Raw genomic sequence first — 72089 nt, forward strand, 5'->3', positions numbered from 1 at the left:
ATTTTCAATTTCGAAAATAAGTTTGAATTTTCGAATATGGAATTTTTCCCTCCCAAATGGATATTTAAATCTAGTTTTCATTTGGATTTATATTACACATAATTTTAAGGAAATTTTTTTTAGGAAAATCAGAAATATTTCAAATTCGAAATTAAGTTCGAATTTTCGAACATGAAATTTTTCACTTCCAAATGGATAATTAAATCTATTTCTCAGATAGATTTATATTTTAGATATTTAAGTAAAAATTTGACTTAAAATTACAAAATTTTCAAATTCGAAATAAAGTTCGAATTTTCGAACATGGAATTTTTCCCTCCCAAATGGATATTTAAATCTAGTTTTCAATTATATATAATTTTAAGCTATTTTTTACTTAAAATTACAAAATTTTCAAATTCGAAATAAAGTTCGAATTTTCGAACATGGAATTTTTCATTTCCAATTGGCAAATATAATTAGCTTTCAATTAAATTTACATTTAATATAATCTTTTATTGGAAAATCATCCAAAATTCTAATTCGAATTTAAGTTCGAAAATAGATTTTTTGAATTCTAAATTGAAAATTTTAACAAGAAACCATTAATTTCATATTCCAAGACATTTTAGTTCAAAATTTATTCTAAATGATTTCAATACTCTTTGATACCAATTTGGGAAAAATCAGTTCAAAAATTTCAATAATTTTTTTTCGAAATTATGTTTAATTTTTAAACAATGGACTTTATGCAAAAATTATTCCTATAATTCATTAAAAACTGTTTAAAATGTCTAAATATTGAAGATATCTCAAATTCGAACTGAAGTTCAAATATTCGAAGAATGATTTTTTTTAACATTAAAACAATGATTTTAGTTAAAAACCAAATAAATAAATTTAACTAAAACTGGTTAAAAATTACAATAATTATAAACAAATTTGAGAAAATTTGAAAAAAATAACATTTTCTAACATTGATTGAATACTAAAGACAGAACTACATAGACCGGGCAAGAACAAAATTGGAACTTAAATTGAACATATGCACAACTTTTAAAAACAATCCTAACTACTAATTATATAAAATTTTAAAACAATAATTTACAAATCTACTCAAGACAAAACCTTTATACACAATTCGTTAAGACAAAAATTAAATATTTCTTGCTTTTTTTAAAACATTTAAAATACTTTCCTTTTCAGAAAGAACTTTTGATTTAATACACGTTTATAGTGGCAAATTAAAAAAAAATAGATTTAAATATTCGTTGATATATTTCTTGTAATTTGTTTTGTTTTTTAGTTTGTTTGCTTTGCTTTAGCTTCTTCTACTTAATATTTGTGTTTTTCTTTTTCAAGTATTTGATTTAGTTTTCTAGGTTATTTTTCTCTTTTATCAGAATTAAATTAATAAATGTTATTTATATTCTTCTGTATGCTTTTGCTGCTATTGTTGTTATAAGAATTATAGTTTTTGTTTCTTTGTTATAATAATATATGTATATAATATTTAAACTATGAGTATATTAATAATTACACAGACATAAAAATGTTTCGCTTCGAAATTATAAAAAAAATCACTTTTCTTTGAAAATCACTTTATGCTTTATCTTGTTTTCTTTTTATGTTAAAACTTTACACCAAATACCCATAAATTGCTTACTATTTTCCACGTTCTCTTCTCAATTTAAGTACTTACGACATCTTTTTTGGCTACACGAACAGGGTATTTTCTCATCTTCAAATGGAAATTTATAATCATAAGTCAATTCCTCGCCTTGAACAATACGTCGTAAAGCGAAAATGATTATGTGTTTATGGCCCAATATATCAACAACTTTGGAATAGCAATTGGGCTGTAATTGTACGGAAAGTACCATAAGAATGTGTGCTGTTAAAGAATATTGTTTTTCCAACTTACCTCACAAGAATGATTTATAAATCTAGCTGCATTACCACGCATTGTAGCATCCACCACTAAATGATCATCGATCTTAAACATGTAACAGCCAATGCCACGACTATTATAATAACGTTCACGTTGATCTGTCAATGTGGAACGTATTAGTTCGCCAGCATACTCAATAACCATTTCACCTAGAGTGTAAAGAAAGTAAATTTAAAACATATTTTATAATTTTTAAAACTATAACTGAACTAGAACTGAACTAATACTGAACTAGAACTGAACTAGAACTGAACTAGAACTGAACTAGAACTGAACTAGAACTGAACTAGAACTGAACTAGAACTGAACTAGAACTGAACTAGAACTGAACTAGAACTGAACTAGAACTGAACTAGAACTGAACTAGAACTGAACTAGAACTGAACTAGAACTGAACTAGAACTGAACTAGAACTGAACTAGAACTGAACTAGAACTGAACTAGAACTGAACTAGAACTGAACTAGAACTGAACTAGAACTGAACTAGAACTGAACTAGAACTGAACTAGAACTGAACTAGAACTGAACTAGAACTGAACTAGAACTGAACTAGAACTGAACTAGAACTGAACTAGAACTGAACTAGAACTGAACTAGAACTGAACTAGAACTGAACTAGAACTGAACTAGAACTGAACTAGAACTGAACTAGAACTGAACTAGAACTGAACTAGAACTGAACTAGAACTGAACTAGAACTGAACTAGAACTGAACTAGAACTGAACTAGAACTGAACTAGAACTGAACTAGAACTGAACTAGAACTGAACTAGAACTGAACTAGAACTGAACTAGAACTGAACTAGAACTGAACTAGAACTGAACTAGAACTGAACTAGAACTGAACTAGAACTGAACTAGAACTGAACTAGAACTGAACTAGAACTGAACTAGAACTGAACTAGAACTGAACTAGAACTGAACTAGAACTGAACTAGAACTGAACTAGAACTGAACTAGAACTGAACTAGAACTGAACTAGAACTAGAACTAGAACTGAACTAAAACTGAACTAGAACTGAACTAGAACTAGAACTGAACTAAAACTGAACTAGAACTGAAATAGAACTGAAAAGAACTAAAATAGAACTGAACTAGAACTGAACTAGAACTGAACTAGAACTGAACTAGAACTGAACTAGAACTGAACTAGAACTTGAACTAGAACTGAACTAGAACTGAACTTGAACTAGAACTGAACTAGAACTGAACTAGAACTGAACTAGAACTGAACTAGAACTGAACTAGAACTGAACTAGAACTGAACTAGAACTGAACTAGAACTGAACTAGAACTGAACTAGAACTGAACTAGAACTGAACTAGAACTGAACTAGAACTGAACTAGAACTGAACTAGAACTGAACTAGAACTGAACTAGAACTGAACTAGAACTGAACTAGAACTGAACTAGAACTGAACTAGAACTTGAACTAGAACTGAACTAGAACTGAACTAGAACTGAACTAGAACTGAACTAGAACTGAACTAGAACTGAACTAGAACTGAACTAGAACTGAACTAGAACTGAACTAGAACTGAACTAAAACTGAACTAGAACTGAACTAGACCTAAATTAGTTTTTTTTTACAATAACTCACCAGCTTCAATATCCTTTGTACAATATAAACCACGACCGTGGATATGAGAACGGAATACACCCACATAATCTTTATAAGTTTCCTTTAAAGTGCGATATTTCATTGCCATGGGTAAATTACTGCCCGTACCACGTCTGCAAAAACAGAAAAAAAAAACAACGATATAAAAATTTGCTTTATTAAAACAAATATTCGCAAAATCTCTTACCTTGGCACCAGTTCGTTGTCCGAAGGTTGTACAAACACTTGTACCGGTTGTTTGCGATGCCGTGAAGCCAACCAACTGAACATATCATATTCCGAACGTTTCGAAAACGGTTCACATCGAGCACATTCATAGGGATTTTCCGTTAGATCTTCTTGATCTGAAGCATAATCCATACTATTGCTATCGGTATCGAGGGAGGCGGCTACAGAGGCATTACCATTCATAGAAGATGAAGAGGACAGTGAACTGCTGGAAGCCGAGTGGGAATTGGAGCTAGAACCATGACGTCTATGATATTTGGGTGTATATTTGTTGCATTTCTCTACGCCCGGCAATTGTTCAATGAGATATTTTAAAGCATTCGTTTTAAGACCAATCATTTGAACACCACTCATATCGGCTAGCGGCCCCTCGGGTAGGGGAGCCAAACCATTGGCGCGGCGAGCTACTTGTACAGCCTCGAAAACTTTTTCCCATACTTCACTTATGGAGGAAGATTTATAGGTGAAACCATCTTCACTTTGTATTTCATAAAGTAAATGAGGTCCTGTTATACGTTTGGGATCTCTAGAGGGAGGATGAGGCGGTTGCTGTGCTGTTAAGGTTAAAGGGGCTGAGAGATTAGCTGTTTGCTGCTGCTGTAGAGTATTCAAATTCGAGGCGGGTGTTAGGGAGTTGGCGCAATTTTGCATATAGTTGGTATTGAGGGAATTTTCCACTTCCTGCTGCAGTTTGGCCGAATTTTCAGATTGTAGCAAATGATTATAATTTTCATTTTGCTGTTGCTGTTGTTCTTTCATATTTTCAACTGCCAATTGGGCGGCTATAAAGGCTGATGTTTCCTCTGTTGTGGGTGTGTAGTAATCATTAGCATCTTGTGGCGTTAATTGTGTTTGCTGCTGCTGCTCATTGTTTTCTAAATTCTCCGCTGTTAGGGTATTATTGAGATATTGATTGTTGCAGTGCATTTCTTGCACTTGTGCCTCCAATGTGGTGTTAGTATTTAAAGAATCATTGCAATCTTCGTTGGTAAGATTGTCTAGAATTTTGCTGATTTTTTCTTTAACTGCTGGCTCATCACTATCCATAGACATGTTATCGGAACCATCTGCCGAAGGCATTTTCAAACTAAAACCATCGTCATCCTCATCATCAGGCTGCCCTTGATCCATTTCAGTTTCTTCTTCCTCATTATGAGCAGAACTTAAGGCTTCTTCCTCAATTTCACAGCAATCCGAGCCACCGCCCAAAATAACTTCTCCTTCTGGAGGGAATTTGGGATCGGTTATGAGACATGCCTCGGGTGTAGAGGGATTAACAAAATCGGGCATGTTATTGTGTACATAGTTCATATCATGCAGACACATTTTGGGATTTGAATCATCCACTTTTTCCCCTATATCGTAGGCTAGTGGAGGAGGGGAGGATTTAGCTATATTGTGTTGTATACTTTGTTGCTGCTGCAATTGCAGATTTTGTTGTGTTTGCAATTGTTGCTGCATATGATTTTGTATAGCCTCCTGTGGAGGTTGGGGTGAATGCAGCAACATTTGTTTAACCTCCGGCTCGTAGGCGATTTTATTAATGTTGCTTTTAATGGCTATGGGAGGTGTTGTATCCATCGCTGTGTTATTTAGATTTTGACTTTGTGAGATCTGTGTATTTGTAGTAGTAGAATGCTGTGTAAATTGCGTATTAACTGCTGCTGCAGCTCCTGTGGAAGTAGACGAAGTTGAACTGCAGTTGGTCTGAGAATGTTGTTCATATTGCCTTTGCTGCATGGGTAAAACCCGATTTGTAGGCCGGGTTATGGTAGTACTGCTGCTGCTGGTGGTGGTAGACGTAGAGGTTGTTGTATTAGAATACTGTTGCAAAGGATTGACAATATTAATGTTGGTGTACTGGGGCATTCTTTGTATTGTGGGCAATATATTGTTAACATTATCCGAGTTATTGTGTTGTCCTGCTGCAGCAGCTGGTGCTTGTGTTTGCTCGTATGCTGAATTCGTTGTATTTGAAAAGCTACAGTGAGACAGAGTCTGCTGAGCCATTTGTGAACTTTCGTCTAACAATAAAGCATCGGAAACATTGTAATGTTGCTGATGATTATTAGCCACATGTTGCAGATTCATAAACTCTGTAGTTTCCGTAGATTCTGTTAGATTTGTCAGAGGCATGATGGTATTAGTTTCCGCCTCTGTTATTCCTAGATTTGTTGGATTTGTGTTATTTTGTATGAGTGCTTGCTGCGCTGTTGTTGTTTGTTGCTGCTGCTGCGTTGTTTGTTGTTGTTGCTGTTGTGGTTTCAACACTATCATTTTATTGGGATTTAGGGGCGGCGCTATTGTTGTTTGCTGTTGTAAAGGCGGGTTGTTTTGGTTTATATTATTGTTTATGGTAGGCTTGGTTACTACCGTGGCCGTGGCGGTTTTCATTACCTTGGGTTTTACCTCTAGCTTGTGTAAAGGTCTTATCATATTGGTTTTCTTGTTGCTGTTAGCTGTGGTAGTTGTTGTAGAGTTTATTGAAGCTGCCACGATTGTGGCCGTGGTGTTTGTTAGTTGCGCTTTAGTTACCTCCATTGGTTTGCTTGCTGTGTTTAGATTTTGTGATGTTATTGTTATTTGCGGCTGCTGTTGCATTATTGCATTAAGCTGGGTTTGATTTATGGGCTTTAGATTGTTTGCTGTTTGTGGAGTTTGTGTTTGCTGTAGTTGTGCAGTTTGTAGTTTAATTTTTGTGGCTTGTGCAGGCGCTGGTGTTTGCACCACATTGGGCATTACTTTATTAACCACTTGAGGTTGTACCTTAGTTACTGTGGCGACGGGAGCTGTAGATTTGGTTCTTTTAACTTGTGCCACCGGAGCCACCTTGGCACTAACCAAATGCACATTTTGTTGCGGAGTTGTAGCCTCTACATATTGTGGTTGATTTGCTGTTGAGGTTTGTTGTTGTGTTACCATTATTTGTGGTTGTGTTTGTAGTTGGAAACCTTGCGAGGTGTTTACAGGAGGTGTTTGCAACCGATATACATTATTTTGGGCAGCCTGCTGTTGTTGTTGCTGCTGCTGCTGTTGTTGTTGCTGTTCGGCCAAAGCCTGGGCCTGCTGTTGTAGGGCGGCTTGTATGAAAGTATTTTGATTAGCCTGCTGTTGGGCTGCAGAATTTGCAGCATTGTTAGCTTGTTGCTGTTGTAAAAGAGCATTATTGGCATCCATATTGTTGACCAAAACATAGCCGGCGGGTATATCCACTAAAGGTTCTATTTTGCTGGCCTGGAACACCTGGGTAGTAGTGGCCGAAAAACTGGCATTTTGGCTTAACACTCCCGGCATGGCGGTGGAAACAAATTGTTGTGAAGACATGACAGTATTTTGTACAATAGTCTCCAAGCCATAGTACATGGGTTGTGTAGTAGTGGCTAATATGACTTGTGGTTGTGTGGCCGCTGTTAGCATTTCTAAACCATTGGTGGCTCCTGCTGGATTTCCGCTAATAATCACCTGTTGCTGTTGGGTCTGCGCGCTGCCCTGTTGTGGTATTCCTCCTTCTGCCGTGGAGGTGGTGGTTGTTGTCAGAACATTACCTCCCTGCAGTTGCAAAGTTTGTGGTTGTATTAAGGTGCCTATAACCTGCGGTCCCTGGGGTGTGGTTATCAGCTGTAAAGGAGTGGTAGTTTGTGGTGGTCCATTGGTTAGGACCAAATTACCACTGGCGTCTGTTTGCAAATAGGCTGATTGCAACAAAGGCTGTGTATTGGCTGTGGTAAACAGGGAAGCTTGTGTTTGAGGCTTGTACTCCGTGGCCTGTTGCGCTGTGGGCAAGGTTACATACTGCAGTTGGGGCTGTTGTGTGCCATCATTAGTGGTGGTTACAAATGAAATGATATTTTGTGGTTGTGGCTGCATTATGATTTGCGGTTGCTGCTGTTGTGTTGGAGCTGTTTGAAAGAGTAGCTGTGGTTGTGCTGAGTTTTGTTGGGCCTGCTGTTGCAATTGTTGCAGTAATTGTTGATTGATTAGTTGTGTGGCATTAACCGTTTGTGGTTGTGTTATGTGATTGGTGGTGGTGGCTGTGGTAACATTGATTTTCGACTGGATGGGTTTCACCACAGTGGTGGCTTTTAGTTTATTCTTGGCGGCAGCCTGTTGAGCCGCTTTGGTGGCCATAGTTTTGAGTGGTTTGCCCTGAGTTACGGGTAGTACTATTTTCTTATCGGAATTGGTGGCCTGTAAAGTTTGATATGTTGCCGGAGCCGTTTGGTGTGTCTGTGCAGCCGTTGCCGGTAGTTGTATTAACTGTTGTGTGCCATCCGGGTTAGTGGAAACGGCTATAAGTTGTGGCTGATTCTGCTGCAATTGAGGAGCTGTGGTAAATTGATTGGCTGTGGGCTGTAATGTAAAAGTACCATTCAGATTGGCGGTCAAGCCCTGTAGAGTATTGGCATATAATTGCAGATCATTAGAAGCTTGATTCATATCCGGTTGGGTGGCAGAAATGAAAAAGTTTCCTCCCAAACTTTGAGGCTGTGTTAACTGTTGGATATTGTGTAGATTTTGCAAATTCTGCAAATTTTGCACTCCCTGCAATTGTACCCCCTGTAAAATATTCGCCGTTTGCAAGCCTTGCAATTGCGTTAAGGTTTGTGTGGGTATGCTTTGTATAAAAGGCATTTGATTAGTTCTCTGTTGTTGCTGCTGCTGCTGTAGTTTATTATTTAACTCTTGCAATTGTTCCAAAGTCAATGCCTGCGCCGTATTGTGTGTTAATTCTGGTGTTTGGGAATTATGTTCCGTTTCCGATTCACTGGTGGAAGAAGACATGGGTTCACAATTGTTTAAATGCCTTTGAAAAGATTCTATATTACGATAAGTGCATTGACATCGTTCACACTTCACGGCCGCCTGGGTAGCTTCTTGGGTAACAAAACGATACTCGGTTATACTATCGTCAACACCATCCACTTGCATTAATTTAATTTTACTATCGGTTTGATTAGAATCCAGATTATATCTTTTCTCTGCACTCCAGGTAAACGTTATTTTATTGGAACCCTCCATATCTAGTCTACGGGTAACCGCTGCCACCTCCTTCTTTTGCGAGCGCTGATGATTGTTGAGCGACATTAACATATTTTCCGATATCTTTCTTCTTTTAATGGCATTTTTGGCATTAACCTCACAATTCACCACCGGCGAGGAGGATTTCTTCAATTTCTGCAGTTTGGCTGCCTGGGCTGCAGTTACGTTGGTGTTGTTGCTTAACAAAGCATCCTCCACATGACTGTGATTAACCGTATTCGGCCAATTGCTGTTAAACTCCGCTGGCCATTGTTTGGTGAAGGCTCCTATGGAAGTCATAGTATCCTCATCTGACAATTGCTGATTGCTAACACCATCTTTGGAGTGTTCTCCTTGAGCCATATCCTCATAATTCATGCATTTGGTAAAAATATCCAACATGGAAATACCCTCCAGTAAATCACCTGGCAAATCCTCAAATATGGCATCTTTAATTTCGGGAGGCAAGAGATCGGCATTGGTTTGAGGTTCCTCGTCATTGGTGGCATTAGTTTCTTGAGTATTATTAACCGAACAGGAAGAATGTTGAGGAAAATTATTTAAATAATCATATTCCTCAGCGGTTTCATAGTCTCCTTTGGCTAAACTTAAATGCCATTGTTGTATTTGCTTTAGGCCCTGCTGTATTAAGGCCGTATCACTTTGACCATGATCCACGGTAAAGTTTTTACCCAAATCAATGGCGCCATTAGACAAAGAAGTCGAGGAGGCATTGTATATATAAGTCCTGACAGTATATTCCACAATTTTCCAAGGTTCTTTGGAAGACCAATACAAACGTGAGCATAGAAAGTTAACGGGCACCAAAGATTCATAAGTATCCGAGAATCGGGGTAAAATATGACCCAATTGCTTAACTTCCAAGGAGCCAATATGAAATTGTACCTTTGAGGGTTCCACCAGCTTCTTGCGCTTACGTTCTAATTCCACATAGACCGGCCGTGTTACCTCGAACTGTGTTTCAAAACTGGTTTTAGAACTACTAAAACTGGCCGCATGCTGAGGACAATACATGGATTTATCGGCAAGAAAGGCACAATTTTTAGATCTAGCACAGGGATAGTGATAATGTTCGCCACATGACTTAACATTACAACCCACTGTTGCTCCGCGATTGCCACAAACGGAACATTTAATCATGCGTCCTCTGGCTACGGCTGAGTGTACATTTTGCAAAGAACCATCGATTTCTTCGAAAACCTCTGCAGACCACAAGGCGCAATTGGTATGGACCCAACAGTCATGACCACAATACAAAAGACGAGATTCTTCTCCCGGCAGTCCCTCACCCGTACGACGACAAAATAAACATATTCTAGCATCCGTGCGAGATTTTATATTATACAGCTGTTCCTCCAAATCATGCGGCAATTCAGCCAATAAAGCTGAACGATCTTGATCGTCCTGTTGCTCCTGGCTAGAGGGTAAGCAATCCATATTATAATCTGATTCTGAATCCCCAGAAGTATTGAGACCATAAGCTCCTCCCGCCGCCTCATACATATCCTCTTCCAAAGCATCTGTACAGGCTTGGGTTTCATTTTGAAACCAGGGAAATTGTTCACTTAATATCTCTTTATATACAATAACCAAATCATCACAATTGGCCTGTTGTATCACCAAATTCATGTCGTAATTGAATTCCGCCAATGAGACATAATTACCATTGGAGATTTTATGTTTTATCTCCACTAGACTTAAGCTACTGGGCGGTGTTGTCACTTGAGCTTGACATATACACTTCTTGGTTTGTAACTCCAAAGTGGAATGATGATTCAAAGTCACCTGATCTCGTTCACGATCATCGAATTCATAGATGTCTATATTGTTGGTGGAAGCCAAAGGATCCGGTTCATTAGTTGCATTAACTTGTGAGTTTTGTGAACTAAATTGCAAAGATTTGGGTTGATATTTGTTATTAGCCGTGGAGGAGTTGGAGCTGGAACCACAAGCACATTTTAGCTGTTTACGTGGACTTAGCTTCAGCAAAGCACAGGCTTGTCGCGATTTACTTAGCAGCTTTAAAACACTCATTAAGCTGGACTTGAATTCTTCCTTTACCGCCTCCCGCCATTCGCAGGCTCTTTGTTTAGCATCTTGCGATTTGCGGGAACATCTTTTGCATATAAATTCTATGGATTCTGGCAAAGTGCTTAGCAGATTATATTGCTCATCTGTTAGAGTCTCACATTTGGCATGCACCCATTGATGACAATCACCACATTCCATCATTTTCAAATCGAAATCCTGATCATCATAACACTTCTGACACACCGGACAATAGTTGCCCTTTTTGCGCAACTTAAAGCAATTGGTGCACATGGGTAGATTACCCACAAATTTCGTTACTTTTGTGGTGGAGCAGGAACGACACTTCAAACAGTTGACACAGATTAAGGGGCGATCGGCGCCTAGCAAACGTTTGCTAGTGCCCAAACAAGTAGAGTGATAGTTCTTTTGACATTTTTGACATTTCACTTTAGCACCGGAAGACATGTTACAGGTGTAACACACCGTACAACGCGGACACAGCCAATTCAACTTGGCTATGGCATTATTCGCATGCGAACTTAGGCCCTGCGTCGTCACACTAAGACAACTTTCATTCAGCAGTAGCGTGTCATCGAGGGAGCCATGTTTGAGATTGAATTCGTCCTGGACGCAATACTGATGATACGGTTCACAGCAGCAGGAACAAAATATTAAAGGTTCTTGACCCGCCGAACCACAAAGGAAACATAAAGCGCGCTGCGCCACTGTTTCCGTAACAATAAGACCAAAACCAGTTTGGCATACTTCAGCCGGATCATAGTTTTCCCAGAAGTCTATAGAGATTAAAAGTTTACATTTCACCTGGGGTTCCTTGCGTGCTCGCTGTGTCATTAAGGAGGGATGTATATGGCTGTTAATCTGTTTCTTATAGGCGGTCAATTGGGTATTATAGTGATGTGGTCTTTGTGATAACTTGGTAACAGGAACCAAGGCTTTTGTAGTGGTTTCTAGTTTCTCGATTTTAGCTGTCTTTAAGGGAGGTTCTGTTATTTGGGAAGGTTGTTCATCTGTAGCCAATTGTTGGGGTTTGCAGGAGGCACAGTTATCGTTTTCATCGGTGAGCGGTAGTTTAGTTTCTGTTTGCTCTAACGTTTCCGGTAACTGTTCTTCATTTAAGATAGATTCCTCGCCTTCTTCACCAAACATGGCTAAAGGTTGTCCCAAAACTATAGAAGCACTACGGCAAACATGTTTGACACGGGGACCTTTTAAGTCTATGCGTTGACGTTTGTCTGCTGTTGCTACTGTAGTGGCGTTATTATTGCCAGTTGTTGCTGTGCTATTAGTTGGACCGGCGGGGATAATAGCCGCCACTGTAGTAGTGGACGCTGTTGTTGCTGTGTTTAAGCTGTCATCCTGTTTACAGTCCTTTACTTCCCCTGCCATTAGCTGCTCCAATTTTTCTTTAGACTCTTTCGTTTTATCTGTTTCTGCTTTGGGTGAAAGCATTTCTTTTACTCTCACTTCTTTGCGTTCCTTTTCAAAAGATTTATCTTTCTTTTTGTTGTTTAAAGATTTCAAGGCTGGTTCTGCTAGTATAGATTCCGGTTTTTCCGTCTTCAAATCCTTTAAAACATCCAAAGGTTTTTTATCTATTTTTTCCGTTTTGGTGTCTAAAGAACTTTTCAAAAATAAAGGTTTTTCCAAAATGGCCGGCCTTAGTAAGGGAACACTGCCAAAAGTAACATTATTTTCTACTAAAGGATTTGTTTTCAGATTCAATTTTAATGTCTCCGTTAGGTTTGCTGATGTAGTCGTACTAGAGGTTAAGGGTTCTACTAAAGGTTTCCATTTAATAGGACCCGTTAACTTTGTTGTTTCCTCTAGTATTTCTTTCTTGGATTTGGTATCTTGCAAAGAAGATTTACTGCTGTTGCTGCTGATGGCATTACTTAAGATCGGCAGCACTGCATTTAGCCTCACTTTTGGCAATTGTAAAGTTTGTAGACACTTTTTCAGCCAACAATAGCCACAACGTTCTTTGTAAACTTTCTTAAAGTTTTTCAAATGACCCGCCTTATTGTTAAGCGGTAAAATCACACAATTTCCTGAGCGAGAGAGAGAAGAGAGTATAAAGATGAAACAACTTTAAGTTGATTTCAATTGTTATTTAAAACTTACCATCTGCTTTGCACTGGAGTTGTACGGTTTTCATTGTGGTTGAGTTTTTCATGGCAAGAGATTTCTTGGCAATTTTCGATATGAATTTACGGCAATGTTCACAGCTTAATTCCACATACTTATTGGCTTGTGGTAAATTTTTCGAATGTATTATGGAAGCACAAACAGCACAATGATGAGCTGGCGGGGAAGCTATAGAAACAGGGACTGTTGTAACTGAAAAACAAAATAAATTATTAGTTTTCCTGAAGGAACTTTGTGTCCGTTTAAAACTACTCACTTGTATTGCTAATATTTTTGATAGCACTGGTACCATTTAAGGAAAACGTAGGCGATAGCAATGAGGCTGTGTTACTTAAACTACCAGCAGCTGCTGCTGCCGCCGACGATGATATGGCCTGTTGCAAGGACTTGGGCAAAGAAGCGGATAAGGCTAAAGCTGCTGCAGCTACTGCCACATTGGTGTTGCTACTACGTTCACTGGTTGTTGTTGCTGCAGCTGCTGTGGTGCTGTTGGCATTCGTTAAAGATTCGAATTGTAGTCGTGGTTGCCTTAAAACAAAACTACTGGGCTTTAGTGTTGTGCTACTACTGCCGGCGCTGCCATTGGTTGCCGTACTTGTTGAGTTGTTGCCAAAATTCGAGAAAACATTTGAGCTGGAGGTAAAGCTTGAGGCGGAAAGTTTTGGGCTCTCTAATGTTATTTCCTTAGAGGATTTTAAGGCTGAAAAGATCAAAAAAGAAATTAATTAAAGCACCAGTTTGAAAAATAGGAAAAACAATTTTAAAAGAAATCTAAATTTGCGGCGAAAATCGTAAATTTTATCGCTTTTTTTAAAAACTTCTTAAGCTATTTCTCTTTCCAAGAAGTATTCAGAAAACTTTTAAAAAATTATCAAAATACAACACTTACTTGCTGTTCCATTACACTCCTTGGCATTGTAATCACCCAAACCGAAATAGTTGGGCTGTTGAACAGGAGCCGTTGTCTTCTCCTCCTTGGCTGCTAAAGCGGCAGCTGTAGCCATGGTGGCGGTAGCAGTTTTTAAAATACTTTTCTTGCAAATAATACCATCCTCTATTAAACGTTTATTGGGTTTAATCAGCCTCGAAGAGCGGCAGCTGCGTTTGGGTAAAACAAAATGTTTATCCACAATCATTTGTTGATTTTCCTCCTCCTCTTCGTTAGAGACTTTAAGCTTGAGTTTATGTTCTTGCTCCAGAGAATGTTTAGCTTCCACAGCAAGCTCTTCCTCCTCCATATCATCTTCTTCTTCTATTCCTTCTCCGTCCAACTCCTCCTCTTCCTCACATTCTTCTTCTTCCTCATCTTCCTCTTCATCGTCTTCATCGTCTTCTTCTTCCTCCTCATCACTTTGTTCTTTACTTAAACGAAAATTAATAATATTATGTTTAAGTTTACTATCCTCTTCCTCACTGGGTGCACCAAATACTCTTGACAAAGGACCCGCCAAAACTGAACAACTTTCACTTGTTGTCGTCCCTAACGCAGAAGTATGAGGTTGCTGATGATTCGTACGAAATTTCAATGAATTTAATTTATCAATATTTGAATTATTTTTGAGTATTTCCGTTAGCCTCGATGGTCTTACTATAAATTCACTATTTCTCGTATACATAAGCGGCCGATTAAGACATTCTTTCTTGATAATCGATACCAAGGGTTTACGATTATCCGGGTTATAGAACTTTTTAACCGCACTTTTATCATCGCTACTCTCGAGTACATTCTTAAATGTAACCGTTTTCTTTTGTTTCTTATCATTACTGCTGGTGGAGGAGGAAGAATTTGAATTCGAATTGGAATTCAAATTAATTGTTGCTGCACTGGCTGTGGTGGCCGCTGCTGTAGAGGAATTGGAATTGGTTGAGGTTTGAGAGACATTGGAGGGCGATAGGTTTAAGGAGTTGTGTTCCATATTGCGGCTGGGAGAATTTATAGGTGTTATACTGGGATTTTGTTTGATTGTAGTTTTATTATCATCTTTTGTGTTGACTGTTGTTAGTTCTGTAGTAACGTCTTTTATTTGATTATTGGTTTGTTCACTGGTTGTTCCGTTTAGTTGAGCTGTTGTTGAGTGGTCTAGGTTGGTTTTTGGACATTTTTTCTGTAAGTAAAGAGAGAGAGAGATAAAATTTTAGGTTAAAAATTATAAATTTTGGGAGAAAATTTTGAAAATAATTTATTTTTATAAAAAATAATTTTTTAATTTTTAAAAATATTTAGAAAATTTTGGATAAAAATCTGAATTTTTGGCGAAAAGCTCAGTTTTTTTTTTTTTTTTTTGCAAGTAAAAACTCCCTTTTTGCCGAAGAAGTGATATTTAGGTCAAAAAGCATTGCGTTTTTGGTGAAAACCCAAGTTTTTGAAAAAAAAACTAATGTTTTGGTGAAAATCTGAGTTTTAGGTGAAAAACTGAGTTTGTGGTACATATCGGAGATTTACATAAAAAACTGACATTTGAGGTGAAAAACTGAGTTTATGGTGAAAAACTGAATTTTAGATAATAAACTGAGTTCGTGGTGAAAAACAGAGTTAGTGGTGAAAATCTGAGTTTGTGGTGAAAAACTGCGTTATTGGTGAAAATCTGAGTTTGTGGTAAAAAACTGAGTTTTAGGTGAAAAATTAAGTTTTAGGTGAAAAACTAAGTTTGTGGTGGAAAACTGCGATTGTGGTGAATAAATGCGCTTTAGGTGTAAAACTGAGTTTTGGTTGAAAAACTGAGTTCTAGTTGGAAAAACACAGTTTTAGATAAAAACTGAGTTCGTGGTGGAAAACAGAGTTAGTGGTGAAAATCTGAGTTTGTTTTAGGAGCAAAACTGAGTTTGTGGTAAAAAAAAATTGGGTTTGTGGTGAAAAGCTGAGGTTTTAGTAAAAAACTAAGTTTGTGAAAAACTGAATTCTTGGAAAAAACAGAGTTTTTGGAGAAAAAATTTAGTTTTAGGTGAATAACAGAGTTTGTTGTGAAAAATGCGTTAGTGGTTAAAATCTGAGTTTTAGGTGAAAACAAAATTTTAGGTAAAAAACAGAGTTTTTGATGAAAAAAACAAGTTTTTGTTGAAAATAACTGAGTTTTAGATAAAAAACTGAGTTTGTGGTAAAAAACTGAATTATTGGTGATAAACTGAGTTTTTAGTGAAAAACTGAGTTTTAGGTGAAAAACTGAGTTTTAGGTGAAAAAGGGAGTTTGTGGTGAAAAACTGAGTTGGTGGTGAAAAACTGAGTTCTTGGTGAAAAACTGAAGTTTTGGTAAAAAACTGAGTTTGTGGTGAAAAACTGAATTCTTGATAAAAAAACGGACTTTGTGATGAAAAACTGAGTTTTTGGTGAAAAACTGAGTTTTTGGTGAAAAACTGAGTTTTTGGTGAAAAACTGAGTATTAGGTAAAAAACTGAGCTTTTCGTGAAAACAGAATTTTTTGTTAAAAAAACTAAGTTTATGTCGGAAAACTGACGCTAATTTCGAATAAAAATTTAAAAAATTTTAAATAAAAATTTATTTTTTTTAGGAAAAATGTGCTACATAATTAAATTTTAAAAAAGTTTGTTTAAACTTAGTTTAAACAAAATGAATTCTTGAACATCTTTAAGTTAAAGCAACAACATTTTTTAATTAAATTTAATTTTAAACAACAAATATTATTTATAACACTTAAACATGCTATTTTTATTAAAAAAAAAACATCACACAATAATTTCAATAATTTTATGATTTTAGAAAAAGATTGCAGAAAGTTTTTTGAACTGCCACTGAAAAGAAACTGAAACGTAATAATAGGCACCTTGCTCAAATATTAAAAACATTAAAAATTCCCCCTCTTTTATTATTTGCAATTTAATTTATGTTTTTTTAAATAAATTTAATTAACAACTGACCTTGATCTTACAACTGAAATAAAGGAAACAAGGCATTATCTATTCCACAAACCAACAACAACAAAAACACACACACGATGTAAAGAAAAACATGTTTAAAATTATAAAGTCAGGCTTAAAACAAAACAGCAAAAAAACAAAAAAGTTATTTAATTATAAAAATTAATTCATAAATATTCCTGCCTTAAACAAAACAGAAGAAAGAAAAACCAGACATGAGAACTTTAAGACAAACAGACAGACAGCTAGCAAAAGTAAAGACATGCAGCAGTAAGTTACAAAATAAGTCTACAAAACCCCCTCGACTTAAAACTACTTAAAAGATTTCAACAATTAATACCTCCACGACAAACAAAACACACCGAATGAAAACATATTAAAGAAGACTCTAAACAACCAGACCAACAGACATGTAAACCCTTTTTTACATGATAAACTCTAATAATAATGTAAAAACTACAAAATCCCAACAAAAAATAATGGGGTCTGGGGAGTATAAAGTCTAAATTTCCCTCCACATTTTTCCTCTTAACAACAAACTGCAAATAACAAATCAATTGTGAAAATTTTCAAAAACAACAACAAACTTTAAAAGAACAAGAAGTCTAGCGAACAAAAGCAAAAAAGAAATAAAAATTAAATAAAAAATCAAACCTACAAATATCAAAAGTTGTTTTTTTTTTGTCAGACACGAAGAAGAAAAGGTATAATGGTTGGAGGGGTTCATATAAAAAAGTATATATAAGTTTTCTATCCAATTGTTAGTTTTAAGGAAAAACAAGCCTGTCAGTCAAAGAATTGTAACTACAACAAATAACCCAAACAGCCAGCCCAGTCAGCCAGCCAGCCAGCCATTGAGACATCCAGTCAGTCAACCAACCAGCCAGCTAAGCAACCATCCAAGACAAAAACATAAAGTGGTCAACAAGCCAGAAACAATTGCCAGCGACGTACATCAACAACAACAACAAACACAAAATATTTTAGTACAAATAATAAAAAATACAAAAAAGGGAGAAATGCAAATATACGAGCATAACGTAATACTTTGTACTCCCGGTATTTTAAGTCGTTGTCGTCATCATCAGTGTTTGTTTGTCAGGGCACAGTGGTTAGTTACCTTCAAAATTCCAAATCCATGTCTACTTTATATAGAGAGTGGTTTCTTGTCTACTTTATAGGGTAGACTCTGGTCTACTTTATAGAAAAAAACTCTCATCTACTTTACAGAGTACTCTCTCATCCACTTTATAATGTATTCTCTAGTCTACTTTATAGAGTACACTCTCATCTACATCATTGAATAGACTCTCGTCTACTTTATAGAGTAAACTCTCGTCTACTTTATAGAGTACACTCTCTTCTACATCATAGAATAGAATCTCATCGACTTTATAGAGTACACTCTCCCCCACTTTATAGAATAGACTCTCTTCTGCTTTATAGAGTACACTCTCGTCTACTTTATAGAGTATACTCTCGTCTACTTTATTGAGTACACTCTCGTCTACTTCATAGGATAGAATCTCATCGACTTTATAGAGTACACTCTCCTCAACTTCATAGAATAAACTCCCGTCTACTTCATAGAATAGACTCTCTTCTGATTTATAGAGTACACTCTCGTCTACTTTACAGAGTACACTCTCGTCTACATCATAGAATAGAATCTCTTCTGCTTTATAGAGTACACTCTCGTCTACTTTATTGAGTAAACTCTCGTCTACTACATAGAATAGACTCTCATCTACTGTATAGAGTATACTCTCGTCTACTTTATGGAGTACACTCTCGTCTACATCATAGAATAGAATCTCATCGACTTTATAGAGTACACTCTCCTCCACTTCATAGAATAAACTCCAGTCTACTTCATAGAATAGACTCTCTTCTGCTTTATAGAGTACACTCTCGTCTACTTTATAAAGTACACTCTTGTCTATTTTATTGAGTACACTCTCCTCCACTTCATAGAATAAACTCTCGTCTACTTTATAGAGTAGACTCCCGTCTACTTCATAGAATAGACTCTGTTGTGCTTTATAGAGTTCACTCTCGTCTACTTTATATAGTACTCTCTCGTCTACTTTAGGGAGTACATTCTCGTCTGCTTTATAGAGTAGACTCTCGTCTACTTTAGAGTACACTCTCGTCTACTTTATAGAGTAAAGTCTCGTCTACTTCATAGATTATACTCTCATCTACTTTACTCGTTCTGTAATCAAGCGCGTTGTAAGCGCGACATGCATCATACTCATCAAACGAAAGTATTTCCCACGAAAAGAACTCGTAACGAAATATTATCGATTTGGTGATAAAAGAGAAAGAGAATATACAGAGGAATTTGGAAGGCAAGAGGGACATCACCAAATTAACACTAAGATCCATAAGAATACTTTACAATGTCGTGAATAAAAATTGTGCTAATCACAAACGAAAAGAGCAATTCCCATTCAATGAGGGGACTATCTATCCAACACCACTGTTGCTTTACTAGCATTATTGGTATCTGGATGTCGTCGTCGTCGTTGACGTTGTTATTGTTGTGTTGTACTTAAAAAAGCAAGTTTATACTTTGCTGTTGTTGCTTGTTTTTTTTTTTTTTTTTTCCTTACAAAATTTTCTCGTCAAGACACTTACATTATACACTATACGAAGAGTACTTTTTGAGGTGGAAAAAAAAAGCAGGCTTAAATACAACAAAATATATATATAAAGGTATTAAGGTTTTTTGTTGCCAGTAATAATCGTCAAAAGGTGCAACGTATAAAAAATGGTATTAAAAACAGAAACAACGACAACAACTCCAGCAATAATAACATTCAGAAGGCTTTAAAATAATAAACAATTATCTACCACACACAAATGCTTAAGGAGATTGTAAAGTGAGCGTAAGGAATGTGAACAACAATAACAGAAGAAGAAGAAGAAAAAGCAGCAGCAGCAACAACAGAATTAGCGACAACAACGTTGGCAACATTTAACCCTATAGCTTAAAAGGAGACCAAGTTTTTCTCATATTCTCTTACAATCGATTATCATTTTGGTCAATTTGAAAGCAAAGAGAAGTCAAATGTTTACTTTACACATTACAGGTAATCTAGGTTGGATACTATGGTCTCTTTAGTGGATCTTAGTAGTCTATAGAATAGATACTTAAGTCAGTAATGCTTTCATTTCTTTGCACCAGCTAACAGACATTCGCTTATAAAGAAAGCACTCAGTGGCTAATTTGATAACCATATATAAGCAGTGGAATCTTTTCAGACTCTCCAGAACTATTGGGTAATTGTTCAACGTAGCAATCCCAAATGAAAAGTAGAAGAAAAAACAACACCGAGAGTTAAGTCAAGTACGTGTAATGGAGACACACATAAAATCGTCATCATACTCTTCCATTTTTTTTCCATTGTGGACAAAATTAAAAGAAAAACAATAATAAAAAAGTCTAAAAAAGAGAAAAAATAACTTAACAGCAAGGAATCACACACACACACATTAATAAAAGAATTTCTTTAAAAAACAGTGTTCGTAAAAAACGACAAAAACGACAACAAACAAAAAAGAAAAACAAACAACAAAACTTTAATGAAAAATATACAACAATTCAATCATTTTTGTAAGAGTTTGTGAGTGTGTTTTTTTTTTGTTTGATCAGGGGTCTGAGGAGGAGGAAGTAGTTGAAATTAAAATAAATTTAATATAGGTATCTTGACAAAAAAAGACATAATTTGAAGAGAAATGTGTTGGTCATTTGCAAAGACTCCAGGTTGCGAGTTGCGCCAATCAGAAAAGGATTTACTTTTCTTACAGATGCCGAAACACGAATGCTTAAGTGTATATAATATTTTAACAATGAGCTTTTACGATTCATTAATAAGGGTTACTAATTTAAACACTTCATTTTTCTCTTGTTTTTGAAAAATTTAAATTGTAGTTTTTCAAAGAAGTGTCAATTGTTTATTCGATTTGTTTACCAAATCATGCTACAGGATTTCAATAAAATGTTTGTCAATTCTTTAGTCCCCTTCAAAAGTGACACAATTGAGTTCTTAAGCATCGATCCATTTCTAATATCCCTAGAGAAAGTATCAAGCTGGAGAATACGGTATTCATTATCCACTTCTAACGCATTGAATTCTTAAGCAAAATAATCATGCTACAGGATTTCAATAAAATGTTTGTCAATTCTTTAGTCCCCTTCAAAAGTGACACAATTGAGTTCTTAAGCATCGATCCATTTCTAATATCCCTAGAGAAAGTATCAAGCTGGAGAATACGGTATTCATTATCCACTTCTAACGCATTGAATTCTTAAGCAAAATAATCTGTATTTGTCCCTCTGATTTTCATCTTCGACAGATCAGTAAGATCATGCAAAAGCTTTCACTGAACATTTCAAAATTGCAATGTTTCTGTGTATTTTTTGCGCAGAGAAAGTTTGTTTAAGATAAGTTCTATTCTCCATTCTAACAACTTTTAAAGAGGTTCGAATATGACAGCTTTAATTTCAAACTTAAGACGTCAGAATTGAAGTTTAAACAATCCTTGACAAATTCCCAAATGATTACAATCCAAATTTCGTAGGATGTGTGTGAATCATCTGAGAAAAAAGAATGAAGTTATAAACAGTTCATTGCAATGGATCATCTGACAAAATCTGTCTAATTGGTTCACCTTTTTATTACAGCCTCTATTACAGAGTAGGGTTCTATAAATCGACTTTCGAATAATCGAACAATCGACTTTTTGTCGAAAAAAGTCGAAAAGTCGAAGTCGACTATTTTGTTCCAAAAAAGTCGATAACTCGACTATCGTCTGTGAAAAAAGTCGAAAAGTCGACTTTGTGAATAAAAGTCGAAAAGTCTGAAAGTCGAAAAAAGTCGATAAGTCGAAAAAAGTCGAATAAAGTCGAAAAAAGTCGAAGAAAGTCGAAAAAAGTCGAGGAAAGTCGAAAAAAGTCGGAAAAAGTCGAAAAAGTCGGAAAAAGTCGAAAAGTCGGAAAAAGTCTAAAAATCGAAAATTATAGAAACAAGTCAAAAATAGTCAAAAATTTTAAAAAAGTGGAAAAAAAAGTCAAAAACTCTAAAATAGTCGGAAAAACTCGAAAAAAGTCAAAAAATAGTCGGAAAAAAGTAGAAAGAAGCCGAAAATAGTCAAAAAGTCGAAATAAAGTCGAAAAAAGTCGAAGAAAGTCGAAAAAAGTCGTAAAAAGTCGAAAAAAGTCGAAAAGTCGGAAAAAGTCGAAAAAAGTCGGAAAAAGTCGAAAAGTCGGAAAAAGTCGAAAATTGTAGAAACAAGTCAAAAATAGTCAAAAATTTTAAAAAAGTGGAAAAAAAGTCAAAAACTCTAAAATAGTCGGAAAAACTCGAAAAAAGTCAAAAAATAGCCAGAAAAAAGTAGAAAGAAGTCGAAAATAGTCAAAAAGTCGAAAAAATCGAATAGTCGAAAAAAGTCGGAAAAAGTCGAAAAAGTCGAAAAGTCGACTTTTCGTTTCAACTATAGAACCCTATTACAGAGTAGTTGATATGTGAAATGACTTTTTATCTCTGTAATCTGGATTTCCTAAAGATCACAACAATAAAGTAAAGTCAAACTAATGAGTATAGATCGTTCGTATTACAAAATCTCACTGAACTTTTGGCAACCCAAAGATCAGTATTAAAGTCTCACAATCAAGATTTACCCAGGACGTTTCTTTTAATACACGCGATCAGTAGTAGAGTGAAGTCTATGTCAAAGTAAACTCTAGGAGTTAAATGCCAGAATTGTGTATAGCTCTCTCTTTCTTCTAAAAGATCACCGTGAATCCTGTACTCTTGACGATTGAAATCTCAGTTGACATTTGAAAGTTTCTCAAGGCAATTTGATCACCAGGCACTGTGTAAGGAACCCCAAATTATTCCGCGTTTAAAGCTGGAGTAATACACAGTTCATTTTATGATTTGTGGATATACAATTTAAAACACAACTTCATTTTGTTTCATTTTCAATGTTTCAATTCCACTGAAGACTTAGAACTCCTTTGGAACTCTATAAACAGAAAGCGTAATATGGAAACTTGCAAGTTATGGGATCTGCAGACATTGTGTAAGGAACCTTCTGTTATTGCGGGTCTCAATCTGTGGTTCGTTGATCTAACTTGTCAATATTGAACCTATAACAATTCTAGCTAATTGGCTTACGTTCAGAACTAAACATTTCAAATAGTTTTTTTTTAATTTCAACAACATCCCAAATCATAATTCGAAGAAAACTGAAATTGTGCCAGTCATCATACTTAAAATTAAAAAGTAAACACACTTCTCACAAAATTCTCATAGTCAAACCCTGATAATCAAATCAATCAAAGTAGACTTTTTTTAATTTCATTTTTTTCACATCATCACTCTCTTAACACACTGACAATTAAGATCTTTTTGTTTTTTTTCTCATAAAAAATAAATTTAAAAATAAACAACAACTTACCATCTCCAGATGAGAGCTGTTTGTAGGAAATGTCAAACTGGAATTTTCATCTTCAACATCATTATCACTGTGATCATTATTATTATTATCGTCATTATTATTATCATTTTTATGTTGTTCAACATTTATTTTATGATCTATGGTATTATTATGATTAACAGATTTATGATATTCATTAATATTACAGGAGGATGACGAAGAAGTCGAGGCTGTTGATGTTAAACGAGTTGTTGGAGATGCTGCTGTAGAGGAGGATAAAGAAGAAGACGAAGGAGATAATGATGAAGACGAGGCGGACGTTGATAATGACAACAACAATTCATTATTTATTGTAGTAGAGGTTTGTTGTTGTTGCTGTAACTCTGGCAACTTGTTATTTAAGCTGGCGGCTGTGGGAAAATGTTCAAGAGGGGCGGGTGGTGTTGCTGTTAATATTGAAAAAGAATTTTTGCTAGTATCTTGTTGTTGCTGCTGCTGTTGTTGTTGTAATTTTAATTTACTTGATGAAGGTAGCATTACTTCTGGTTTATTTATATTTAAATTTTTAAATTTCTTACACGGTCGTTTAGGAAAATTTACTTGCCCCGTAATTAAGCTGGAGCTAATAAGCTTTTTAGAGTCTTTTAAAGAGCCTAATGAAGCTATTGTTGTTGTAATAGGTTTTTTATTATCAGCAACAGTTTCCTTACAGGCATCTGTTGTGGATTTAGAGCTACCAGAGACATTTTCAAATTTATCTGTTTGAGGCTGATGTTGTTGGCTATGGGTATTGTTTTGTTGTTGTTGCTGCTGCTGTTGGTTTGTGGTGTTTGAAGTAGAAGCTCTACCATTCATATTACGGGTAGCAGCCAACAGCCCCGCACTAGCTGTTGGACCCCCCTGCTCATCCTCATCATCGTCTTCATGGGGTTTACGACCATTTTTACGTTTTTCCAATTCCACCGAATCATTATTTAAATTTTCCTCCGTTTTCGTTTGCTCCTCCTCATCTTCGGCATTGGCAGCAGCTGTAGCGGCATTTGAATTTGCAGCCGCCGCCGCTGCTGCTGATCCTCCACCTCCTACTCCTGCTCCTGACGAACTATTAGTTGAGTTTGCTGTTGTGGAAGAAGCTGCCGCCGAGGCTGCTGCTGCCGTTAAAGTATTATTTGGGTCTAATTGCAAAACACTTATCCTTTTACGATTAATCGATTTAGACGGTTTCCCGGGAAACTTAGAACGACCCATAATAAATTTATTGTTTGCATTTGGCGCGTAATTTTTGTAATTCCTTTGCCTTGCGTTTATTTTGATTTTTGTTGCAATAAAAAATGTTTATTGTTTTTGTTTTTTTTTTTTTTGTATATTTTATACACTCGTTGTTTTTGTTGATGTCCTGCTTAAAGTCTGGCCATGTTGCTTGTTATTCTTTGGCAAACTAAACTCGTTTCTCTAGAGGACAATCAACAATTTTTCCATCTTTTTGTTATTTAAGAAAACTTTTTTCGGCTCTCATTTAAAACATTTTCTTACTCTCGCTTTACAACTCGCTCTTTCTCTTTGTCTTAACAATGTTTTGTGTTGTAATATTTTTCTCTTTAGGTTTCTTTAAGGAATGTGCAACAATGTAATTGCTTCTTTGAGCGTAAGTGTGTGTGTTTTATAAAGAAAGCAGCTGCTTTTTTTATTAAAATACCTTTTTAGTATGTAAAATAGTTTTTTCTCTTTGTTATTGGCTTGGTTATGTTGCGTGACCACCACCACCAATAACACCTTTTTACATTTTATTTGTTGTTGCTGTTTTTATGTTGCAGATGTTGTTGGTCCTTTAAAAATACAAGAAACACCTTTAAACTAATTGCCTGTACAGTTTAATTATTTCATTACAAATTAATTTGGCAGAAGGGCCAAAAAAACGTAAAAATAAATAAACCCAAGAGAGTGTGAAAGAAGAGTATACGAAATAAAAGAGAGTGCGTGTAATAAGTAGTGTTAACAACTTAGGGTTAAATAAAGCGCGTTTATTATTTAAATTGATTTTAACAAAAACGTTGGAGACCAGGAAGTGTTCATTTTAAAGTCCTTATGGCGGTGAAATATGATACAAATCGTTTGTTATAATTAAAAGATGGTTTAATTCAGGCATGGAAAATTTACATTCTGAAATAGTACTTACTTATAACAAAAATAGTACTAAGTACTGCTGACGAGACTATAGACTAGACTAAAGACTAAACTATAGAATAGACTATAGACTACACTATAGACTATAGTCTATAGACTAGACTATAGACTAAAATAGACTATACTATAGACTACTATGTGGACAACTTATCATAAGTTTATAAATTAGAAAAAGTACTGTATTTTTCGATATCAAAAAGTGCTAAAGTACTGAATTTGACTTTGCTAACATTGTAAGATCTAACGACCGTGTATACATAGTAGGGTGATCGATTATTCGACATTTTCCAAAAACCGGTTTTCGAATAGTTCGAATAGTTGACATTTCAAAAAAACCGGTTGATATTTTTCAAATTCAGAAAAAGCGGGTTAACCGGTTTTTCACTATAAATAAAAAAATATATTTTAATTTGAAAAAATAAAGTTTATGTTTAAATTTGATTGATAAAACATGGCCCGAAATGATTTTTAACAGTTTAACAGATTATAACTTTAGATCTAGTCGTCTGATTTACATTATTTCTTTAATATAAAAAATTAGGAAAATGGTGGGACACTTCTGTTAAACATAAGGTACTGTGTAATCCTAGCTTATTCTGCCCTATTTATGAAATTTTCATAGGCATTCCAACCAACACTTCCATAATATTTCAGCCCTAAACTAATTATTGTAATTGGAATATAATCTTAAGATTGATAAAGTTTTATCAAACAGTTATCAATTTTACAAATAAATTTTTTAATTTATTAGGAAAATCAGAAAAGTTTAACCAAAGGTGCTTTAGAAAATTATACCCTAGTTCCTCGACTCGAATATTTTTAAAATTTAGACGGGCTGTATTATTATTTACTTCAAAATTTCATTTAAATAATATTTGAATACAAAGCAAATGAAAGTATTCGAAGCCGGTTTTTAAAAAGTGAAAAAACCGGGTTATTCGATATTCGAAAAATCAACATTTAGAAAAAACCGACACTGGTAAAGCAGAAAAAACCATTTGAAAAATCGAGTCGATCACCTAATACATAGCTATAGTAACAACTTCTACATAAAAACACTATAATGAATCAATCGTAGTTGCTGTCTTGGTAAACCCGTCTATTATAAATCTCTTTAAAATATTAAAATCTTAACCTAAGCTTTTATTATCAACTTGTTGACAACACTTTTTATTTATTTGTAAACATACTGCTATTACAAACACTCTCTAATATTTTGCACGTGCTTTTTTATTGTTATCAAAAACATGTTTTATTTGGGGGAAGGGGGGCTTTCTCTCTTTTTTTTTCTTAGACTAAATATTACTCTTTTTTAGGCAAAACACTCTTTGGGTTATATTACTTGTTTTAATAAATTTTCTACTTACTGCAACTTGCTTTTATATTTTCTTCTTTAATGAAATTTATGTTGTTGTTATGTTGCTGTTTTTTCTGCACTGCTCTTGTTGTTGTTCTTACTAATATCAAGCTCTTTTGATTTGATTTTTTCTTTTAAGTGGTTTTTCAACTTTATTAACCCATTGGTTAGATAAGTTAAAAAGAGCACTTTAAAAACTACTGCCTTTTTTAACAATAAAGAGAAAAAACAACTTTTCCTTTGTATGTTGTTGTTGCTGCTGCTGCCTTGGTTATGCTTTCTTAAGGTAGTTTTGTAAAAAAAAAACAGTATTCTATGGATTTTTCACCTCTGTTTTAGATTTTCTTGCTTTTTTCTATTGACAGTTGTGTTTGTTTGTAGTGGTTGTTAGTAGTAAACTGTCTGCTGCATGTTGTGAGGTTTAGGTTTATGATGGGTTTTTCTTTTTAACCTTTTTTTTTTTTTTGTTTAAGTGGTGGTTTTCTTTTTGAATTTTTTCAGTTGCTGCGTATTTTAATGATTTTATGACGCGTTTTTTCTGTCGTTTTTAGTGTTGTTGTAGTTGTAACTTTATATTTTGCGCATTTGTTTTTTTCTCAATTGTTTTGCGTTTTAAGCAAATTTTCCTGCTTAAAAGTACAGACGTTTTTTAAGGGTTTTTTTAAAAAAAAGTTTACAACACAGCCAGTAAGTATAACAAATTACAACAAGACGTTGACAAAGTCGTCATGATGATGTTGTTGTTGTGGTAAAAGGAAGAAGAAGAAAAGAGAAAAAATATATTTATTAGTTTTTCAATTTTAGTTACGTCTTTTCTTAATTCAAACAAATTTTGTAAGAATTTTTTTTCTATTTTGTTTACAATTATCAAGTGAGTAATGAAGCAAAGCTGTGCAGTAGTTGTATTTGTTATTACTGGTGGAGGATGAGAGAGTGAGTGAGTGAGTAAGAGTGTGATGATGTTGATAAAATGTGTGTGCGTTTGTGTGGAGAAGTGATGTGAGAAGATGATGATGTGTGATGGGATAGAGAGATAAATAGTAATAAAAATGTTGCTGGATGTAGAAAAGATGTTGAGTAGTAAGTGGAAAGAGGCAAGATGATTTGTTTTTGTAGGTTTAGTTGTTGCTATTGAGATTTTAAAGCGCAATTTCTGAATAACAATAAATAATATACAAAAATATAGGGGGAGTAATAGGATAAACTTAAAAACTAAAAGAAAATTCTTTTTTTTATAACAATAATAATGATCATTTAAGTTAATAATGATATTGTATGTTAATTTATAATGATAATAATGATGTTGAAGTTATTATGTGTATGTGTGTGCCTTAATATTATGACTAAGCATGTAGCAATTTTTATTGTGTGTCTTTTTTTTTTTTTTTGTTCCTGTTTCTCAAGTTTTTTGTGGGGGAACAATTTTGGGGTGGTTAAGTTTTAAAAAGTAAAAACAAATAGAAAGAAAAAATAAAATAATAAATTGTGTCTTAAAATCTGAAGGGGAGAGGAGTGGGTATTATAAGAAAGACATGCAGAAAACTTGTTTTTTGTTTTTTGTCATTTCTTGTTGTTCAGGGGGAGTGTGAAACAAATAGCAAAATGTTGACGTTCAACTTAAACTCGCCACATGTGTTAGTTTGTTGAAATGAAAAAAAAAATTAAAGAAAACTACATTTAATGAAAGGGATGGGAAAAGCAATGTTTTCTTAAATTGTTTATAGATAAATATTAATTGCACTCAAGTGTTGATTCTATACAAGACTATAGGTATAGTCTGGACTATAGTAGTTTGGACTATAGACAAGACTATTATAGTCTGGATAATAGACAAGACTATTATTTTACTATAGACTATAGTCGGGACAGTAGACAAGACTATAGTCGGGAAAATAGACAAGACAATAGTCTGGACTAGACCAGACAATGGTGTGGACTATAGACAAGGCTATAGACAAGACTATAGTCTGGACTATAGACAAGACTATAGTCTGGACTATAGACAAGACTATAGTCTGGACTATAGACAAGACTATAGTCTGGACTATAGACAAGACTATAGTCTGGACTATAGACAAGACTATAGTCTGGACTATAGACAAGACTATAGTCTGGACTATAGACAAGACTATAGTCTGGACTATAGACAAGACTATAGTCTGGACTATAGACAAGATTATAGTCTGGACTATAGACAAAACTATAGTCTGAACTATAGACTAGACAATAGTCTGGACTATAGACAAGGCTATAGTCTGGATTATAGACAAGACTATAGTATGTCCACTATATAAACAAGACTATATACTCTACTATAGACTATAGTCGGCACTGTAGACAAGACTATAGACTAGCAAATAATCTGGACTATAAACTAGCCAATAGTCTTAATTATAGACCAATATATATAGTATGAACTATAGAGAAGTCCATTTCTCTTTTTTGCAAAAAAAAAACGGCAACCAGGATTATGTACACATTTACAAATCTGGCAAGGCTGTATAAAAGCATGTTTTAATTTAATACAGCATAATAAAGTGAATGTAACTAAAGAAAACTAAAAAAAAAAACTAACCCAACTGAAAGAGTGAGAGAGCAGGAAAACTTAATTTTTTTCATTTCAAAATCAAAAAGGGGGACCTTTAAACAAGGAAATTAACCAGAGTATGAGAGAAATATACAAAAAGGTAAACAAAAGGAGTATCAAACCAAAAACACAGGGAGCCTGTTTAAAAGTATTAGTTAATCTGAGATGGGAGTAAGGGGGACAATGTATGTTGGTATGAGTATTAATATAAGCAAATAAAGTAAACATAAGCATGCATGTTTAAGGTAAATAATAAGAGTAAGAGAAGAAAAAAAAATGAAATAAAAATAATAGGTATGTAATAAGAAAAAAATGTATGTAATGTTTTTATAACATGTTTTGTTGCATGTTGTTGTTGTTGTTGCTTGATAATAATGACGATGTTGATGTTGTTAAAGCTTGTTAATCTTGTCAACTGTACGCGATTTGTTTCAATTTTATTTTGTTTTTCTTGTTGTTGTTATTATTTTTGCTCTTTTGTTGTTATAAAGAAAATTTGTTTGTTGTTGTTGTACTTAACCATGTTTGGTATGGTTTAGTTTTGGCTTAAATGTTATTGTAAATTGAAAAATCAAGTGAGAGAGCGACTAGATTATTACTACAAGACATTTTGATAAAGAAAAGGAAAAATTTTTGTTGCTGTTAATTTTATGGTGATTGAGTGAGTGTGTGTGTGTAAACATGTGTGGTTTTCTTTTGTTTGTTGTAGATTTTTGTTATTAAATGGTTTCTGGTGGCGTATAAGTGTTGGGACAAATTTCATTTAAATTTTAACTAGTAAAATGTACACAAAGAGTAAAAAAAGTATGAAATTAAGTTTTATGAGAAAATTATTCAGTTTTTTATATAGAAAATATTTATATAGAAAAAGTTTGTATGTGAAAACTATTCAGTATAACAGTTTGTTTTAAAGAAAATCTTCATTATGACAGTTTTGTGAAAAACTATTCAATATAACAGTTTTTGCAAAGAAACTTTTAAGTATAACTGTTTCATGTAAAAACTATTATCTTTTCTTTGAAAATGATTTAGTATAAATGATTTAGTATAAGTTTTTTCTATAGAAAATGTTGAGTAAAACTGTTTTTTTTTCTGTGAAAACTTTTTGTTATAACATTTTTTTATAGAAAACTTTCAATATAACAGTATTTTCTTTCAAAATATTTACAATAAAACAGTTTTTCTTTAAGAACATTTTGGTAAATTAAGTACATACTTTTAAAGAATATTTCCAGTATAACAGTTTCTTTGAAATATTTCTATTCAAGTCTTTCTTTCAATGTTCTTTTTCTTAAAGTTTTCATACTTTTAAACCACTGCCTCAAGACTCAATTGTTAAACAAACAAGCCATTAAAACAGAAAAAATTAATAACAAAATAAGACTGAAAGAAAAAACACCGACTAGGTAAATAAATATCTAACGAAAAGCGTGAAAACATTTTACAAAAACGACTTAAACACTGAAAAGTAAATTGAGTATGAGATGATTGATTAAAAATGTGGCTAAAGCGCAGCGCAAAAAAAAAGAATCACCAACACACATGCAAAAGTTATACACACTCACAGACAAAAGATCGAATAACACAGACAGACGAAGGCGAGTAAAACCCAGTAGGTCTGGGAGAACAGAACAGGTTTAAAAATGTTATTAAATAAAAGTTAAATATTAAAAAATTATTAAATTAATTACATTGTAGATTATTTAGTTACATTAGAGTGACCATAGTCTACACTCTAGATTACCTGTGTAGTGTAAAGTAAACAATTAACTACTTTTTCATTAAAAAATTCCATTTGAAATTCTTTTTGTTTTCCTTTAAATCTACTGGTAAATCAGGGATTTACAAAATTTTATTGACTTGAACTCGAGTGACTGACTGCGGCGAGTGACTGGCATTTTGAAGTGTAAAAGCAAATTAAGATAAAAAAATTATAAGAAATAGAAAATAGATGTAAAATAAATTAAATAAATAAAACCAACAAGAATGTGAGTCTTTCAATTAAATGACGACGCAAAGTTTAAAATTGATCCATTGGTTGGTTGGTCGGTTGACTGAATGTCTGTCTATATCTATGTATATGAGACTTTATTGCTGTTTATGTTGAATGACAATTAACCCAAATGTAAACGTGTTTATAACGAGGTAATTTGTGTATTTATTTGCTTTTATTTCGTTTCTGTATAAACAGAAAGAAGCTTGGGAAAATTGTTTAAAGTGATTAAAATGCCTATAAGCTATTAAAAAAAGGCTAGAAATTCAAAATAATAATAATAATGAATTTAGGGGGATTATTTTTTAATTTTATAGTTTTGGGCTAAGATGTTAATGAGGTTGTATTGACAAATTTAGCCATTTCTGCTTATAAAACTTTTTTCTTTGGAATATTTTCAAAAAACCATTTTTAGCTATTAGAAACTTTCAGTATAACAGTTAATCCTTTAAAAATGTTTAATGTAAAAGTTGTTTATATAAACTTTTCATTATAACATTTTTTCTGTGAAAATTATTCAGTATAACAGTTTTTTCTTTGAAAACTATTCCGTATAACAATTTTTTATGTGAAAACTTCTTTAGTATAATAGTTTTGAAAAACATCCAGTATAACAGTTTTGTTTCCTGTAATAGTTTTCCAGTATAACAGTTTTTATGTAAAAACTATTCAGTTTAAAGAAATTTTTCAATATAACAGTTTTTTCTTTGAAAATAGTAAGTATGACAGTTTTTTTATTAAATTTTTTTATTTTTCATGTAAAAACTAGTTTTTAATATAGAGTATTTTCTCTTGAGAATTTTCAGTATAACAGTTTTTTGTTGAGAAAATTGTAAGTATGACAGTTTTTCTATACAAAATGGTTAATATAAAAGTTTTTCTCTGTAAAAAATATTCAGTATAACAGTTTTTCCATAGAAAATGTCCTGCATAGCAGTTTTTTTTTTTATAAGATTTTCAGTATAACAGTTTTCTTAGACAAAATTATTTAGTATAACATTTTTTCTTGTTGAAAATATTCAGTATAACAGATTTTCCCCCAAAAAATCAAAAATATAACAGTTTTTCCATTGGAAAATTTTCAGTATAACAAGTTTGTCTTCATAAAATCCTCAATATAAACGTTTTTTCTGCAAAAAAAATTTCAGTATAACAGTTTTTCTTCACAAAATATTCAGTAAGAATGTTTTATTTTTCGAAAAATTTCATTAGAAGATTTTTTATAAAATTTAAAGTATAACAATTATCTTTCTATAAAACGTTCAGTATAACAGTTTTTCTGTAAATATTTTTCAATATTACAGTTTCTTATTTAGAAAATTTTCATTATAACAGTTTGATCCATAGAAAATCTTTAGTACAACAGTATTTTCTTTAAAATTTTCTAAATGTAACAGCATTTTTAAAGTTTCAAGTATGACAGATTTTTTTAAGCAAAAAATTCTTTGTAAAACCATAAATTAATTATTTTCCTTAATCGTAAAATTTAAAAACACCCGCTTCATCGCCATCATTGTTTAATACAACTCTGTATTTGTTTACATCACTTACACCGTGTGTTTGTGTGTCGTTTTGGCTGCCTTGTCACTCATCACTCTAAGATTATTATTATGTATTTTAATTTTAGACATTGGGCTTAATATTTTGTTATTGTTTATGCATAAAATTAATTTTATTTTTTCTAATAAATTATAGTTTATTTGTGTTGTATTATTTTCGGTTAAACAATAGATACAGACAAACCGAAACAGAAATAAATAAATTAGTGTGTAGACGACGCACACATGCGTTTAAACAAAAAACACACAATGCCGTAAAACAAATACAAATATGTCACCTTGAAAACAAAATTATGATATATAACGACCCAACTGACTGAACGACAGACCGACAAATAGATTAAAAATATTAAAAATATAAAAAAAGAAACAAATACTTAAATAATTTAAATAAATTTCGAGTAAATATTTTAAAATATTTATATTTGATTTAATAAAAATAGAAAATAAATCAAATTAATTGAGATTTATTTAGATCATGATCTTAAACCTTCAAAAGGTGAAAGATATTAAAATCTTTTGGAAGATAAATGTTATCACTTATACAGAGTGTATTTAATTGGCAACTCTGTCTTAACAGTGTTGTCTTTGTAACGCTTTTAAAGTGTTATTAATTTATTAGCAACCCTCAACTTTTATAGTTTATATAATTAATTATTACTTTATTTAAACAGTTTATAAATAAAAAATCTTTGTTTTAAATTACTGAAACACATTGACATTTTAACAACACTTTTTTTCAAACAAATTATTATTAATGAGTTTTATTTAAAAATCAATAAACCCCAAAGACTCACACACACATACGCATTCAACAATTTTAAAACCAATCAAATATGTATGGTTTTTTTTTTTTTTTTGTATACATTCTCTAACGACCACGATTTATTTTAAAATGTGGCAATAAAACAAAATAAAAATCCATTAAATTATCTTAGGCCACAGTGGGTGGGTAGGGCCAAAAAATTTAAAAGAAATTTAATATTATTCATATAATAAGAAAATTCTATTCCATGTTTTAAATAAGTAATTAAGGTATATAATCTGTTTCAACAAATTATTTCTTTCTTTACATTCTTTACCTAAAGTAAAATTTGGGTAAAATTCAGTTTTAAACTTGTTTTACGAATTTTTTATGAAAAAATCACTTAAATAATTGAAATATACCATTTTTTACATTGTTTACACGATGTAAAATTTATGTAAAATATGTAAAAAAACCTCATAAAAGATATCTGCAATCAGTAAATAGTGCAAATAATCATTATATAAAATATATGGAATTGTTTACATTATTTACCTACAAGTAAAATTTGCGTAAAATATAATTTTATGTAAATGTTTACACTTTTAATAAAGGACTAATGAAAATAATTCAAATTTGTAACTTTTTACATTGTTTACATTATGTAAAAATTGTGTAAAATTGAGTTTCAAATATTTTTTTAATCATTTTCAATAAAGCAAAATATAAATATATAAAATTTATTTATTTTCACATGGTTTACATCGTGTAAAATATGTAAAATAACTAATTCAACATATTTGTAATCAGCAAATAGTTTATTTACAAATTTACATACAAGTAAAATTAACGTAAAATATCGTTTAAAGTATATTTTTAATATTTTTTAGGAGAAGAATGTAAATGATTCAAATTTATTATTTTTACATTGTTAACATTATGTAAAATTTGGGTAAGCTATTGTTTAATACATATTTTATGCATTTTTATTGAAGAAATTATGTAAATAATTGAAATTTTTTTTACACTGTTGATACCAGGTAAAATGTGTGTAAAATAATTTATTATAAAAGTTTTTAATAAACAATTAGTGTAAAAAATCAATATGTAACAAATATTATATTTTTTATATTGTTTACATAATGTAGAAATTGTGTAAAATATTGTTTAAAACTTTTTTATGCAATGGAAATATTAAAAATTTGTTAGATTTTACATTGTTTATTTACATAATGTGTAAAATATGTAAAAGACGTAATAAAACAAGTTTTAAATTAACATTTTTTGTTTATGATCAAACTAAGAAAAATAAACAATTGTTTACATTATTTACATAATGTAAAATTTGTGTAAAATATTATTTAAAACGTAATTTACACATTTCTCATAAAGAAATAATCTAAATATTAAAAATTAATTAAATTTTACATTCTTTACATGGTGTAAAAATTGTGTAAAAGAAGTAAATTAACTTAATAAACATATTTTAGTAGTGTAGTTAAGTATATAGCTTTAGAATTGTTTCAATTAAAGTTCTATAAGAATCCTCTTTTAAAACACTTCAAGCCCACTGTCAATTATTATACACAACGACAAATTATAGTTAAAAAGCTTAAATATTAAAAATTAAAAACGTAAAAAAATCACTACATTTTTTGCTTATTTATCTTTTTTGCTTGTTATTTATTATTATTAGTCTTCTTCATTGGTTTCACCTCTAATAAAATATTTAATTTTTATTATTTTCTATTATTTCTATAAAAAAACACAAAACAAAACACACTAGACATTAATTATACCAAAAATAAAACAACAACTATTATAATGGAATAAATAGAAAAACAATAACAAAATTTTAAACACGAATATGTAAATATTTATCTAATTTGTTGTTAGTAACAACAATAACTATATTAAAAAACAACATTATATTGACACCATCCAACGTCAAAACGGCCATTAAGTTAAAATAGTGTTTATTGGGAGAGAGAAAGAGACACAAGTAATAAAAACAAACACACGCAAATTATTTAAATGCGAAATGTTAAACAACTATCTAAACTAATCAATAATATTTCGCAAAAATTACTAAAATACAATAATAATAATAAAAACTCTGGTTTTTGTTGTACAAAAATTATAAATAAAAAAAACCAAGCAAAAAATAAAAACAAATGCAGAGTTGGGAGAGGGAAGAAGAAGCAAAAACAGAGATGCCAATTGAATTTAGTTGATACATTAACGAAAAACCGCTAAATTGTGTATATTGATGGCTGTACAGAAAAAAACATACTATTTTATTTAAAAATAGGGTGAAATAGCTGAATGACTAATTTAAGTTAATAAAAAAAAAAATAAATTTGCTGTAGTTATTAAAATTTTGAATAATTTCCGAAAAATATTTACTCGCGTAAAATATGTAAAATACAAAATAATTGACATTTTACATCTTTACATCATGTAAAATTTACGTTAAATATTAACTAAAACAAATTTTTAATATTTTTATTAAAGAAATACTGTAAATAACAGAAATTCATTTATTTGGACATAGTTTACATCATGTAAAATTGGTGTAAATTATGTAAAATAGATTAATAAACATGTCTTAAATACAAAATTTGTGTAAAGTATAAATTTATAAGGAAAAAACAATTCTTTACATTATTTACATCAGGTAAAATTTGCGCAAATTAATCAATACAAGTTATTTTAACATTTTTTAATAAGGAAGTAATGAATTAAATACAAATTTTTATGTTTTACTTTGTTGACATCGTGTAAATTTGATGTAAATTAGGTAAAATAAATTATTAAACATATTCTAAATAAAACATTAATATAATAATGAAAAAAAAAAAAAAAATACAATTCCTTACATTATTTACATCGTGTAAAATTTACGTCAATTCCTTATTGAAACGTTTATTAACATTTTAATAACAATATTATTCAAATTTATTATTTTTTTTATATTGTTTACACTGTGAAAATTGGTGTAAATTATGTAAAATAAATTATTAAACATGTGTTTATCACAAAATAAGTGTAAAGCATCAATTGATAAAGAAAATACTATTCTTTTCATTATTTACTTCATATAAAATATGCTTAAATTATTTAAAACAAAGGATTTTTACATTTTTAATAAGAAAATAATGCAAATAATTCAAGTTTATTATTTTTTACATTATTTACATCATGCAAAATTTAAGTAAATTATGAAAAATAGTTTATTAAACTTGTTGTTATCACAAAATTAGTGTAAAGTATCAATTTGTAAGGAAAATACAATGCTTTACATTATTTACCTCATGTAAAATTTTCCAAATTTACTCACTATTTTTTTATATTTTAAATAAGAAAATTGTAAAAATAATTGAAATTTATTAATTTTTACATTGTTTACCTAAGGTCAAATGGGTGTAAATTGTGTAAAATTTGCTTTAAATATTAAATAAAACGTATTTTTACATTTTTAATAACAAATTATTATTTTTTACATTGTTTACCTTGTGTAAATTGTGTAAAATTTTTAATTAATTAAAAATTAAGATAAAATTTGTTTAAAATATTGATTAAAACATCATTTTAACAATTTTATTTAAATAAATAATATGAAATGATTAAATTTAAATTGTTTACACTGAGAAAAATTAGTGTAAAATATGTAAAATCAGTTTATAATTAACTTTTATATAAACAATTTAAAAATCAGTTTATAATTAAGTTTTTTTATAAACAATTAAAATTTCCAATCATAATATTGCTAATATAACTTTCTATACATTATTTACATCAAGTAAAATTTATGTAAATTCTTTTAAAAAACATATTCTTTCAAATTTAATTGTAAAAATTAAGTTTTTATTATTATAAATCACTGAAATCTTATTTACCCAGAAGCAAAAAAAAACCGCTACTAAGACACCACCTTTTAAATATAATATTTAGTAACACAGACACTAATTACCCGCTCGCCATACCAATGACGTTATTATACTACACAGATAGATAGTCAAAACGTTTTTATTAAATTAGTCTATAAAAATCAACTAAATTACACAGGCATAATAAATAAAATATCTTTGAGACCGATAAATATACATTTATACATATTCAAGTATATTTTAATAACGTTATAATTTGATTTTTTTTATATAATAAAACAAACAGCAAACAACAACAAATTGAAAGCAACACCAAAGAAATACTGAAAAAAGCAGCAAAAAAAAACTAAATAAAAATTGTCTATGAAGTGGAAAGATGTAAACGAGTACAAATTGTACTTAAATTGTTGAATTGATTTCGTCGTGTTGTTTTTTTATGATTGTTTTTGTTTTTATTCTGTCATGATAGTTGTAGTTGTTATTAATTTTCAGGTGAATAACAGAGTGTTTTGTTATCAGAGAGAGAGAGTAAGAGCGTGTGAATAGCAAAAGAGAGAGTACAAATAACAGTTTATTTAGTTTTTTTTGTTTGTTTACATCGTTAAAAGTAAATTAATTGGAAATTAATAGCTAAAACTAATAGATAAGAAATCTTCAAAAGAAAATTATGAATTATTAGTTTAATTTTTAGATATTTTAATAAATATAAACTGAATTTATTTAAAATACATAAAAAAGTAAACAAAATTTAATTAATGTTTGTAATAGTTTTATACGAAATTTAAATAAATACTATAACAAATAAGTGTCAAGCATGACAAGTTCATAATCGGTTAAGTCAGAAAACAGGGTTGGAAATGTTTTAACGAAAGTCTGTTTTTAAAATTAATATGTATAAAGAAAACTTGAAAAAAATTCAAAATATGTAACAAAACTTTTTTTTAAACTTAACGAAACTCTATTTTTTTAATTAAAAGAATTTAAAGATATAAAAATCGCTAAATTAATTAAAATTTTGGACAATTTTAAAAACTTGACGAAACTTTATTTTTCTAAATTAAAAACAAAAAAAATAATAATATTAATAATCTTCCATAGAAATCGCTAAAAAATTTTCAATTCGGACAATCTTAATAACTTAACGAAACATTATTTTCTTAAACCAAAGCAATTTTAAAACAAATTTTTCTCTATACAACAAATAAACGTAAACTATTTTGATATTCTAAACATAAAATTTATTTTGGGACATTTTTAAAACTTAACTTAACTTATTCTAAATTTAAAGCCCACTTTTAAAAAAAATTTAATATATACCTATAATATTAATAAGCTTCCACAAAAAACGCTAAAAACTCTCCATTTCGGACAATTTTAAAAACTTAACGAAACTTTCTTTTCTTAAATCAAAGTTATTTGAAACAAACTTTTTTTATATTCAATTAATAAAAACAAACAGTTTGAAAATTCTAAAAATAAAATTTATTTTTGGACATTTTTAAAATTTAACGAAACTTTATTTTCTAAATTAAACAAACTTTCAAAGAAATTTTAATATATTCCTATAATATTAACAATATTCCATAGAAATCGCAAAAAAAATTTCCATTTCGGACGACTTTAAAAACTTAACGAAACTTTATTTTATAAACCAAAAGAATTTAAAAGAATCTTTTGCTATATTCAATTAGGAATGATATACTTAATGGGAGTTTCGAAAATAAAATATATATTTTTTTTGAAATTTTTCAACTTAACGAAACTTTATTTTCTAAATTAAACACATTTGTAAAGAAAATTTAATATATTCCCATAATATATTTAGGCATTCGCAGGAATCGCTAAAAAATTTTCTATTTCGGACAATTCAAAAAACTTGACGAGACTTTATTTTTTAAATCAAACATATTTAAAAGTTAATTTCGTTTTATGCAATTAAAAAAGTAATTTTTATGAACAAATCTGTAAAGAAAACTTATATTTGGACATTTTTAAAACTTAACGAAACTTTATTTTCCCAATTAAAAGCATTTTATTAGAAAATTTTGTATATAAGTTTAGCTTAGGCATAATTTTATATAAAACAACAAAAACTTCTTACTTAAGACAAATTTGAAAACTTAACGAAACTTAATTTTAGTTTATTTCCCTTAAATCACTAATAAACTACTATTACGCTTAATTTGCCAACCCTGACTTAAAGAGAAACAATTAGTTTAACTGTTAACTCTTTCTCTCTCTTGCAATTATCTATCTCTTACCCTCTCTTTTTGTAGCTCAACTATCCTCTTGGCAAAAATCATTACGTGTAAACTAAATTAAACATTGCAACAAAGTGAAGGAGTTAATTAAATTGAAATTTCGAACAAAAATCAAAAACACATACACAAATCTAAAAACCTGAAATGTGTGAAACTTTTATTTAAACCAGGTTTATTTACTTGTTATTGTTGTAATGTAACCAATCATGTTTTATGTTGTTGTTTCCTACTTGAATGAAATTGTCTTGAATACAACCACTAATATTTGTGGTGATTTTTTTATATGTATTTCATGCTTAAATTGTTCAAGATATATTTAACAAGATTAAGAAATCACAAGATACACAACAAACTATTCACGAGATTTTTTTTAATGATACACAGCTACACACTTGTATATACTCGAACAGAGAATTAAGTAAGAAAACAAATAAGCAACAAAAATATTAAATAAATACCAAATCATGTACTAGTTTAAACGACTCACCACAGCTGCCTTTTTGAGCAGAAGACAAAACAGATGAAAGAATAATACATATCTAATAGATTGAAATTGATGGAATTTCATAGATACAATTATAAACAGCTAATTGAGTACGAACAAAAAAATCAAAGAAATTAAGTGAGAGATGAATAAAAAAAGAGTTAAAAATTAACAGTAAGGCCTATTTAGTGATTTTGAAAAGCAGGAATTTAATTTTTTAAAATAATTTGTCTTATGAGATCAAATAAAACTTAGCAATAAAAAAAATTTAATTAGAAAAAAGGTTTCGTTAAGTTATTTAAATTGTCCAGAATGAGATTTTTTTTAGATTTAGAAATATGATTCAACGCCCAATAGGAACGTATAAAAAATGTCTCTTAAATATCTTTCGTTAAGAACATTTAGTTTCGTTAAGTTTTTTAAACTGTCCAAAATGGAAATTTCTTTCAGATTTCATAATATGCTTAAACAAACATCATGGATATATAAAAAATTTAATAAAAACACCTTTCGTTAAGAAAATAAAGTTTCGTTAAGTTTTAAAAATTTTCCAAAATAATTTTTTTTTTCATATTTGGACATATAATACAAGTTACATCATAAATAAATAAAAAAATGTTTTTGGTTAAGAAAATAAAGTTTCGTTAAGTTTTTTAAATTGTACAAGATAAGACATTTTTCTATATTTGATAAAATGTTTTATGATATAATACGATTATGTTTAAAATTTCATTCAAACATCTTTCGTTTTGAAAATAAAGTTTCGTTAAGTTTTTTAGAGTATTTATAATCAGAGATTTTGTTATATTTTATAAAATTTTTAAACATACATTACGAATATAAGACAAATATCTATCTAGCGTTAAGAAAATAAAGTTTCGTTAAATTTTTTAAATCAACAAAAAACGAAAATTTTACATGTTTTTATTTGAAACTTAAATATATTACTAGAATTTTATAAAAATTTTAATTTAAATGTTTAAGTTACAGAAATAAAGATTCGTTAAATTTCTAAATTTGTTCAAAATTGAAAATTTTCTACTTTTCCGAAAAATTGGTATGTATTTCAATAATTTAGATTTAGAAATAAAAGTTTCGTTAAGTTTTTTTAATTGCCTAAAATATGAAAATAATTCCTATAATTTTTAACACCACTGTTATTTTCTGCAAAAAAATATATGTATGTATACTAATTACCCTACAATTATGATAAAATCTCTCAAAACAATTTTAATTACAATTAACATTACGCTACTTTATATATGGCAAAAGCAATTAATTAAAAAAACAAAAACAAAAATACGCCATAATTGTTTATTTACAAAACTCTACACTTAAATGAAATGTAAAGCCAAAACAAAACAACAATTAAAATAAACTCTTTTTATAAAACTCCTTTATTAGAGCAACAAAACCGTCAAGCAACCATAAATTATAAATAAATTCTCTCTTTTTTCATATTGACCTTTTCCTTTAACACTTGTTTATCAAAAGAAATCCTTTTATTTTCTTTCGCCCCCTTAAAACATTACTTTTTGTCTAATTTACCTTTTGTGTTGTGTTTTCAACAACCACCCACCTGACCCTAAACGTTTAACAACAACAATAACATTAAATCGTTATAAATTTTCATGTATTTATAATTGTTTGTCTGTTTGTATTTGTAAACATATTCTTCGTTTACATTTGTTTCGTGTAATTTCTTCCTTCGTTTGATTTGTTCATTCGTATTTTTGTTTTGTTGTCATTAAGAAAAACCCCTTTTATCTCTGTTGTGTTGCTGTTGCTGTTCATATGCAAAACTCATACTCCTACTAACACCTTTAAACAATAGCAACTCTGTTTACCCACCAGCTCAAACAACAGTAACAACAATAATAATATGATTTTTAAAAAACATGGCTGGTTGGTTGCTTGTTTTCTTGTTATAGCTTTTTTTGTAGGGGAACAGGAGTGAGAATGAATGTATTGTTGTTATAATATGTTGTTCGTTTTTATTTTATTTTAAGTTTTTTGCTTTTTGTTGTGTTTAATTGTTGTCATGTTTAGTTGTTGTTTAGTTTTTTAACATTTAATATCTGTTGATTTTATTGTTGTTATTCTAATATTGTTTTGTTGTAAATTTTACACTGGCATTTGTTGTCAAAAGGTTTTGTTATTTCACTTACATTGCTGTCATATAAACAAACATTGTATTTGTTTAACAGGGTTGTCTCATTAACTATTTACTTTAATCGCTAAATGGCAACCAAAAAATCGCCAATTTAAAATTTCCTCTATAAAAACTAACTCAAAAATTCATTACATTATAACTTGACTAATACTGATTCGATTTTAATGTTTTATATCACTTTTAAAGGCTAAGATTCTGTAGAATATTCTTATTATCTAAGAAATTTCAAAAACTTTAACAAAAGTTTAATTTTTCAGCCATACTGATGTAAATATTGAAAACGTTGTTCTGACTGCTCTCGTTAGTAGTTGAGAACTGCTTAATCGTAGTTCTCATATATCTCGTTATGTGTTTGATAACTGTAGAGAATTATGCGATATTTTTAATTTTGAGAGAATCTTTGTGTCTTCTATTCAAGCATGACCTTTGTCGGTAGTACAGATGTGAATATTATCAATTGCTTAGTAGTTGTTCTCTATAAGTGTTTTTTTCAGTTAGCGTAAGGATTTTTCAAAAATTCAAAAACATACTACTTAAATTGATAACGCAATAGGGTATTACAAAGAGTCGTTTTTAACCTACTACTTTTCATATAATTTGACAGGCTATTGTTCAGTTTAGTACTGCATTTTTCTCATTTAATAACGCCGCCAGTGATTGTTTATTGGTGAGCTTAATTTGCGTTCAAATTAAGTGTAAAATATATTGTTTAAAAAAAACTAACCACTTATATGAATATAATATAAATAAAAAAGAAAAAACCGGGGTAGTCAGAAACAAAATATTTCGAATTTAAGTAACAAACAGTGTTGTACTTAAAACAATATAGAAATGCAAAAACAAAATCTTTTATTTACAAATGTTTTGTTATTGTTGTTGCTGTTTGTAGTGGTGCAGTTTTCATAGTTGTTTTATTGAAAGTTCTGGTTTATTCTACTGAATTTTTTTTTTTTTTTTGAGTATGACAAACCGTCTCTGTTTGCAATTTTGTATTTCACCCTCTTCTGCTGCTGCTTCTTTTACTACTTCATAATGAAGTGCTAAAAAATGTTTATATGAATGTAGTACAAACACTATTGCGTTGTATTGACAGCAGCTGCTCTAAACTGTCATAAACATTGGAAATTATTTTATTATTATGAGTGCAGAAAAATGTGAAACAGACCTCTAACTAAAAAGATCTTTTGTGTGTGAGTAAGTTATTTGTAAAAATTGCATTTTTTTGTGCTTGTTAAAAATCCCTATTGTTTGGGTTTGTTGTTGTTGCGCTGTCATGGTTATGATATTTATCCTTAGTCATCTTTTTTAAGTGTCAACAACTAAATAGAAACTTTTAAAAAGTAAAAACGCTAGAAAAAAACTATAAACTAAATTTTCATAAGTTTAAAAAATATTTTAACGAATTCCAGCAGTTTTAATATAGTTTTTCTTAATTTCATTGAGTTATTAACAAAACTGTCACTTTTTGTTTATTTGAAGAAACTGCTTGTGCATTACTGCCATCTTTTTTTAAAGAGTAAAAACTCGCTTGAAAAGGTAGGTATTTATTTTTTTATAATTCATTAAAATTAGCAAAGATTTTAGGCAATTATCATAGATTTTTACCAAGTTTTATGGGTTTGTCTAAAAATGTTTAATTTATAATACTTTTAATACTGCTTTCCTTTAGTTTTTGTTTTATTATTTTAGGTTTATTTTCTTTTAATTTTAACTTCAACTTCCTAGTGTTATTATAACCTAAAAAAACCCACCCGCTTCAGCTGCAACAAATTTTTGCCCATCATTTCGAAACAAAAACAATCATAAATTTGAGTTAGCCTTAAAAGGATATAGACGTTTTTTTCTCTTTGTTTATTTTTTGCAAGAATCGTATTTGTTTAATCCAGCTTCAAAAGGTTTCTATTTCGTATTTTTTTTTCGTTGAATTTTTGTTATTTTTAGGTAGTCTGTGCTGTTGGTATTGTCCTGCTGCTGTTGAGGTAAGACTTTGGCGAATGTTTTTTTGTACGATTTCCTAGTTTTTTGTTATTTTTACTTTAAGGATCTTGTATTTTTTATCTAAAATTTTCCTTTGAAATTTACAAAAGTGTAAAGTAAATTTATTATTGTTTTTCTTTCTATTTTTGCTACTGCATTACTCAGAGTTTAATAAGGATATAGGGGATTTATTGTGTTGTTTGTATTGTTCTATCTAAGAATATACCATTCGACTTTGAGTCATTTTTGTTGGGGATTGACTTTATCCATCCCTCTTCTAATAAAACTACAATGAATACATGTACCAATAGCTTTAATAAAACAGAAAATTATTTCGATCCACCTCTAAACATAGATCCAATCCAGCAATCTTGTGAAAATAACTTTGATATTCAAAATTTTTTTCAGAAATGTTCAAATCTGTAAACAATTCTACACCAGTAGCATTCATTGAACAGAGAAATCGTTTTACAGTTTTCGGTAATGTTCAGTCCAATGTATATAGCTCAATTAGGAGTCTTTCTAACAGAAATCTCTTAAAATTTCCTAAATCTCGTTAAAAAAGTTCGTATTACAATAAAATTTATGTTGCAATTTGTTTTCGACATTTTTAGAATGTAGAAGTGAAATGTTCTTTGTAATTCTTGCACAGTTAGAGACGTTAGTCTATTCCGAAAGTTCGATTTAATCTCTTCAGACTCTTTTCTTTGGGTTGACATTTAAACGATAGTATATTCCAACAAACTAACCGAGTTCAAAGAGCTTTTAGCCAATATTGAACAGGAATTTTCTGCTATTTCGGCTGATTTGTGCGCTCAAGTATTTAATCGTACCAGCGCTTTTGTGGCGATTATTTAAAAGTCGTCGTATTTTAATTTTAAAACAGAATACCATGCTATTAATAAAAAACCATTTATTTAAAAGATTTTCTTTGCAAAATTCCATTTATGTTAATTATTTTCCTTTAAAATCTAAACTGTCATCGCATTCTTCCTTCACTGACTTGCCAATATTTAAAATCGCCTAAATTCCTTAAAAATCTTTAAGTGGCATCTCAGTTTTGCTTCATTGACACGCAAAGTTTTGTGAGTATATTTGTATCACATTGTTTACTTTTTTTTGCTTAATTTCTGTCAAAGTTCGTCTTATTATTATTTTTCTTTTGTTGCTTACACACCCTCCTCAACCCTCCTTACTGTTACTGTCGTATTTTATTGAAGAAATAGTGCCTTCAATTGTGATAATGTTAATGTCTGCTGTCTTTATCCTTAGCTGTGGATATTTGCATAATTTTATTATTTTAAATTTACATATTAATGGTCAATATTTGGAGTTTTTTTTTTTTTTGGGTTATTTTCTTTGTTTATTATATTAAGATCCCCATGATGGGCATATTTTTTCTGTTTGTCATGTTGAAAATATTTTTTTAGTTAAAAAAAACATATTTAGAGTTTTTAAATTAAAAATTTTGTGTAAAAATTTTGGGGGGAGTGAAGTTGTTTACTTCAAAATGGAGGATTATAAACCACAGCAAACATTTCAAAGTGAGATTAGTAAAGGTTTTTTACTTTAAATTCGCCGTTTCTCTAATAAGAGGGAAGCTGTTTAAGTTCGAAAGGTCAATCTAGGCCATTTAATTATGGAGAACTACAAGCTTCAAGAACATTCAGAAATTGTACAATTTGTTTATCAAAGTTCATGTTCTATTGCCTGGTGGATGATAGAAGCCCGATATACAACCTTTAGACTTTTTGTCTAAGCGTTACAAATACTTATATAAAACCATAATACGAACAACATTATTAATTTTTATGCTATAACAAGCAGACATGCCACTGCAAACCAATTCCTGCTGGCCTTACCCTGCCATGTCTGCCCCTGCTGTTCTGCATGTGTTTTAAATGTAAAATAGCAAAATCAATGATGTGTAAACACCGCATGCGTTTTAAATACTAAATGAAAAATTGTCAAGAAACAAAAAATCTAGATTTACTGAGGAAATCAAATAGCAAAGGTTGAATAATGTCCAAACAAAGAATTTAAAAAATGTCGTTCAAGTGATCAGAAAGAAACAGAAAATTGGCTGAGAAATTAAAATTTACAATTGTTATTTAAATTATGGTTAAAGAATAATTTGCACAATAACAAAGGCAATCAAATTTAAAAAAATCAACGATTTGTAAAAAATTATTAGAATGATTTTTTATAAAAAAATATTTCTTTTGTTAGCTTAAACAATATAAGGAAAATATCAATGAACTGAACGTTTAAGGATAAGATGGTGGGAAAACCCAAATAGGGGTTGAGTTACTACTTGACAGTCAAAAGCCTATACATGGATGCCTTAAGAATGCCTCAAGTATTCTTCTCACAGCCTTAGTAATGGCTTAAATATCTGCAACAGATCTAATGGGAATCAAAAGATCAACCATTCGTAGCAATAATGAAGTAATATCATCAGTGCTGAAATGTTTTCTTTAAGTTATGAAACATATTCATTCAAATAATGCTTAATATCATTACATTAATGAAATAATTTCATACAACTTTCTACAAAAATGTTTTTAACAGTGTTTTTTGTCTAGTATTATTTCCTTTAAGATAATCATGTAAAAATTTATATAAAATTAAAATTAATCACGTTTTTTCTAAATATCGATTTATAGCAGTTAAAGCGTTACAAAAATTAAAAAACAATAAGTTAAATCAATTAGTTAGATATTATTAATATTATTTTTCTTTTTACTGGATTTTTTTATATAAAAAGTTAATTTATTATTTAAATTACTCAAACTGAAACTGATGATTAAAACGCCAATGGAATAAATTGTTTATAATAGATGTATATATATAAATTTACATTTTATTTACTAAATATATATAATATTCACAGCTCTATACGCTATAAAATACAAATAAACAATTTAATTTTCCAACCCTCTAGAAAACTATAACGGAGAAGAGGTTCTAATGGGTTTATTAAGAGATTTGTTAATCTCTACTTTAAGAAAAACAAATGAATCAGTTATTCTTCGGAAAATATTGTAATACGGATAAATCTGTTCTAAATTGTTTTATATAACTAATTGATTTTTATTTTAGGGTCTTTTTACCTAAATTTCTCTATGTATGAATAGTTAAAGTTTGATTGATTTGAGATTGTTGTATAGCTAAAGTTGCCAGATCTTATTTTAGCTGCATATGTTTCTTTAATGACAATGGTTCCATTGGTTACGATTGTAAGATGTCTGACAATATTGTTGTATTACAATATACTGTCAATGCTTTTTGACAATGTTGCAAGACAAAAATTGTAAGTTCATACGATTGTTATACATTTTCTGAAAATTTGTCTTCCAAGGTTGTATGATGTGACAACCCTGTATAAATAGCTTTAGTATATTACTACCTAGTTCACTACTAAAAATAGTGAATAAATAGTTTAGTTCAATAATCTAGTCATTAGATTATTACCTAAACTAATCACTAGTAAGTAGTACGTAAAAGAGTCAATAAACTAATAAATAGTCTAGTTCTTAGACTGTTCCAAAAGGTTCAATTCAAAAAGCAAAGAAGTAAGGAATAAAAACTCACAAACATTTGTTTACATTTATTCTTTATTTTAATCCGCCTTCTAAAACCCTACCATCTGGCAGCTTTAAAAATAATAATCATTTAAATAAAATTCTCATCATATGATAACTACTCTCTTTAAACAACATCAATAACAAGCAAAGACAAATGAAAACAAAAAAAAAAAAACAACACCAATTTTAAATAATATTAATGACAGTGGCAACAATTAAGTTAATATCCCCGATTTAAATATAATTACGCTGTCTGCTGCTCGCACACTGCTCTTACTAACATTTAAACAAAAAACTCATTTCGATTTTAAAATATTTAATTTTGTTTAAACCGACCGACCGCCTTCCACATCCCTCCAGCTAACAGATACAAATTAAAGCTGCTTGTCTATTGTCATTGTTGTTGCTGCTGTTTTTAAGTTGGTGATCAGATCAATATGTATGTATATGTATGTGATCATAATAATAATGGTGTTGATTTAATTGTTGTTTTTACTAATGAGAATACAACAGCAACTACTGTTGAATTTTCATTCGATTGTCTCTGTAGTATTGTTGTTGTTATTATTATTATTTTAGTGAGTATTTGTGGTACATTTGTACCATGTACTTACTCACTTATTCACTCAATCGTTTTTCAAGTATTCAAACGAAAAATTGTTTGCTATTGTTGTATTTGTATGTGTATACTATAGTTTTTTAAACATACTTACATACAATTTATAATTTATTGATGCTGTGTGTATTTTTTTAGTTGAAAAGCAAATAATAAAATACTTATAAAATATTTTGACGTGTAATATTTAAATTCACACCAATTACACTAGAGCCTCTTTTAACAAACTTATCTGCAGAATTTAAGAATATAAAGTAAATTTTTAAGATTTTTTGTTAAATTCAACTTTCAAATTAAAACTTTTTGGAAAATTTAATAAAATTTTAGTAAAAATTTAAATTTCTAGTGGTTTTAAAATTCTATTAAAGTTTTGAATTAAAAAAAAATTAATTTAATGTTGAAATTTCATATTTTTAGTAAAATATAGAATTTATATTGATATTTAGAATTCCTAGTAAGATTTTAAATTTTTTTGTAAAATTGTGAATTTAGTAAAATTGTGAATTTAAAGAAAAAATTTAAAATTTCTTTAAAAATTTCAAATTTTTTATTGAAAATTAGAATTTTTTTGTAGTGAAATTTTCAAATTTTGGAATTTCAATAGAAATTCGAACTTGAATTGAAATTTTAATGAAATTTCGAATTTGTATTAAAAGTCGAGTTTGAATTGGAATATTGATTTCTAGTAAATTTGGAATTTCTGATAAAATTTAGAATTTCTAAATTTCAAATTCCTTGTAAAATTTTGAATTTTTATTGAAAATTAGAATTCCTAGTACGATTTGAAACAATTAGTGAAATTTTGAATTTGAATTTCTAGTAAAATTTCGAATTTGTAGTAAATTAAAAATAAAATTTCGAATTTCTATTGTGATTTCGAGTATTTTATGAAATTTTAAATTACTAGTGAAGTTTTGTATTTCTAGTTAGAATGTCGAATTTATATTAGATTTTTAGTATATTTGATGAAATTTAAAATTTCTGGTGAAATTTCGAATTTCTAGTTAAATTTCAAGCTTATAGTGATATTTCGAACTTCTAAAGAGGTTTCGAATTTCTATTGAAATTAGAGTTTTGGTGAAATTTCGAAATTTTCATATTTCTAGTGATACTTCTAGATCCTAGTTAAATTCTGAATTTCAAGTGAAATTTGGAATTTCTGTTTAATTTCAAATTTGTATTGAAATCTCGAATTTGTTGTTAAACTTCGAAAATCTAGTTAAATTTAGAATTTCTAGTAAAATTTCGAATTTCTAGATAATTTAGAATTTCTAGTAAAATTTTGAATTTCTAGTTAAATTTCGAATTTCCAACGAAATTTAGAGTAAAATTTCAAACTTTCAATTAAGTTTCAATTTCCAATGAAATTTCGAATTCTCGGTGAAATTTCGAATTTTCAGTGAAATTTCGAATTTCTAGTGAAATTTCGAATTTTCAGTGAAATTTCGAATTTTTAGTGAAATTTCGAATTTTTAGTGAAATTTCGAATTTTTAGTGAAATTTCGATTTTCTGGAAAAATTTAGAATTTCTATAAAAAATCGAATTTCTAATTAGATTTTGAACTAAATATTGAACTTCGGAACAAATATCAAAGGTCGAATTAACGCATACGTGATCCCAAAATTTCTTTAAAATTTCTCAAAAATATTTCGAATTTCTGAAAAATATTTCGAATTTTTGGAAAATTTTTCGAATTTTTGGAAAATTTTCGAATTTAGGCTTTAGATTTCTGTTGAATTTTTAAAAACTTTTTATTTTTAAAATTTTCGACACTTTATACAAAATTCGAATACAGTAAAATTTTAAATTTTTAGTAAAGTTTTGATGTTTTTTAAATATCTACATCAAATTTGAATATTTACATATGTATGTGAGACAAGGGTGTGAAGTTAAATTCGTCGGCCAGATACGTCCCACACCACATATGTCAAATACGTTCCACATACTATAAAATTCGTTTTCAAATGAATTAAAATTTATTTTTTAATAAAACGATCACCAAATAAAATGTTTTTTAAGAAATAAAGTAAAATTATATTAAAATATATTCAAAAAATTAATATATAAAATAAAAATTAGTTAAAATAATTTTATACTCGTCAAATATGGTAGTAAAATATAGAATTTTCAAATGCAAAAAACAGACACTTGGAGAAGACATGAATCGGGGTACCGGCAGAGTGGAAGTAGCCCAGGACTAGTTCTTTCCAAAAACATATAGTTTGTATGCAATTCCAGCTCTGGATAATTTTGACGATTTTTTGAAAAATCATCAAATTTTGCCAAAAATAGTGGAATTTTCAAGTGGCTCCAAAGAGCATTTGGAGAAGACATGAATCGGGGTACCGAAAAACTGGAAGTAGCCCAGAACTAGTTCGTTCCAAAAATGTATAGTTTATATGCAATTCCAGCTCTGGATAATTTTGACGATTTTTTGAAAAATCATCAAATTTTGCCAAAAATAGTGGAATTTTCAAGTGGCTCCAAAGAGCATTTGGAGAAGACATGAATCGGGGTACCGAAAAACTGGAAGTAGCCCAGGGCTAGTTCTTTCCAAAAATGTATAGTTTATATGCAATTCCAGCTCTGGATAATTTTGACGATTTTTTGAAAAATCATCAAATTTTGCCAAAAATAGTGGAATTTTCAAGTGGCTCCAAAGAGCATTTGGAGAAGACATGAATCGGGGTACCGAAAAACTGGAAGTAGCCCAGGGCTAGTTCTTTCCAAAAATGTATAGTTTATATGCAATTCCAGCTCTGGATAATTTTGACGATTTTTTGAAAAATCATCAAATTTTGCCAAAAATAGTGGAATTTTCAAGTGGCTCCAAAGAGCATTTGGAGAAGACATGAATCGGGGTACCGAAAAACTGGAAGTAGCCCAGAACTAGTTCGTTCCAAAAATGTATAGTTTATATGCAATTCCAGCTCAGGATAATTTTGACAATTTTTTGAAAAATCATAAAATTTTGCCAAAAATAGTGGAATTTTCAAGTGGCTCCAAAGAGCATTTGGAGAAGACATGAATCAGGGTACCGAAAAACTGGAAGTAGCCCAGGACTAGTTCTTTCCAAAAATGTATAGTTTATATGCAATTCCAGCTCTGGATAATTTTGACGATTTTTTGAAAAATCATCAAATTTTGCCAAAAATAGTGGAATTTTCAAGTGGCTCCAAAGAGCATTTGGAGAAGACATGAATCGGGGTACCGAAAAACTGGAAGTAGCCCAGGGCTAGTTCTTTCCAAAAATGTATAGTTTATATGCAATTCCAGCTCTATATAATTTTGACGATTTTTTGAAAAATCATCAAATTTTGCCAAAAATAGTGGAATTTTCAAGTGGCTCCAAAGAGCATTTGGAGAAGACATGAATCGGGGTACCGAAAAACTGGAAGTAGCCCAGAACTAGTTCGTTCCAAAAATATAAAGTTTATATGCAATTCCAGCTCAGGATAATTTTGACGATTTTTTGAAAAATCATCAAATTTTGCCAAAAATAGTGGAATTTTCAAGTGGCTCCAAAGAGCATTTGGAGAAGACATGAATCGGGGTACCGAAAAACTGGAAGTAGCCCAGAACTAGTTCGTTCCAAAAATGTATAGTTTATATGCAATTCCAGCTCTGGATAATTTTGACGATTTTTTGAAAAATCATTAAATTTTGCCAAAAATAGTGGAATTTTCAAGTGGCTCCAAAGAGCATTTGGAGAAGACATGAATCGGGGTACCGAAAAACTGGAAGTAGCCCAGAACTAGTTCGTTCCAAAAATGTATAGTTTATATGCAATTCCAGCTCTGGATAATTTTGACGATTTTTTGAAAAATCATCAAATTTTGCCAAAAATAGTGGAATTTTCAAGTGGCTCCAAAGAGCATTTGGAGAAGACATGCATCGGGGTACCGAAAAACTGGAAGTAGCCCAGGGCTAGTTCTTTCCAAAAATATATAGCTTATGTGCAATTCCAGCTCTGGGTAATTTTGACGATTTTTTGAAAAAACATAAAAAGCATATGTTACACAAAATCATAAAATACATTCATACATATGTATGTACAAAAATTACCTTTCAATCCTCAACACTTGTGTTGTTATAAACGTTCAATAAAAGAATCGATCCCTAAATAAGGTCAAAACTTCTGACACCATAGCAACTGTGTAGGGAATTTTGAGAATTTTCTCAACAAAGAGCTTAACTTTTTTCGACTTGTTCTAGAGTTTTTGTGAAATCTTTTATTTTTTAAGACATTTCCCAATATTCGCAAAGAATTACAAAATATTTCTCCTTTACTAGTGTTTTTATGAAATCTTTTACAATTTTTAATTTCTAGAAATTCAACGGAATTTTGAGAATTTTCTCAACAAAGAGCTTAACTTTTTTCGACTTGTTCTAGAGTTTTTGTGAAATCTTTTATTTTTTAAGACATTTCCCAATATTCGCAAAGAATTACAAAATATTTCTCCTTTACTAGTGTTTTTATGAAATCTTTTACAATTTTTAATTTCTAGAAATTCAACTGAATTTCACTATTCATTTGACTTTCAAGATAAAGTCATTGAAAAAATTAGAAATATGTCCTAAAAATCAAAGATTTCACAAAAGGAAAGACAACATTTTGCGAATTTCCTCAAACAATTGCTTCATTTTTTTACTTATTGTAGAGTTTTTTCAATTTTCACAACGAATACGAAAAATATTACCTGAGAATGGTTATCGTGGTCGTTCACTACGCGCGAACGGTCAAGTAGAGTCGAAGAGACTCTATTTTTACATTATTATTACCTGAGAATATAAAAAACACAAGAAAAAAATTGTGCTGTCATAAACAAATTACATAAATCATATATAAAAAACGGCGATCCCAACAACAAATTAACAGCGCCCAAAACGATCAATAAAATATGCATAATTTTCATGGAAAACTTACAACAATATTTTGCTACCTCCATCACTCTCATTATTTATTCACAAAATAAAATTATGAACTACCGTCAAAATAATTCTTTAAAAAGAGTTCATTGAGTGATATTTAATATTAACAAAAATTAAAAACAATATGAAAGAAATGTTTATTTTTTATTGAAAGTATTTTATTTACACGTAAAAACTGTAAAACGAAAATTCAAATCAAATATTGAACAACAGACGTTGATTTTCAAAATGTTTTTCATAATAAGAATAACAGTATCGACCCGAAACTACCTACATTTTTCGCAAAATTTTATGCCTTTTCAAAAAATCGTCAAAATTATCCAGAGCTGGAATTGCATATAAACTATATATTTTTGGAAAGAACTAGTCCTGGCCTACTTCCAGTTTTTCGGTACCCCGATTCATGTCTTCTCCAAATGCTCTTTGGATCCACTTGAAAATTCCACTATTTTTGGCAAAATTTGATGATTTTTCAAAAAATCGTCAAAATTATCCAGAGCTGGAATTGCATATAAACTATACATTTTTGGAACGAACTAGTTCTGGGCTACTTCCAGTTTTTCGGTACCCCGATTCATGTCTTCTCCAAATGCTCTTTGGAGCCACTTGAAAATTCCACTATTTTTGGCAAAATTTGATGATTTTTCAAAAAATCGTCAAAATTATCCAGAGCTGGAATTGCATATAAACTATACATTTTTGGAACGAACTAGTTCTGGGCTACTTCCAGTTTTTCGGTACCCCGATTCATGTCTTCTCCAAATGCTCTTTGGAGCCACTTGAAAATTCCACTATTTTTGGCAAAATTTGATGATTTTTCAAAAAATCGTCAAAATTATCCAGAGCTGGAATTGCATATAAACTATACATTTTTGGAACGAACTAGTTCTGGGCTACTTCCAGTTTTTCGGTACCCCGATTCATGTCTTCTCCAAATGCTCTTTGGAGCCACTTGAAAATTCCACTATTTTTGGCAAAATTTGATGATTTTTCAAAAAATCGTCAAAATTATCCAGAGCTGGAATTGCATATAAACTATACATTTTTGGAAAGAACTAGCCCTGGGCTACTTCCAGTTTTTCGGTACCCCGATTCATGTCTTCTCCAAATGCTCTTTGGAGCCACTTGAAAATTCCACTATTTTTGGCAAAATTTGATGATTTTTCAAAAAATCGTCAAAATTATCCAGAGCTGGAATTGCATATAAACTATACATTTTTGGAAAGAACTAGCCCTGGGCTACTTCCAGTTTTTCGGTACCCCGATTCATGTCTTCTCCAAATGCTCTTTGGAGCCACTTGAAAATTCCACTATTTTTGGCAAAATTTGATGATTTTTCAAAAAATCGTCAAAATTATCCAGAGCTGGAATTGCATATAAACTATACATTTTTGGAAAGAACTAGCCCTGGGCTACTTCCAGTTTTTCGGTACCCCGATTCATGTCTTCTCCAAATGCTCTTTGGAGCCACTTGAAAATTCCACTATTTTTGGCAAAATTTGATGATTTTTCAAAAAATCGTCAAAATTATCCAGAGCTGGAATTGCATATAAACTATACATTTTTGGAAAGAACTACTCCTGGGCTACTTCCAGTTTTTCGGTACCCCGATTCATGTCTTCTCCAAATGCTCTTTGGAGCCACTTGAAAATTCCACTATTTTTGGCAAAATTTTATGATTTTTCAAAAAATTTTCAAAATTATCCTGAGCTGGAATTGCATATAAACTATACATTTTTGGAACGAACTAGTTCTGGGCTACTTCCAGTTTTTCGGTACCCCGATTCATGTCTTCTCCAAATGCTCTTTGGAGCCACTTGAAAATTCCACTATTTTTGGCAAAATTTGATGATTTTTCAAAAAATCGTCAAAATTATCCAGAGCTGGAATTGCATATAAACTATACATTTTTGGAAAGAACTAGCCCTGGGCTACTTCCAGTTTTTCGGTACCCCGATTCATGTCTTCTCCAAATGCTCTTTGGAGCCACTTGAAAATTCCACTATTTTTGGCAAAATTTGATGATTTTTCAAAAAATCGTCAAAATTATCCAGAGCTGGAATTGCATATAAACTATACATTTTTGGAAAGAACTAGCCCTGGGCTACTTCCAGTTTTTCGGTACCCCGATTCATGTCTTCTCCAAATGCTCTTTGGAGCCACTTGAAAATTCCACTATTTTTGGCAAAATTTGATGATTTTTCAAAAAATCGTCAAAATTATCCAGAGCTGGAATTGCATATAAACTATACATTTTTGGAAAGAACTAGCCCTGGGCTACTTCCAGTTTTTCGGTACCCCGATTCATGTCTTCTCCAAATGCTCTTTGGAGCCACTTGAAAATTCCACTATTTTTGGCAAAATTTGATGATTTTTCAAAAAATCGTCAAAATTATCCAGAGCTGGAATTGCATATAAACTATACATTTTTGGAACGAACTAGTTCTGGGCTACTTCCAGTTTTTCGGTACCCCGATTCATGTCTTCTCCAAATGCTCTTTGGAGCCACTTGAAAATTCCACTATTTTTGGCAAAATTTGATGATTTTTCAAAAAATCGTCAAAATTATCCAGAGCTGGAATTGCATACAAACTATATGTTTTTGGAAAGAACTAGTCCTGGGCTACTTCCACTCTGCCGGTACCCCGATTCATGTCTTCTCCAAGTGTCTGTTTTTTGCATTTGAAAATTCTATATTTTACTACCATATTTGACGAGTATAAAATTATTTTAACTAATTTTTATTTTATATATTAATTTTTTGAATATATTTTAATATAATTTTACTTTATTTCTTAAAAAACATTTTATTTGGTGCTCGTTTTATTAAAAAATAAATTTTAATTCATTTGAAAACGAATTTTATAGTATGTGGAACGTATTTGACATATGTGGTGTGGGACGTATCTGGCCGACGAATTTAACTTCACACCCTTTTTTATTTTATATATTAATTTTTTGAATATATTTTAATATAATTTTACTTTATTTCTTAAAAAACATTTTATTTGGTGCTCGTTTTATTAAAAAATAAATTTTAATTCATTTGAAAACGAATTTTATAGTATGTGGAACGTATTTGACATATGTGGTGTGGGACGTATCTGGCCGACGAATTTAACTTCACACCCTTATGTGAGACACTGTAGCTAAAATTCGACTTAAAATTACAAGTAAGATTTTAAACTTCGAATTTCTAGTAAAATTTTTAGTTTTTTGAAAAAATTTCTCCTTTCAATACTCAAGTATTTAATTTTTTAGTAATTTTTGAAATAAGTACCTATTAATGACATTTGATGGTTCTAGTTTAATTTAAAATTTCTGGTGAAGTTATATTGATTTTTTTTTTTCAAATCAAAATTTTTCAATAAAAGAAAATGCTAATTAATTTTCCTAAAATTCGTTAAACTAGTATCAGTTGTTTAATTTGTATCCATAAAATATTGTTTCTCGTATTTACAAAAAAAGTATATTTTTTCCTTCTTTAGTTTGTTTTGAAACGAAACTGACGAAAAAAGAAGACGAAAGACATGAAGAAGAAGAAAAAAAATGTAAATACGAACAAAATAACAACAAAAATTTTGCGGCAAATTTTTTGCTCTCTTAAAAATTCACACACACTCACACAAACATGCTCGCCTAAAAACACACAAATTAAACGAAACTATGCGAAATAAAAAAGGAGAAGGTTGAAGAAACGAACAAAACAAAAAGTTGAACTAGAAGTTTTTGCTCAGCGTTTGGATAAATTGCAACAACAACAAGAAAAAATAAATAAAAACCGAACAGTTGACAAGGTGATGGATGTTTAAATAAATATAATAAAATATTTTAATTTAAAAGAACTATAAAATATTTTAATTTATAAATAAATTAAAGAAAAACTTACCTTTACTTGTTTGTTTGAGTAAATAAAATAAAAATAATCCAAAAAAAACTATTTGACAGCAACGAGCAAAAATGCAACACTGTTTGACGAAGATTTACCTGGTCGTTTCTTTTTTTTCACGCAAAACAACGACACCAGGTGGAAACCAAAAAATTGAAATTTTTTCTACAAAAACTTTGTTATTTTTATAATATATCTCGAAGTTTTAATTGAACTATTTAATAATTTCTTTACTTGATTAATTTTCTAGTAAAACTTTTTAAAATTTGTTATTTTTTCTTGGGTTTTTTTCTTACAATTCGCGCTCTACTACACGTTCACTTAATATTCTTTTAAACGTAACAAAAAATCACACCTATTTAACATTTTTTTCCATTTATTTTGTATTTTTTATTTTTTTTTATAATAAAAACTCGTTTATTTTTTTTACACACACGAAATACAAAAACACACATCTATACACACATATACACGTACAAAGGAGAATGCAAGATGTTGAAGCTGAAGAAGAAGAAAAATTACTCGTTTTTGAATGATTTTATTTCTTTTTTTTATTATTTGATTTTTTTCTTCTTTATTTTGGGTTTGCGTATACGTACAACACGATAGTTGAGAAAAAGACAAAAAAAAATAAATATATAAATTTTTATTGTATGCTGCTTCTTCTTTTTTCTGTGTTGTTGTTGTTACTTTTTCTTTTTTTCATACACACATACAAAAATTTCACAAAATATCATATTTTTCATTTCATGATTTTTGTTGCAAAAACTCTTAATTTTCTCCAAATTTCATTAAATTCCTTTTAATTAGTTAATAAATATATAGATTTAATTAATTTCTTTAGGTTTTCTTTTGTTGGCGACAAGAAATTTGTATAAAAAAAAACTTTTCTTCTTTTCGTTTCTATTTTTTCATTTTATTTTTTTGCTTTTTCTTTCACTAAAAATCTTTCGTTTTTCTTGCGTATGGCACTTCTATACGTATGCTCGAATTGATGTTTGAAAAAGGACTGAAGAGAAAATTTCGTGAGTAAAACTATCAGAGTTGCACGCAGAAGGTAGTAAATGTTTAAGCATAAAATGCAACCCTACGATGTATTTACGAATATGACAGGCAACAGACAAAGAAAAGTGTTGTATTTTGAATGTTGTAAAAGCAAACAATTATAGTTTAAGTAATTTTATGTGCCACCCAGTTAAGAATTGAAATTTAACGTTAAATTTTTGAATAAAATATTTTAAAAAATTATTTAGCATTTCTTATAAATGATGTTGTTTAAATAAAAGCATAATACTCTCAAATATTTACTTTGTGTTCTTATGGTTTTTATACAAGAATAACCCAATTGTTGATTATAAAAATGTAAGTAAAACCATAATTTATTATATTTTTCTGAAAACTGCTTAAAATATAAAAAATACCTTCCAAACGTTATTGTTTACAGTTACTGATTGTTTCCTGTATTACCAACATATCTCAGAGTTAAGGCAGTTTTTGGTAAACTGCCTTAACTTTGAAAGATTATTTATAAAAAAATAGAGGCTTTGAAAAATGATTGAAAACTGTAATAACCAATTTATTATACATATTTACTTCAAAAACAAGATAATTTTTCCGAAATCTGCTTAAAATGTAACAAATACTTTCCAAACTTGTTATTGTTAACAATACCTATGGTTACTGTACAACCAACACAAACTGCTACATTCTTTCACTGTATTGCCAACATACACTGCATTAACTATAAAAGTTAAGAGACACTGCAATGCCTTAAGTTCTTACTTTATCATTATTCACTGCATTATCTTCGTAAACAGTTTTCTCAAGGAAAAACAATAGTACAAAAATATTGTAAGTTTTGGGAGCCAAAGATGCAGGTTTCTAAAACATAAAATGATGATATTTCTTGATTAAAAATTGATAAATCTAGTAATTTTCTCTTAAATTTGAAAAAAATGAGCAAAGCCACATTACAGATTTAATTAGACAAATTTGAAATAAAAAAATTTGCAGGTAACTCTGGTTTGTGTCTTTACTAAGGTAAATATTTTAGAAATAAACTAGAAGTTTACAATTTCTAATGAAATTTCGAACTTTCACAGAAATATTAATTTCCTTTTTATTTTGAATGTTCAATATTTTAAATTTCTTTAGATTTTTGGTGAAATTTTGAATTTCTGATAAAACTTCGAATTTCTGATGAAATTTTAAATTTCTGATAAAACTTAAAGTTTCTGGAGAAATTTTGAATTACTGGTAAAATTTTAAATTTCTAGTAATTTTGAATTTTTGGTGAAATTTCGAAATTATAGTGATATTTCGATTTTCTAGTGAAATTTCAAATTCTTAGCAAAGTTTCTAATTTGTACAGAAATTTCTAATAAGTTCGAATTTCTAGTAAAATTCCGGATTTCCACTGAAGTTTCGAATTTCTAGTGAAATTTTAAATTTATAGTTTAATTTTAAATTTCTAGTGATATACCCAATATCTAGTGAAATTTTGAATTTCACTACAAATTGATGTCAGTGGCCTCAATGTATAAACAAACTGGCAACTCTTAGTGGAAGAATTCAAAACCAAAGTAAGTGTCAAAATACAAACAATGGCGTATAACAGTTAAACAGCTGTTTCACCACGAACAACTAAAACAACAAATTATAGTCGTCCCAAAACAGTTTCTTCTACACTCAGTTTGTGTGTGTTTTTTCATTACAATAGTCATATTGAAAATATATATTATAGCAAAAAAACAAAGATACGAAAAAAGAAACTAGTTGAAAAAAAAAAAAATAATTCAACCTTTAAGCAAGAAAGAAACAAAAATTAAGAAGAAATATTCGATTTTTTCATTTGTAATATTAAGAGAAAAATAATTGCTGCTAAATAAAGTTTAAAAATTATAAAAGTTTGCAACAATACGGTTGAAAAAAGAATTTGTTAAAAGGGAAAAAAAGTGAATTTTTTATATAAAGCAAAACAACGCAATTAGACAAAGAAAGAAGTTTTTTCTTCATACGTTTGCTGGGCGAAAAAAGTATAATAAAGAAAAAAACAAATTTTTGGTTTTAATTTAAAAAAAGAAAAGAAAAAAAAGGAAATTAACAAAAAATTTAAACGCAATAAAAATTATAAAAAGAATTGCAAGAGGAAATGATTAAGATTTTTTAATACAAATTTTCAAAAATCCCCGAAAAAGTTTTTGCAAAATATGTGTAATAAACAAAGAAAATTGCTTTAAATTTATAAGCAAAAATGAAATTTAATTAATTTGTTAAAGTGTTAATAATTTGACGAAAACTATACATAATTAATAATAGGCCTATAAAAAAGTGTTAAGAAAAACGAACGAAAAAAAAAAACATCAAATCAAAATATTTTGCTGTGTTGTACAACAACAATAAGAAAGAAAAAACTACTTTACATTTTATTCTCTTTCCTTTCGTTATTAATTCTGTTATACGAAGACTACTTTTTTAATATAAAAACTCAACTCGCGCTTTGTTGTTATTTTTCTGCCTATTTTGACCGCGCTGCTGACGTTCTAATTGTTTTTATTTGTATTTTTTCCATTACACTTTTTCCTCTTCAAATTGGTCGGTAGTAGTATAGAGACAGTGTTGCCAGTGTTTTTTCAACATTTACCGTCTTATCATGTAACAAAAGTCGCTGAAAAATCAAGACTACTAAAGAATAGACTATATACATAACTATAGAATAGTTTCGACTATAGACTAGTCTTATAGACTAGATTATAGACTGGTCGCGTAGTTTAAAAGCGCGAAATGCTTTAAAATCGTGGAACGCGTTGCCGCCTCAACGCTTCCTATGTACTTTTAACTTAACATTTTATCTGCGCACAGCAATTTGTTTTGTTTGTTTGTTGTAATTATTGTTTTGTTTTTCTTTTAATATTTTTGCTTTTCTATAACATTATGTCTGTGTGTTTGTTTGTTTGTTTTACAGTGTGTGCGAGAGCTGTTAAATGAAAATTGCAGTAATTTTTACAAATATTTTTTTTCACAAGTCTTATTAATTTCTTTTGAAGTGAAAAGTTATTAGAAAAAACTTTAATTAATCGTGTTAATTAATTAAACAAGGTAAGTGTATAAAATTTTGCATAAAATTATTAATAGCTTATGATGAATAAGCCAATATCTAAAAAAACATTTTATATTTTTCTCTTAAATGTCATTTTAAAGATTTCTTTTGTTTTCTTTTACCACCTACCCCCTTCTTTTATATTTCCTTTACTGTTTATTTCATTAGATTCTTTAGAACCAATACCTATAGATGTATTTAAATTATTAAGTAAATGTTTAAAATTTCCTCATAATTTTGTTAATTTCATTTAGTCAGAATGAAATTACAATAATTGCAATTGCATTTCATTTTGTTGTTGTTTTCATGCATTTTTTTGTTGCCATAGTAGGGATTGCCATATGTGTTATGAAAAACTACCTTCAGTTAGCGCTACCAGATGTAATTTTCTTTAAATCCAGCGTTTTCGTAAACTGCAAACATTTGTTACAAGAATTTGTTAGTTAATTTTCTTGTTTTGAATTTACAAGAAATTATATTAAAATTAGTCAAAAAAGTATAGACCCTCAAGTCTGAAACCCATGAAACTAAAGCCCCGGTTTCGTTAAAAATACCTTCTGCATCCCTCTCTTTTATCTTCCTTCTTCTTAACATCTTATTGGAGTATTTCATCGATTATATTACAAACATACTTGAAGCGTTTACTTCTTTATGATTAATTGACACAAATTGAAGTTTTGAACTGTAAAAGAATTGTGAATCTAACTTCACTTACTAATAAGGAACCGAGATCTTATTGAAATTACCCTTTATTTTGTATCCTTGAAATGTTTTATTGAATTTCGACAAATGTTTTGCTACTATAGTAACTATAGCTCACCAACTTGTGCGGATTCGAGACTGGAAGATCATGCTGTCTACGGACAATGTATATTGGGTGACACTTGGGGTTCGTGTTAAAAATAAACTCGTAACTGTAAATTTTATCGGTTCCACAACTCAAGTTTTTCAATATCGTCATTCTGCATCCTCTTATTTTCATTTATCTCCTCTTAAAGTAATGTTTTAGTTCACGTATGGAAAGGATTATTATATTTTTCTTTTGAATTAGCCTCTCCTAAAGATCGTTAACTTCCAGCTAAACTGAAGAATGATTGTCAGCTGTAGATATTGAAATGTTCATTGGGACAAGGGATCTCTATAACTTAGATAATTAAAAATCTTCTCTATAGGTCGCTTCTAGACTCTGTTATATCACAATGAACATACGAAAAGATCTAAGATCAGTTAATTATTATTTAATAATTATAATACACAAATGATCAAGGCTTCCAATTTGAATGAATTGTAATCGGGAGGAGCACTTTTGTGTTAACATGGAATACTAATATATCATACTAACCAGGAGAGTATTTTGTTGTTCAAATCTTCTCCTTGGAACACTAGGGAACATAAATCAGTACGATTCCTCAATTATGTCTTAGTAAACAGTTTAATACTAAGCATTCACGAAATCTTATTAATCTCCAAAAAGACATTCAAATATGTACTAAAATCACACATAGAAAATAGTTAGTAAACATATGAGTGCTTTACGGAACTGACAAATGCTAGAGCTTTTCAAATAATATCAGTTCACATACTGCAATTTTCTACAATTGTTATAAATCTTTTTTGTTTCTCTAAAAAAAAAACGATAAATACGTGAATATAATCATGGCTATTTTTATTTTCCTACAGTTATATATTTTCATTATATATTTCTTTAATTGATAATTCATATTTGCAATAATCAACAAAACGACCCCTCTGGGTAGATGACTGCACCAATGCAGCCGCTCCAAACAACAGCAGCAGCAGGTACACAAAACAATATGCAAGTATCATGTATGAATTACTAATAATATTCATTAAATAATGATGATGATGAGATGTACATATATGCATTCGTTGTTATTATAAACAATTTCTTTCTATAACAAACCGACATCAAAAAAATAATAACAAAAAAGTATAATAAATAAATTTATATACTTTTATTTTTGCCATACATGTTTATATGTATGTAGAATATTATTTGTTGATTGGTTTATCTGTTTGTGAACCCTCGATGGCTTGTAACCCACTTAAAAATGTATTCATTTCAATTTAGCACAGACATACATACATACTTACACTCAAACAACGCCACACCAGCGAAACGAGGCAAGTAAATAAAAAATCCAACAAAGAAAATAATATTAATAACGATGAAAATAAAGCTGGAGTATCTCTATATTTATAAGACTCACTGACTACAGCAGTCGGGCTGACTGACAGACTAAATGTGCATATGTACCTAAATATATATACACACATATAGTCATCCGTATACTGTTTTTTTCTTAACTTTACTTTATTTTCATTATTTTTGTTATTGTTTTTAACTGATAATTTCATTTAAAATGAAAGAAAGACGAGAATAAAAAGAAAATTATAAATAAAAAGTTTTGAAATATTTTTTAAAATCTACTAAATAACTATTAACACTTTTTGGAAATATGGATGATTTATTTGTTAAAAATGTTAATCTGGTAACTCTTCGAATAAACCGTTAAATGTAAAGATAGTGCTGCCACAACTATTTATAAATTACCAATAATAAATATGCAGCTGCCATATGATTTAAAGGATTATACGTTTTCGGGGATTAAGTGAAAAGTGTATGGATTGTTGAAAGTGTCCTACAGGAAAATAAATCTTTTATCAGCGCTGTTAGAGCATTTAAGTAAGTTTGCTTAATGCTTAAGAGAGAAGAAAAACTTTGATCAGATGGAAATAGACTGATTCAATTTTAAAAAATTTAACGAGTGTATCTTTTGATAGCGTGTAAAGTGAATGACATAGGGTGGGTCTCTCGATTACTGTTGATCAATTAATCGTATTAGGGTCGAATCTCGAAGGAAAAAGGTGCGGGTCTAACAGAAGTGTATCTCTATCCAATATCACGATGACGAATGATAAAATGGCAATATACTCCGACGTAATGGTAATTTATTCGGTGTTTCCACAAAGTATCACGTTTGGCAAACGGTTTCTTTAACAGTCGTTGTGAAAACAGTCTTAGATTACATTTACTGTGCAGATTAGTTTCACAACATTACATTGGATGGATGGTCATGAAGTATTCTATCTCTCTGTCTGCTGATTAAATCAGTTAAGAAATTGGATAAGATGGTGTTTTCAAAAAACAGATGCATGGTTTTACAAAGAAGCTCGGAACTGTGGGTCCTATATTTTAACATCGTTATTCTCCTTCCTCTTGTACTACTCATTTACCAATCTGCTGATGCCAAGTTTTACTTGGGTTGTCTAGTTGATTTATCGAATTTTATCACGAATAGAAATGTTTGTTATCTGGGAAAACCAATCCTTTTAATATGGCCAAACAATAGGAATCAGAGGAGCTGAAGAGGAGCAAGAATGACAAACTCAACAGTAGGCTACAGATTATGGACTACACAGCTTAAGATAATGATCTTTTAATGTTGCTGATTAAGTTTGAAGATAAAATAATCTTTGACCGTAATGGATGCTTTTGGTCAGATTTTGTATTTAGTAAAGCAGCTATGAGTCTAGCAATTGTCTGTGAGAGATTGTGCAAGATAATGTTGAAAAAGGTTCGTTGGGTGACACTTAGAACATCTAACAGTAGTTTCTTAAGCATTTTAAGGCCTAAAATATATCGAAGTACGGACTTCCGTGATTCTTCTATTCTCCTATATAAATTCCACAAAAATGCTGTGCACCTCCAAGTTATTCGTATTCACAACCATTTGGATTTCAAAGTGGTTAAAGATGTAAAGATCTGGTAAAGTTTCTATACTTGTGATCAGAGGGAAATTGGAAGACAAAAACTCTTCTTGTAGTAGATCAATATGCATTGGTGGTGTAAAATATTGCATAATACTGATCAACTTTTATACTAAACATTATTTTAGTACTTATCTACTTGTGATGATTTGTGAATGTATTGGTATCCTATGAAATCAAAATCATTAATCTCAGAAAGTCCAGTTATTGACTTACGATACTTCTTCTCATAAGAAGTTTTTGTGGTTGTTACAATGTGGTCAATCCATACGTCGATTTGCTGATTCCAATAGGTTTTCCAATAAGAAATCTAAACAAATTTCTAACAATAGCTGAAATTGTGACCATCATGCATGATCAGATCATAGAATTTTGGACATTTTGTAAGTAATAAATAAAACCTTTTCTTTTTCTAGTAAAAAAAATCAAAATCCCGGAAAATATAGTAGATTTAATGCCTTAAGTTATAGTTATAATAATTGCACTTAACTTTGTGTCTATTTTAAATCGCCATAAAGACCTGCTATTAAAAATTATAAGCGCATTAGTCATACTAGTGACCATTAAGTTAATAATATGAAAATAATAACAACAAAAAAGTGTCTAAATTAAAAACATTTAAGCACACTTAACTTTAAGAGTAGAAATATTTTAAAAAGTAAGACTAAGACAAAGAAAATGTTTCTATACAATTTGTTATTAGTGTTACCTTCTTCTGAGAAGAGCATGTTTGTTCTTGTTGTTTAAAAACAATACAAAAAAGAAGAAACCACTAAAATTTCTACAAAAAATACTATTAACACATATTGAGAATATATAGTATTTCCACACATGTTGAAATCAGACAACAAAGGATCCTCTAACAGCAACACTAACAAAAAAACAATAACAAAAACTAAACGTATACTTTTTGAAAAGATAGATAGATACTCACTCCGACTTGCACTTGATATTGTCCCATTAAACGTCATTAATAAATTGACATAGAAACCAGGGATGCCAGATATTAATAATAAATATCATAAATGCTAAATTGAAAAATTAGTTTTTTTATTAAAATGTAATTTGAAGATTTTTTATGTTCTTAATTTGAATATTTATATTTCTAAAATTTTTCTAGGAATTTGGTGAACTATCTATCACTTTCTTTTGTATCATTCTTTCTGCAATATTTTTGCACACTTGCTCGTTGATAATTTTAAATCGCGTTTTAATAGTTTTCTTACTTATTTTTTATGATTTAAGTAGAAATTTACCCAGATTAAGTTTATTATAGGGAATTTTTAGTTCCTTTTCTTACCTTTCATCATCTGGTAGCCCTTTTTGGATAATTGAAAATGCAATACAGATGCATTTGAAAAGAGAGCAGGTAGTGATATCGATGGTAAATTGTTAACTAAATAGCGCATAAGCGGTACTAAAATTGTACTAATACACGTATTAAGTACTTTTTTTAGATATGAAAATAAAGACGGTTATTTTTGAAAATTAACAGAGTTGAAAAAGTCATATATTCCGGTTAAAATTATTTATTAATGGTGATTTTATTGCCAGACCTTTAATCTAAAATTCTACAGAAAGGAATAAATCTGTAATTTTCTGGATACATAGGAAAATTCAGTATGAATTCATTTCAAGAGTATAGATATAAATACATACATATATAACGCTTCGATTATACGACCGGAAACGTTGGAATAGCGGCAACTTTGAATAGTTGAAATAAAATATCTTTATCTATCTATCTATCTATCTATCTATCTATCTATCTATCTATCTATCTATCTATCTATCTATCTATCTATCTATCTATCTATCTATCTATCTATCTATCTATCTATCTATCTATCTATCTATCTATCTATCTATCAATCTATCTATCTATCTATTTATCTATCTATCTATCTATCTATCTATCTATCTATCTATCTATCTATCTATCTATCTATCTATCTATCTATCTATCTATCTATCTATCTATCTATCTATCTATCTATCTATCTATCTATCTATCGATCTATCTATCTATCTATCTATCTATCTATCTATCTATCTATCTATCTATCTATCTGTCTGTCTATCTATCTATCTATCTATCTATCTATCTATCTATCTATGGACTTTTTGGTTTAAAAATGAGAAATTACAATTTTCAAAATCATTTCTGTTTTCAAACAATCTCAACTTTTTAGATATTTTTTGCAATCTTTCCCCCCATAATTCAATATTAGACATCTGGCAACTTCACCGTTTTAAAACACTTGGTACATTTTTGTGTTAAACCTTAACAAAAAAGTACCTGAACTAAATAAAATTTTTATATATTTTAGCAGGTAGCATACTAGTAGTGGGTATAGCAACAACAATATATAATAATGATCTATACACACTAATGATCATCATGCTTTGTGATTAGTCTGATTGAGAAGTTGTGACAGAAAAGCAAATCAGTCTTAAAAGAGCAATTGCAAGTAAAAGTACGATTATAATTATATAGAAGTATCTGAATAAGTGTAGTCATAATTTTTAAAAGATTTTTTATTAAAATACACGTGTGCAATTTATAAATAAATAAAATACTACAACATAATTTATAAATAACAAACTATTACGTTTTATTGTATAAAGAAATGAAAATGGATTGAATCGAGAAAAACGAGCTAAATAGAAAAAAAAAATAAATAAACAAATACTTAAACAATATTAAAACTATTTAAATAAGTATGTATATAAATAAATTATTAATAAACAACATAATTAAATGCAAAACAAAATAATTGTTGAAAATAAGAAAGTAGTTTTAAAAATAGTGTTGAAAAAAGTGATGCAAATAGTGTTGGATATTTCAAAGCTAAAATTTATATTTTAAAAAATTATTAAATTAGCATAAAATCGTATAATTTGTGTTATTTTTGTTGGTAATTGTTCTAATTTTATTATTATTCTGTTGTTTTTGTTAGTCTGTTTTATGATTTCCTATAAATCCGACATCGGCTAGAAGAGTATAAATAACAAATTTAAAAGGTTTGGATAGTTTAAAAACTACTATTGGATATTTTCTATATATATCTTAAGTATTTTCTTAACATTCATAAATCAGCTGTTTCATTAATTTCTTTCACCCCCCTCGAATCTCTGAGGACCAACCACTGCTGTAGAGATTAAGTGTGTTCATTAATTGTGTGTGTGTAGTAAGTGAGTGAGTGTTTTTTATTATTTTGTTGTGATTAGTTTTTGTTTTCTTTGTTTATTATTATTTTTTCATTCCAAATCAAGACCAACGCGCAAAAACACGTTCTTGAAAATAATAATAAAATCGTAAAAAAAAACTTTGTTTGAAAAGTATTTGACTCGTGGTATTATATTTTTGTCTCTCTTATAGGTATCAGCTATTAGTTTGTTAAATAATAGTTTGTTTTTGTTTATATTTAAAATTATGTGTTTTTTTTTCGTATAAAAAAATGACGCTATAACTTAAGTTTTTGTTATCAGCAAAAATTTGCTTTTCTATTATGCACTACTATTTTAATTTATTTTTTAAATATTTTGTTATGAATAAAAATATATATTTTTTTGCCATAAATCCAGACATTGCAAAAACAACAATTTTTTCATTACAATAATAAAATAGTTTCTATAAAAAATGTTTTAAAAGAATATACTCTGTGTTATGTTTATAGGGAAATTAAAATTTATTACAATTTTAATTGTTTTAATGGAAAAAAAATATAATAATTGAAAAATTGTTTATAATTAAAGTCATATTAACTTAAACTGTCAGATTTACCGTTATTATCTGTTAATTACTGTGTGGCAACTTGTTATTAATAGAATTGCCACATTATTTTTAAAATGTTTCTACAATAGAAAGGTTTTATAGTTGAAACAAGAGGAGGACTTTTGTGATATTATTCACTTCTTTCCCCCAAAAATTAGATTATTTGGAAGGTGATTTATAGAACCTTAAGAGGGAAATCTAAATTTATCATTCTGCTAGTGATTTACCGACGTTTTTTAATAAAATAGTCGACTTCCACAAAAAGTCATTTTGTTCGAAAGTCGATTTATGTCCATAGATTTCTTTCGGATTTTATTTAGAAATTAAATTATTGAACTTTTTTACAAGAAAATCGGTTTTTTTCTACAATAAATCAATTGTTTGAAAGGTGATTTATAGAACCTTAATAATTCCTTAAATGTTTAAACGCCACTTTTTCTATTTCTATTGACCATAAGCATGCTCTTCTAAACAACATTAATACTCCATTATAAAGACCCCTTCTAAATTCCATTCTTCTTATCTTTTCAGTTTTAAAAATCTGTTGCCACTTTTTTGCTAGAGGTATAGAGTTACGACTCTTGCCTTGATGAAAACGAAAAAGCACCATAAAAAAACCTAAATGTTGGAAAACTAAATAAATTAAATGAAGGCTCATCACTCATAGCCCAAAACCACCAAAATAACCAAAAATATATAGAAGAAAAACAAATAAAAGAAAATAGAATTACAAACATAAACACTGCCAATACTCTCTACAATAATAAAACTTTGAATTGGTGACTTTAAAACAGTCACCGATCATCGACAGCTAGAAAATAAAAGCCTTAAGAAAGCTGGATCTTATAATTAGCACAACTTTTCAAATTTTCAAAATAATACCAATAAACGCAACGATAACGATAAAAACAGCAACAAAATGTTGTACGTTTTTCACGTCGACGTGGGTCGCATGCTAAATTTCGATATGACAGTAGCACTGTCCTCTGTCGAAAATCTCAAGGACACAATAGAACGTCTGCATAATATACCGGCCTCGAATATTGTGCTTTTAGTGAGCGGTGGTGAGATGTTAACACACACCACTCAAGTCTCATATTATTCTGCCGGCACCGATACAAATCCCATTTATATGTTCTTAACGGGAGATGTTAAATTGCCACCATCACTGGTGCCACCAGAAGCTGATTTGGATTTAAGGGAACAGGTGGAACGCAGCTTAGAGCTGCCAGCCGTTTATGATACGGTGGTAAAGAGGGCACAAATTGCTTTGCGCATGCATGATTTAGCGCGAGAGGAGGATCGTTTGTGTGAGCGTTTGGTACACGAACAGCATCTACAGCAGCAGGGTTGGTCGGCGGTGGTGGCTAATATGGAAGATTTGACCGAAGAGTTTCGTTGTCGCTTTCGAAATTTCTGCGAGGCTTTCGACAGACACTTGGAACGACGCTCTTCTTTTTTGGAACTTTTACGCAACTTCTCCGATGACTTGTCCAAACTCTCTCGCATACCCATATTGCCCGGTCTGATGTCATTAGCCGAGGCGGATTTTCATGGTTTTGACGAGTTCTTGGAGAACGATGATGTCTTCTCTAGATCAACAACTCAACAACAATCGGTATTAATGGCTGGTGCTAATGCGGCCGTGGCAAATGAGGAAGGCAGCGGAGAGGCTGTAGGTGCTGTAGGGGTATCAGGAGTTGCCGATAATTCGGAAGATAAAAGCACTTCCTCTACTTCCACTTCCCCCAATAAAAAACTGAAAATGGCCACTGAAACGAACGAGGAAAGGATCTCACAAACCTCCCAAACTTCTAACACATCAAATACAGCGCGCAGATTAAATTTGCTGCAGTGGATAACTTCTAAAGAGAACCACAATGTTCTTAGAACCATGTCAGACGAATGCATCCAAGGCCTGGCCACTTTCAATGAGGATGTCTACGAAAAGTTAAAGCAAGAAGTACAAAGTATTATAAAATTGGCCGAACAAAGTGACGTCAAGGAGATAAGAGGTTTGGGAGAACGCCTTTGCAAACTGGAAGAGTTCAAGTACAAAATCAAGAGCATGGTCAAAGATCAGCGAGAACTCTCGACCGCCTTTCAACAAAATCAAAATAGGGCCATAAATCTAAGAGATACTTCAATATTGCCCGATCTATGTGCCTCGCATCAGTCACAGTTGCTGGTAATGTTGCAGAACCACAAAAAGATACGTGAACATAGGCACTGCATAGCTAAAGCCAAGGATGAGTTGGGTGCTAATCTGCATGCCCGCCTCAAGCGTATTGTGTATATAGAAAATGCCATGAGCGAGTTTGACAATCGTTTGCTGTTCTATCATCGATGTCTGAGACGAGCCGAACGCCACATACACATTATAGATCAAATTCACCAGGCCCCCAATATGTATGTGGCCGCTGTGACCGAGGTAATGCGCCGCAAGATTTTCTCCACGGAATTCCGTTTGTGGGCCTCTAAACTGGCGGAAGATTTCGATTCTATACACAGTGAGGAAATGAAACGACGCCAGCAGTTTAACTGCAGCTTCGAAGGTCATTTTTTGAATATTCTATTCCCCGGTATGGCCGATATGCCACCAGCTTTCGCCAATGAAAATCCCCTCATATTCGATGCTCGTTTGCCCAACATTACCAGATCTGACATAGATGTGTTGACATCACACTTGCCCGAAATGGCCTCGCAAATACAGCTGCCCGACATGGAACCTGTGATATATTTTTTCGTCTCCCGTTCGGGCACACATCAGCGAGAACGTTTCGAAGAATTGCTCAAGCAAAAACAAAAACGAGCAACCGAAGAGTTAAAGCAAAATTCCGGAGAAGAT

General features: G+C 30.2%; 2 protein-coding genes across 6 annotated transcripts in view; one reads left to right on the forward strand and one right to left on the reverse strand.

Annotated features, from left to right (window-relative positions):
• Positions 1 to 1418: 1418 nt before the first annotated feature.
• On the reverse strand, positions 1419 to 58583 carry LOC119600832 (histone-lysine N-methyltransferase trithorax). 4 transcript variants are annotated; one of them, XM_037951400.1, is made up of 10 exons: positions 57573 to 58583; positions 26889 to 27504; positions 23359 to 25163; positions 13907 to 15122; positions 13274 to 13717; positions 12994 to 13209; positions 3740 to 12920; positions 3532 to 3665; positions 1904 to 2079; positions 1419 to 1838 (listed from the first exon to the last, which is right to left on the reverse strand). In XM_037951400.1, the coding sequence occupies exons 3-10, from the start codon at positions 24583 to 24585 to the stop codon at positions 1665 to 1667; spliced, it is 12768 nt and encodes a 4255-aa protein (XP_037807328.1). In that variant the 5' UTR covers positions 24586 to 25163; positions 26889 to 27504; positions 57573 to 58583; the 3' UTR covers positions 1419 to 1664. The 4 variants fall into 4 exon arrangements, with proteins under 4 accessions (XP_037807328.1, XP_037807329.1, XP_037807330.1 ...); XM_037951401.1 differs by having other exon boundaries at positions 26889 to 27507; positions 57573 to 58577; XM_037951402.1 differs by lacking the exon at positions 57573 to 58583 and adding an exon at positions 37662 to 37883.
• A 1680-nt stretch (positions 58584 to 60263) lies between these two features.
• The window catches only part of LOC119600857 (RB1-inducible coiled-coil protein 1), a 15431-nt gene continuing 3605 nt past the window's right edge, over positions 60264 to 72089 (forward strand). The window contains exons 1-3 of one of the 2 annotated variants that reach the window (XM_037951435.1): positions 60264 to 60607; positions 61537 to 61670; positions 69773 to 72089. The exon at positions 69773 to 72089 is cut by the window's right edge and continues 1223 nt beyond it. In XM_037951435.1, coding sequence (XP_037807363.1) covers positions 70161 to 72089 — 1929 coding nt within the window. In that variant the 5' untranslated portion in view covers positions 60264 to 60607; positions 61537 to 61670; positions 69773 to 70160. The remainder of the gene's footprint in view (positions 60608 to 61536; positions 61671 to 69772) is intronic. The other variant, XM_037951436.1, reaches the window with a different exon arrangement.

The sequence above is a fragment of the Lucilia sericata genome, unplaced genomic scaffold (genome assembly GCF_015586225.1).
Source record: "Lucilia sericata isolate MDLA Ls3-8-SP2 unplaced genomic scaffold, ASM1558622v1 Contig000123F_arrow, whole genome shotgun sequence".
NCBI classification, from domain to species: domain Eukaryota; kingdom Metazoa; phylum Arthropoda; class Insecta; order Diptera; family Calliphoridae; genus Lucilia; species Lucilia sericata.

Excerpts from the sequence above, each read along its gene's own strand:
- LOC119600832 (XM_037951400.1), bottom strand. The coding sequence starts at position 24,585 with ATGGGTCGTTCTAAGTTTCCCGGGAAACCGTCTAAATCGATTAATCGT. Across the intron at positions 13,210-13,273 it reads CAAAAATATTAGCAATACAA|TTACAACAGTCCCTGTTTCT; the intron begins GTGAGTAGTTTT and ends TTTGTTTTTCAG. Across the intron at positions 1,839-1,903 it reads TTATAAATCATTCTTGTGAG|CCCAATTGCTATTCCAAAGT; the intron begins GTAAGTTGGAAA and ends GTACAATTACAG.